Source organism: Sturnus vulgaris, chromosome 3 (assembly GCF_052056855.1).
Source record: "Sturnus vulgaris isolate bStuVul1 chromosome 3, bStuVul1.hap1, whole genome shotgun sequence".
NCBI classification, from domain to species: domain Eukaryota; kingdom Metazoa; phylum Chordata; class Aves; order Passeriformes; family Sturnidae; genus Sturnus; species Sturnus vulgaris.
The window spans coordinates 60,356,615-60,426,187 of record NC_142245.1 but is presented as its reverse complement, the minus strand read 5'-3'; the positions used below and the strand labels follow the sequence as shown (position 1 = coordinate 60,426,187).

Sequence of the window (69,573 nt, the reverse complement as noted above, 5' to 3'; positions counted from 1 at the left end):
CCTTTCCTGATATCCTATATTTAACTAGCAATATTTATTGTATCCTACTCTGACATATGTCCAGCTCTGACAACCCAAGACAGTCAGCTCTGCATGTACCTGGGAAGTACACAGAACTTCAAAAATGCCAGCAAGCAGTACGTGAGAGATTTTTGTGTTCAGTTGTGAGGTGCTGAAAAGGAACCAGCAAGCATGACTTAGAATCCCTGTCTGTTTTGATGAACTGCTTCCAAGTGGTACAGTTTCCCCATGGAAATAGTTCAGCCATCTTATTTCCTGGATTTAAAGACTCCCAGAAAGAGCCCCTGAAGTTGCATGCTGAGAAGCTGCGGCACAGCAAAACACAGAAATCATGTCATTTCAATAACTTTTGGATAACATACATAGGTGTGCTTGGGGTGGGAAGCCACAGAGTGTTTCTTCCATGCCACATTTAGCACAGCCCAGTGCTAACCTTGATGCAGGCTGTAGGAACAGCAGCAGATGCAAAATGCTATGTGATAAGCATGGAGGCAGGGACAAAGGCAAATTTGATGCAAACAAAGCTCATTTGCTCCATAGAGTAACAGACAAAAATGAGGTCCAGGGCTGCCAAGTTTGATATATCATTGCTAGAAACCCAAAATAAGGCCCATTTCTCACTACAGGGTGAAATGTGTTTCAGGTGCTAAAAGATTGCCATTTCCTATGTCCTAACAGTTTTGAAGAAATCATCCATATACCCAGGAAAAAGTATTGGAGTACTGTGTTTATATGGTAAGCTGGATGTGAAGTGCACAGGACCCAATACCCATCTGCCATGTACAAAGAGGTGCAAGATCAGAGGGACTGCAGAAGTGGATGTGCTTTGTGACCTCAGCCAGACCCTACACCTGGGTGGGTTGTGGAGGACCTCTTTCTCTCTCTAAGCTTGCATCTAAAATAATTTCAAATCTGGTTTTCTCTTTATTGTACTTTGGTCAGAATGGGACCAAGGCTCACTGAGTGTTAAGTAAGCCCGGTTGATTGGGCTGTAAGGCTGAAAAATGCAGAAACTTAATGATTATACAGTCTGGAAAACAGGAAGGGGAGAAAGGGACAGAAAGACTTTCTGGGAGAGAATTCATTCTCCAATAAAATGACAAGCCATATTTCATAGATTTTGCTATCAGTCTTCTTTCTACTGTAATTCTAGGAATCTATATGATATCTTGAGGGAAACAAAATTTCTGCTTGAAAGGTTCACGTGACAGATCATGAACACTAAAAAATAATTGCACTGGCTGAAGCACTAAAAGTTAAAAAGGCATGCACAACAGAGTGAACAAATCACTTTCTCCCAAATAATCCCAACTGGAACAGCTGCTGAGCAGAAGTGAAATATTGTAGAACAGGAATCATACAGGGTAACTGCTACGGTTCAGCAAGAAATTGCCCTCTTGTCTCTGGTGAGTCTGTAACTCCTAAGGAGAGACTTCAGGGGAAATTCGCAGAGGATGTGGCGGGTCCTTCTCATAAAGCCTTCCAAAAAGTGTCGCTGTTACGAGCGGTTTCGACGTGCCATGCTTGCTTTTCAAACGCCCATCACGTAGCACCTGGTGGAAAAGAGAAAGAATGGCGCTAATAGTCAACTAACAGAGTAGCAATATTGCATAGTACAGAAAGAACAGACCTTAGATGCTGAATGTTTTGATGCAACACTTTAAAAAACAGTCATGATAGTGAAAGAATACAGAATTCTCTCTGGCTCTGCCATAGCCTCCCCATTATAGCCTTCCCACATTTCCTTGGACCCAGGAGTCCTTAAACCCTCCTCTGTCTTTGGGAAAAAAGATAGATAATTTTCTGCACCTCATGAGATGGTGAGAGTAAAAATAACTGATTTGTTTAGTTACTCATACAAGGCAATAAAGGTTGTATACACATCTAGGACATATTTGAAACATTTTTTGATTTGTAGACCCCAAAACAATTTTCAGATGGAAATAAGATAGTTTCAAGCTACTGGCCATATGTAGCTTTTCTTAGTCCCTTTTTACGTATCAGTTTGAAATCACTGTTCACCAACTGTGAACACTGTAACAACTTTTTTATGCCTCTGTGACAAAAGGTAAGCATATATTTGTTAATACAACCTATTGTTTTAAAATTAGACCACAATAATATTTTTAGCATAATAATAAATTCCTTGATGTGCCTATTTTTCACAAATCTCAGTCAAAAACAACTATGAAGGGTGAACAATGATTTTCAATTGCCTACATTTTAAAAAAATCACCCTTGTTTCCCCTAAAATTTTTCAGGTCTTTTTCACCATCTTCATTGTCTCTTGTAAGCTGTTAAATACTTCTTCCAAATCAATTAGGATTTCATCTAGTCTATTTCATAAAACTAATCTAAGGTTTATGAATAAAAACATCTTTTGGCAAAAATAAAATATGAACCTCCAAATAAAAAAAAAGAAACCCCACAAACCCCTAAAAAATAACTTTTAACATTATAAACTGCATAGAATCTCTGCTCTTACGCATGATACTTCTAAGTAATTTTTCTTGTTCAGACAATTTCTCGGAGTATTTTATTTAATTTTCTCTTAAAATGTCATAATGAGAAAATAGCTCCTTGAAAGCTCTGGTTTATTCATTTGCGACCTGAAGTGGGAAGGCATATTTGCTAAAGAAAGCACTGAAGAGATTTTCAGCTTCAGGACCAATATGTTCTCATCAGTAAGGATTGATTCAATCCACCAGTTTAAATCTGTCCCCTTGGGCTGCAGTCTGCAGAACCAAGGAAAGCTGTTCTTGGGTGGGACTTTGCTGGCAGAGCAGTTTTCAGCTCCACAGCATGAAAAACCTTGCAACAATAGCTCCAGGGTGTCCCATTACCTCGAACTCCCCAGGGGCCAGCTGCACCCCGCTGTACAGCACTTCTGGGAAGACGTAGCTGGTGCCAAACGTGCCACTGAGGGAGAACATCTCAAACTTGGTCTGAGCTGTCTCCACGGGCTGCCCACACGTGCTCAGGTTTGTGCTGGGGCACTTGAGGAGACTGCAGATCTGTGGGGAGACAGAAAGGAAAAACACCACTAAGCTTTCAGCAACCACAAGCTGCATTTGACAGCAAGAAAAGTTCCCAGGATGCAGTAATGGACAAATGCTTTTAGGTGGTCGGCCTGTGGCCACACTCACCTCTAAAAATGGAATTACCTGCCAATGGTATTTTATGAGAGAACCGTGAAGCCCGTCAAATGCACCCAGGACATAAACTTCATCTTCACTCTTGTTTGACATCTGGTAGACCAGATGGCAGCAAAGATCTCCTTGGCAAACAGTGCAATTTCCATCCTTGTGCCTGAGTTCACTGAAAGTGAATATATCCCTCCGGACAGCTCCCGAGAAAGTGTCGTTTTCTCCAGGAAATTTCTTGATGCTCGTGGCATGCGAACTCCAGTTGATGGCAGGAGGGTAGGTGGGGGAAAGACGGGGGTGTGTGCTCAGCTCTGCTAGCAGGAGACGTCCCTCCTCGGTGGCACTGTCGTAGTGGTAGGCGGCAGGTCCTTGTGGCGTGAACAGCCCGCTGCCTGCCGAGGACACCGCCAGCCCTCCGTCAGCCAGCACCGCACAGCACAGCTGGGCAGGGCCACCAGCCACCCCCGCAACACTCTGGCATTGTTTTGCGGTGATACTCTTTTCATTCAACGCCTTACTACGAGTTTTGGAATAATTTTAAACCGCAGAACAGCTAAAATACCCATCCTAGTGTTAAAACTTAGGTTCATGTGAAAAGAAATCATAGCTCTCAGAGTGATATATTTGACAAAGGAGGCAATCATGGGGGTAGTTATGTTTCACTGAAGGAAACACAGGGCTGCTGCTGAAACTCAGCGCAGTCTATTTAGGGCAGGCAAAAATGTAGTTTTCACTTTGCTTCAGGGGAGAGTAACAGCTGGAGCTACGTCCTTTTCTCAGTTAAGAGAAAAAGGCAATAAAAGCACATTCAGAGGAAAGCAAAACATCATATCTGTAAGTCTTCAGCAACCCCCAAAAAAGAGAATGTTTTATTCAATATACAAGTATACCAAATAAAATAAATTTATACCGTATACAATTTTGTTTTACACTGTAAGGTTCTGATTAAATCATTTTTTCTCAATTTAACTGTTGATTGAATTTTAAACAGAAAATGCTACCTCTAGATGAGAGACTGAAAATTTAAGTGAAGCTTCGTGCTATTTTTTTCAATAAAATTTCACTTTTAAGTTATCAAAACATAATGTCATGGGCTTTCTATTTTTGCCTTTTTCAGAACATTCAACATTTTCTTACCTGAAGTTGTTTATTACATTCAGTACCAAATCACAAAGATCTTTAGTCCAATTAAAACACTGTCTTTCAGAGACTTCACTATTCTAAAACATTTCTGCCTGCTTCTGAATCTGGGAACAATTTCTCTGCTCCTGAATGCAACTTACCTGTCATTGCCTTGCTGGTGCTGTGAGTATTTGCTGAAAGTAAATTAACACGCATGCCCATAGCCCAGGCAGAGTGAAACTCAATTGCAGTCAGAAAGGGCAGGACATTCATCCAAGCTGTCGGGAAGAGCACAGTGTCCACCTGCATCTTGCTCACCAGGACCACGGCAGGCTCGTAGAAAAGGATGTCAAAGCAAGTGAAAATGCCAAACTTCCCAAAAGGAGTCTCAAAGGTGACAGCTTCTGGCTCTTTTGGATAATTAAACTGAGTTTCACCTCTAAACAGATTGTACTGCAATTGAAGAAAAAGGCATATTAGAAAGTGAAAATAAGGCAAGATTACAAACAGCTTTTGTGTCTAAGATACACCTTAAAGCAAAATTGGTAGTAGAGGTACCTGAGCTAGCTGGCGCAGCTAATTTGTACTCATCCAGCTAAACCTCCCCTCCAAAAATGGGGTGGCTGTGCTTCATCTACCTCCTGAAAGCAATGCCCATCCAATATTAGCTGTTAAACTCCAAGACCCCTGCAAAAGCACTGTCTAAATTGGCTACGAATGTACCGAGGAGAAGCTAATGTTCACTGAGTATGGAAAATTCTGTCACTGCTGCTTTACAATTAACTGTCATAAATGTAGCCCTCAAGTGTTTGGCATGCACTCTGCAGCTGCAGTGCTCCTGGGAATAATTTGTCTGAATGGTCAAGCTATTGCTTGGTTTTCCTTCTGGCCACAGGATCACCAAATCATCCTGGATTGGTTGTCAGTTTATAATTACATAAAATTACTGTATAAACCATCTGAAATTGGTTCCAGAGAGCTGAAAAAATTATTGATAATAAATTAGAGGTTAATGTTGAAACACCTCCTTACCTTGTGGTAACGAGCCACCAGTTTCCCCTGTGTGTCAAAGACAACATCTGTATTGTACTGGTAGCGACCGTCCCTGGGGCAGCTGGGATCACTGGAGTCACACGGCTTCTTGTCCCCAATATTTGCAACCACATAGATGGAGTTATTTCTGGCCATGCAGCTGAGTCGTTCCTGCACTGGTGCTGGACCAAATCTAATGCATTTTTAGTGAAATAAAAAAAAATCTTTTAGAAGTTTAAGTGTCCATGTAGAAGAAATGCATTCAGAATTACTACTCCATTAACTGCACATCCCCAGATACTGAAAAATAATAGATCAAATTATAGTTTCTGTTAATTTTCTTCACTGTTCATAGCATAATTTTAAATTGCTGGTGTCTTTCTTCTTAAAAAATTGGTCTTCCTGTGTCCCTGTACCCTTTACAATGCTATTTTCTGTGTGGATAGAAATCCCAGCTAGCATGCATGATAAGATGTGAAGAGTTTCACAAAGCAAGATGAGAATAAATCAGTACAGAGACATAAATCTTAAAAACCTTAAAAGCAAATTATCAAGCAGCTCTAAGCCCTGATTCAGAAGATAATTTTAGCCTTTTTAAATAATCGTTGTCTGTAAGAATTTAATAAAAAAGTGGGCACAGCATTTACAGAGATGAGGATTCTTGAAATCTAGCTTTATAAGGCCTCAGAAGGAACATAAAATCTTAATTTAGATATGAACTCAGTCTTTTTAGTGTCCCCAGTTGACACACATTGGGACGACCTCTGTGTGTAACACAGCAGACTGTGCAAGTAGCTGCATTTCCAAAATATATTTCTTTCAGATCTAGATTAATATTTTGTGCAATTTGGTTTAGAAATCACTCAGCCATCTGAACTGAGGACTGAATCAACTGTACTTGTGATTTTTTATAGATTAAAGAATTAGCAGTTCCTAGTCATTTAATACCAGCTGCTCAAGACTCCATGAGATACCAGACTGAAAGCTTCCAAACCCCTGCAGAAGGAATCACCTTGAGGGGTCAGTGCAGGGTATCCAGTTCACCACGGGATCAGGGATATCCTCCAGGTAGGGGTAGATGGATTCTCTTGTGAATCTCCAGCCATAGATGCCATCTTCAGGAGTCACAATGATGTGGGCACCCTGTCACAACAGGCTCCATTTAAAGGTCACCCATTGACAGACAACCAGGAGGGTCAGCAGGAGCAGAGAGCACTGATGAACAACCCTCACAGTACCCCTCATACCTGCCGGGCAGCTTCCTTGATGGCTCCTTCCAAGACATCCATGTTTTTGTTCATCAGGGCCAAAGCCTGGCTGGGAGAAACGGGCAGGTCGGTGGCATCTGGCAGGATGACGGCGTGCTCGTAGACGGCTGCCAGGAAGGTGTTGGAGGCAAGAGCCTGAAGGGCAGCGAGGGCAAACACCACAGCAGGCAGGAGAGCCTGGGAAGGGAGCATGGCTGCAGCCTCCCAGCCCCTGGGTCAGCATGGGGAATATAAACCAGAGACAAAGAGGAGGAGTAAGGACTAATAAGTTTACTTTGGAAGTAACCTTCTGTTGAGTAATCTGAGAAGATGTCTGCCAGAAAGTTAAAGAAGCTTTACTAGGAATTTGATCTTGTTTCCGATATGAAGTGTTTTAAATAAAAGTAGAACAAAAGGCTAAGAGAGCTTGTCAAAACCCATGTTAATCTACAAGGGGTACATTGGAAGGAGCACCTGCACATTTCATTTGCACATCCCTCTCCAGGCTTTTAAACCCATTTTGGTGCAAGCCCAGACTCCCCTGGTTAGGATACACTCCCCCATATCACCTTATGGCTGCCATCAGTGAAAACTTCAGCCAGTGCTGAAGACAGACCACAGGTGTGGGGTACAGCCCTCTTGCTCCAGAGTGCAGATAATTCAGCGAGACATGTGGTCCCACCATACCTCCTGATTTTGGCCAATGGCTTATAGTTCAAGTGGATGCCTTGAGAGTGTCCTCCTCACTGGGCTCACACTGCAATATAGACTATCCCTTGAATTGTGCTGACCTTTCTGCCTAGAGCTAACAGACTTGCTTGTCCTATGATAGAGAATTCAACAACACCATTTTTTTTTTATGATGGTCCTTTCAAAAGGAAGTTTTTGTACAATTTGAAATTACTATGGAAAGCAGTAGTTTTTTCTCATGGAAAGAAATTTTTAGCATAGCATTTTGTAAACAGAATATTACTACTATAGTTTCAGATGATCCTTAGAAAAACCTTAGTTAGGACCTGTGCTATATCAGTGAGGGTAAACGAGCATAACCTGACTCATCATTTACCACTTAGCAAGAAATCAAAAAACTCTTCTTCCACCTTGCAAAATCTTCCTCTTCACTATGTAGTGTCACCCAAAAGCATGAGTCTTCTCCATCAGTACCAAGGCCTCCTCAGGAGAAGCCAATATTTCATCAAGTCTAGGATTCTAAAATGTCATTGTACTCATAGGCAGCTGCAGTCCAGGGCACAGGCTCCCAGAGCAGAGAGCACCAAAAGCACAGCAGAGACACAAGTTTTAGGAAGCCCCATGTCTGGAGCCTGAAGTCACCCAAGAGGAGATGGCAGGCAGGCAAAGGCAGGGGACTTTAAAAAGAGGAAGTCTTGTGCAAAACCTGGGAATTCCCCAGGGTGGCTGCAAGCTAACAACTATGTAATCACCCTGTCGGGAAAGACTCAGTATCAAAGCCAAGAGAGCTGCCAGCATTGAGCAATTCTGCCTCACAGCACCATGGCAAGGTAGTCACTGAGAAGTCACCACTGTGCCACAGCTGAAAAAACATGTTACTTACCAGATACACAAAAAACCCCCCAGGCATCATATTGCTGTAATAACAGAGTTCAAGGCAAGCCTGGATCTCAGAAGGAAAACAACTTGGGGACATCTCAGCAGAGACGAGCATGGACACATTCCTGCCCATAGTCAAGGGCATGAGGTGCAGGCATGGCTGAGGGAGGCAGGTGGCCAGGCCCCAGCATGGGCAATACCTGCGCTCAGCACAGCACAGCTCGGAGTTGCAGTGACTTTGGGGGCTGCTGCATATCCTGGAGGGGAGCTGCCAGGCAGGCTGGTTGTCTGAGCAAAACCACCAGTATACCCACCACTCAATAACCAAGCTCCGAAGATCTCTGGTTCCCAAAGGTCTCTGTAGGAAGACTGTCGTGAATAGGAGACACAATTTCTAGATTTTTGCCTACTTTCTTATATCCACAGATCACTCCAGCAGAAATCTTAAAGCTAAAGCTGCACGTGCATAGAAATAACTTGTATCTGGCGCCCAGGTTTCTTACCTTCTTTGGGACTGACTCAGCAGTCAGGTAACGAATGGGTTCTTTCTGCCCTCGAAGAAGTGTTTATTGTTATCGGTGGTTACACACAGCCTTGTCTTTATACAGAGTGAGTTGGTATGTGGGTAATGGGTGGACTTGCATAGGATTACTTTCCGTATGCTTGACTCACTTCTCACAATAACACATTTCACAATGATAAGTGTTATGCAATCTCTATAGCAAAAAGAATTCAGTGTCATTATGGCAGAAGCCATAATGACACTTCTTCTGTAAGAAAATACTCAACATACAAATATACCTTATGCACACCACAATAGTCTTGAACCAAATCCTGGATTCAAGATACTCACCACATTCAGGGTTGGGATCCTACACTATCTGCACACATGTTCCATTATCCAGAGGACTGGCATCAGCAGTGAACAAACCTGAAGAAGCCACCTCTCAGCTTTGAGACTGGCCACACACTCCTGCTGAATCTTTTCTGCAAGATGAGACGTTCCCAGGGACCATAATGTCCCTTAAATCCAGATCCTTTCCTTGAGAGAGAGTTGTGGTTTCACCCATCAGGTTCCCTGGGGACATGTACAGTGTCTGCACTGAGTTTGTACCCATGGGAAGAGGACCACACTTGACAATCCCGTTGCTGGACTGAGATCAGTCTGTGGTCACACAGTAACTGACTCAAACAGTGAACAATGTTTTAAGACAGTGTGGCTTTAGCAACAATAATGTTGAACTTCTGTGAGTCAAAGTACATTGTCTAGGGCTTTTGATAAACATGTTATTATGTGAGACATGTCATTGTTATGTCACATGTGAGTATTTATTTACATTTGGAAACAAAAACGGTCATATGGCGCACAGCAGTGGTAATCAGTGCTGGAGCTTGGAGAGTATTTGCACTCCCAGTGTCTCACCAGCTCCAGGAAAGTACATGGGATTCAGGACCTTAAGACCATCATGGTGAGGTGCCAGGTCCTGCACTTGGGTGACAGAAACTGAGGGAGGAGTGGCTCGAGAGCTGTTTGGCAGAAATGGACTTGGGAGCGCTGGCTGACAGCTGGCTCAGTATGAGCCAGCAGCGTGCCCAGGTGGCCAAGAAGGTCAGTGGCATTTGGGTCTGTATCAAGAACAGTGTGGCCAGCAGGACCAGGGAAGTGATCATCCACTGGTGAGGCTGCACCTTGAGTGCTGTGTTCCATTCTGGAACTCTCACTTTAGCAAGGGGATTGAGGTGCTGGAGCCTGTCCAGAAAAGGGCAACAAGGCTCCTGAAAGGTCTAGAAAACATGTATTATGAGGAACAGCTGAGGGAGCTGGATTTGTTTAGTCTGGAGAAGAGGAAGCTCACAGGAAAACCTCATCACTCTCCACAACTCCCTGAAAGGAGTTTTCAGTGAGGTCAGGGCCAGTCTCTCCTGCTGTGCCTGCAGTGAGAGGACTAGAGGTAATGGCCTTAAACTGGGACAGAGCAAATTCAGATTACACATTAGAATTTTTTTTTTACTGTTCAGGCTGTCAGGCACTGGAATAGGTTGTGCAGGGAGGTGATGGAGCCCTAGAGATGTTTAAGAGGGGTCTGGATCTGGTACTGCATGATGGTTTAGTAGTTTAGGGGTTACAGAGGCAATGCCAAGTTTACAGCTGGACTGGATGATCTGAAAGGTCTCTTCCAGTCCTGAAGATTCTATGATTCTATGGTGAGACAAGAAATGGTAGCAGTGTGGGGAAAAGAAATGAGAAATTTCATGAACAGAGGTCTCTGACTACTCTTAAGGACACAGCCACAGAACATGCACATCTTTACACACTGATGTGCTGAATGAAGGTCACTAAGGTCCAGCAGCATCAACAAAACACAGGTCACTGGGGAGAAGAGAAAGCAAAAATGTGAACAGTGCCATCTCACAGGACTAGCAGGTCTGAAATAGAATTCTAAATCCCCAAATTCCTAAAGAAAATTCATCTGCAGGGCAGCACCACCCAGCATTAACAAGGAGTAAAGGGCAAGGCTTGTTTCACATACATTGATGTTACATGACTAGAAAGAAACAAAGAAGGTGGAAGGGAGGAGCTGCTATGGAATACCACGTCACTCCGTGACTTGTTTACAGGTTGCAGTAAAAATTCTGTCACTGAATAGCATCCAGTGCAGTCAGGAGGTGTCATCAAGCTGTTTTTCAGTGAAAACTAGAATAATTTGAGGTTTCAATTCCAAGTTTTGTTTCAACAGAGGTTTCATATGAATAATGATTCAAATCATGTTCTGGCCAAAAAGTAGTGGCACATTTTGTTTCAGGAGGGGTTGGTTCTTTGACTGGAGTCCTCGCTCAGCTTCCATGATGTATTCTGTTGCCATTTCCTACTTGATATGCACCAATGGTATAAAGGATATAAAACCAGAGCAACAGAAGTAGATTTTAAAAAAAGGTTTAATTGTGGTAAAAAAGCAGACTGGCATAGACCAGTACAACCTGTATTCCAGACACAAAGAAATACTGAGCATGTGTATAGACCTGCCACAAATCACATCTTTCACTGCTTTATTTACTGGTCCCATAATAATCTGCAATGAAAAAATATGCAATGCTGTTTTAATAAGAATGTATACTCTGGAGTACAATTCAGGTTTTCTGAGGGTTAGAAAAATAAAAGTCCAGAAAACAGAGAAAAACAACTGATGTTTTGAACTAATAAAAGGTTAGTAATCTTATGACATAGAAACAGATTCTTCTCAATAAATTGTAGTAATAAGATAATATTGCCACATTATTACTAAACCAAACACATTGATGATATTTTGCAACTGGAAATGAGAAATATAATAGGGATCGTTGTTGTAGATGATGTTGTATCTCATTTGGACATAACAATAGAGTAGAGCTTCAGTTATGGAAATATCATGGGGAGGCATGTCGGCTGTGGGTCTTGTTTCAGATGATCCCTTTCATACCACCATCCAGAAAGCATCGCAGTAATGACTGGTTTCATTGGTTCTTTCTTACTTATCAAGCGTCCATCATTCAGGATCTGATTGAAAAACATGAAACAAAGAGTTTAATAGAGGAGTACCCATATGAACACACTAAGAGCTCAGAAAAATGCGACAAAACAGGAAGAAGGTACATCAGATCATATCTCTCACTGAAACTAGTGATTTCATTAAAATGTATATAATAGATCTGATTAATCATTATGAGCAGGTTCACTTTAACTGTTTGAGACATTTTATTCCATTACTATCCTGCTGAGGACCTAGCAGGACACAGCTCAAGGGTGTCTTAAAAACTTATTTACTCTAGTATCTTCATATTCCTCAATTCCTGGGCTATCTGTCAGTATCTGCAGTTTGCTTCTGAGTTTCTCTAGACCAAAGAAATTGCATTAGCATCTCACTGTACTTAGATGTCATGCACCCAACATGCCAGCAACAGAACTGTCCCTTGAGTTTATCCCAGTGTCTCTGCCAGTCACTTCTGTTTCACTGGGCATCACTTCCGACAGCCTCCTACCAGAAAATATGAATCTGGACAGAATTTTTCCTCTGAAATAAGGCATGTAAGTACCTCATTGCCTGACTCTTGCTAGCCTGAAGCAAAAGAGCAGGCAATTTCATCAGGTACAGTGGCATGCCTGCTCCTCTGCACACCTTTCTGTCCCCGTAAATATGCTGAGTATTGACAGCTTTCACTTCTAATCTTCAACTCATTTCAAACTCATCTGTTGCTATGACACTCTCATTTTTTTTTACTTTCTAGCATTTGCAGTATTCTGATTTGAAACAGGCTGTCTGAACAGTGGGAAGCAGAACTGGCTGTCTGCTTTCAGCTACAGCAGACTGTCACTGAGAGAGAGCTGGTTCAGAAAAGACAGACCTGTGGATGAATGCAGATACCACAGAGTTCTCCCAGAGAATAGTGCTGACTGAGGGTTTCAGTCATTAGTAACATTGATTTTTACCTGATGTTCATCCCTAAGTGTTGCTTCAATTACCACACCTAAGTACTTCCCTACACACATTACTAGATCCAGCATGCTCATTTCAGTAGCCTTAAATAGAAGCCTTTTAAAGGCTGTAGAAGAGATTTCAGTGATAGTTTAACTAATATAGCATTGAAGTCTTCCTCCTTTATGGGAGAACAAATGGGAGACGGAACAGAGAGCACAGTTATTGAGATATTCTGGCCTTGGTGGATATAGACTGTGGAATAAGCAACCTAAGATATGAGGGAAGAGCTGGGAAAGTACAGCATATGCAGCTATCAAGTTTTTTGAAACTATGTGGTTTTTGTAAGGTTGCCAAGTAATGCAAACAATAGGCTGATTCTGTAACTAGGGGGAAATTCTGGCTTGGGGATGTGACTGCTTTAGAGCTGTAACTGCTTGGGGCTGCAACAATATCTAAGGCTGAACTGTGAGGGTAATAAACGACTTCAATAACTTCAGTGACTTCAATTAATACAACTCTGACTTCAACTTCTTTTTGCTCAGGATTTGGCTTCTTGCTTGGATTATTTTTGCAACCGTCCTTTGAAATCCCATCTCTCAGTCGCGTGGCATTCCTTCTCTGCCTTGCTTTTTTTACCTAATGAAATACAGGTTCATTCATATAGTCGTATAGTCATATAGTCATATTAAGCACAATCAGACATCAGTGTGAAGGAGGAAGTAGCAAATCCTGCCTTGTTTAGCAACAGTGAGAACGTCAGCAAGAAAGTTGACTGCCCTGCCAGGGCTGAGCAGAAATATTTACAAGTGCAGGGCTAGGGGAATGCCCCGCAGAATTCCAGTCCCACTGCCGGGAAAAGGTGCAGTGGAGTTATCCCTGTTTGCTTCTGTCCCTATTTCCTGGGAGCTCGCCCAGAAGAAAGGAACTGACACTGTTTGTTAAACAAACAAATCCGCCGAACAAACTGGAGAAAAGCGCAGTGGTCCGGCCTATGCCTGCCTGTGGACAATGTAAGGGAAACTCATCCAGAGGTCCGCCTACTCTGCACACCTCTCTCCTCCCAATCCACTCTTCCCAGCCCCGTACTGCACCCGCCCCCATCCCTGCAATGCCCGATACCGGGGCTACCTGAGCACTTACTTTGTGAGCAGGATGCAGTTTGGTGCTGAATCAGCTTAGCTGTAGAGGGAGTCTGTCCCACTGTGGTCCGGCTTCTGTTCCGAGAGCCCAGCGAGGGAGACACAGCTCGTTCCAAGGGTTAAGCTTGCCTGGAGAAGGCTGTGTGAAAGGTCACTCCTGCAGCCACGCAATCACTGCCGAGCGCTGAGTCCATGTGAGCAGCAGCCAGGAAGTCAGAAGGCGCTCTCTTCTGTAACAGCACATACTTATGTTTCTTATGCCATGACAGGACACCTTTTCCCAGGGAGCAGATACAAATTTAAAGACACAGTACTTTTCCTCCCCCAAAAGTACAATGTTTCCCATTACTTCTACTATATGAATTGTAGAGAGTTTCAGTTTGGTACTTTCACTGACTACAACCTTATTTTTAAAACATTCCCTTTTGAGAGGAATGTTGAATTTGTCTTTACAAATGAGTTGTGGATCAGCCTGTAGATAAGGCTAGCACTGAGAGATAAAAGAAACAATGGGATGGATTCCACTGATTGATGAATGGAAAGAGATATTTGCCTTTACAAACAAACTGTAGGGCTGCTGATAAATGAAATTGGATATCGAAAGATGAAAGAAGCAACGGGGGGAAAACTATGAATTCTATAAGAATTAAAAATTAAAAGGCAGGGTTATACATTAAAGGGGAATTTCAGGTATCAGGCGTTCCGGGAAGTCTGTGCCTCTCAAGTACCTAAGCCAATGGGGAAAGAGAGAGGGAAATGCGGCCGGGAAAATAGGATAAAAAGGAGGCTGTGTCCTCCGAAAATTTGAGAGATCCCAGGGGAATGTCCCATGGCCTCTCCCTTTATTCGAATAAAGCAAAAAGGACTCCTCTGTCTCCTTTTTGGACATAAACCTCTGGTGTTTGTGGATTAATTTTCCTGACACTTTGTTTAAAAAATTCAGTGTATTTTGCCTCCTATGAGTCTGTATTTTTTAAATGATGTTGGTCAGATTAAGTGTAAACAAGGTTTATGCTTCAAAACAAACTTGCAGAACAAACAAACAGAATTAGGCACACATAGAAATCTTAGCTGGAAAAACACAAAGTAATTCAGTGCACTCGCCTAAGAAGTACAGTCTGCAGGGCCCACATCTGCACACGTGCCAGCGTGTCCCAGCTGCTCCAGCTGTGCACTCTCCTCCCCCAACACCTGTGGCACAGCCCCGACTCTCCTTGCACTGGCAGAGGCAACCATTCCATGGGAAGACAGGCATATTCCTGAGAAATTGCTTGTTTTGAGCATTTGTGATACAAACAGTTATCAACCGTTCTGTGCTAGGGAGATTTTTCCATATCCCAAAAATGTGTCCAACTGTGAGTTAGGTCATGATATGACACCACATTGCAGTGTGCTGAGTTGAAGAAATGTTTTTTGAAGGAACGTGTTTATAGGGTTTGTTTTCTTTTTCAAAGGAAATTAGAATCTTCAAAGGTTTTGGTAATCTTTTATTTACAAAAGTCCCTATTTAGAAATGGGGTGGGAACAGTGTTGTGGAAATGGCTGCTAATACTCCCACAAAAATTTCAAATAATTAAAACCTGGCTTTGATTGGGGCGCAACTCACTGAATCCTACACCACTAAAGTCAGAAGAATTTATTTCTATTGCTCCCAGTGTTAAGGCCAAGCCTACGCCAACCAAAGCTATCATATAAAAACACATACACAACAGTCTAGCAGAGTATTGATTTTTACTGCAAAATCAAGTCAATAAATCAATGTGCAGTGTCTGTGCTGTTAGGTAAGGCAATTTGAGAAATAGAATGCCATTTTAAGTATGGATATTAGTATTAATCACAATTATTTGTAATTAATTAGTGTTACAGAAACAACCAGATGAAACTTGAAGGATCTTCAGTAAAATCATGTTGAATCTTGCTTTGTGTGTGGACGGTCCTTTTCATACCACCTCCCAAAGAGTGTTACAGTCAAAACTGGCTTTGATGTAGTATTCCGATTTATCAGACGTCCATCACTTAGCACCTGGTTATGAAAATAAAATAAGCAGGACCATCATCAAAGCAGTGCTATTGTATGGCAAACACAAAAGAATATATTCATTAATGTTGATCTAGTTAAGTCTGAGAAAAACTACATTTCTGTCTTGTGGGAGATCTTGTTCTAGAGGCTTTGGGGGAATAGGGCACAAGAGAATTGGCAAGGTGGACTTACTGTATGAATACAACCAGAAAAATCAGGCAGAAATAAAGCTGCCTTGAACTCAAGGCAGAGGACAGAGGATGCTGATAACAATTAAGTGTCTCTTGTGGTGGCTTTTTGACCACTGATGTCTGACAAATCACAAGGGTGTCCCATTACCTCGAACTCCCCAGGGGCCAGCTGCACCCCGCTGTACAGCACTTCTGGGAAGACGTAGCTGGTGCCAAACGTGCCACTGAGGGAGAACATCTCAAACTTGGTCTGAGCTGTCTCCACCGGCTGCCCACACGTGCTCAGGTTTGTGCTGGGGCACTTGAGGAGACTGCAGATCTGTGGGGAGAAGGAGACAACAGTGTATTTAGCAAGATGGAACAGTGATAGGAAAGCCTTGTGCCATCAAAGCTAATGTGTGTCAGAGCAAGTGAGAATCACAGGATGTTTTTTATAACCCTTGGGCAACTCCTTTTCAGCTGTAGCATATTTTTTCACCCCTTGATCTGATTAGTATTCCAGACCTGCATTGCCTAAGTTTTATAATTTTATAAATATATTGTCTCTGACATAAGTGCAGCCAGACCACCTCATTTCACATCTGAAGTCCGATCCTGTACCATCCACTACTTCTTTCTATCACCAGTTGTCTTATTTGAAGGTTTCTTTCCCACGTGTCTTAGTAAGATGAGTTTGTGAATCGAAATTTTAGGCAAACAAAACAAAGTCCTCCACATAGGTACATTGTACAAGTGCACATCCAGGTCCTCTTACTCCTAATTGTATATGTTGCTAATGGCAACTTCATTAGATGGCCAGGTAGACCTGGAAGTCTGAACTTGATGTTCCCTACCCAAATCCTAGCTAATATAGGCCAAGGAGATTAAATCAGCATCTTTTGTTACAGTTTTGTGTTAGTAGCTGCAGCACACAGAGGAAAGTAGGAATCACAATGTAGTTTCCCTTTTGTCTTCAGAGTTGATTATCCAGCTGATAAATGTTTATGTTCTTCATGAGGAAATATGAAATAGGGCTAGCACTCCTGATTCAGGAATGATTTCAAGGATGATGTTTGGTTTCACTGATACGTGATGGAGTTTTTCTGCATGTCTAGTATTGGGGGATAGAAGCATATTTGCAAAAAATCAAAAGTATTCATCAGCAAATATAGTATTGTGTTGAAATGCAAATAAACAGAGAAATAAGGAATATGTTGTGAGAAAATGAAAAAATACCGAGGGAAAAAGGAAGAGCAGAAATTCCTGTATTCTCTAGAAATTTCAATACTGGCAGAGACAATTTCCAAAACCACTGAAATAAATTTTACAACCAAGCTCACCAAGAACTGAATTTATTCGAGCTACCTTCCTAAAAGTATTAGATGAGCTGTTTGCTGGATAACACCTCCCCTCATATCCCAGAGTCCGTACCAGCTGGTACAAAAAGGCCATGCTGACAGACAGAAGTAACTAAAAAAAGTATAATCTGCTGGCACGATAACTTAATTATGAAGGCAAAGGATGTTTTCAAATATGACTTTAAGCAAATTCAACCAGGATGTAACTCACTGTCTTCCCAAATATTTGATTAAAAGAGAGGAAGAGAGAATATTTCCACTAAAAGTCGTGAGCTATTTAAGTAAGCGTCATTGCTACGATTTGGATAATGACAAAAAATTAACATATCTTAATTTATAAGATTATAAATTAATGTCTGTTAATTAATAAGTGACCCTAACTTATTGGAGCATCTCATAAAGATGGCTATGATCAACTGATTTTTAACAGCAACTCTTTGATGAAGATACAGTGACACCACGTCTGGAGTACTCTGCCCAGGCTCGTCAGTACAAGAAAGAAAAGGAGCTACTGGAGAGTGTCCAGCCGAGGCCACAAAGATGATGAGGAGTCTGGAGCATCTCTCTTATGAAGAGAGCTGGGCTTCTTAAGTCTAGAGAAGACTGAGAGTGATCTCATCAATGCATACAAATATCTCAAAGGTGTGTGCCAAGAAGATGGTGTCAGCCTCTTTTTAGTGGTGCCCAGCAATAGGATGAGGAGCAATGGCCATGAAAACACAAGAAATTTCACCTCAACATGAGGAAGAACTTTTTTACATTTAGGGTGGCAGAGCATCAGAACAGGCTGCCCAAGGAGGTCTTGGATTCTCCCTCTCTGGAGACACTCAAAACCCACCCAGATGCATTTCTGTGTAATCTGCTCTAGGTGACCTTGCCTTGGCAGGGGAATTGGACTATGTGATCTTCAGATAGTCCTTTCAAACCTAACTTTTCTGTGATTCTGTGATACAGAGGAGATTCAGAACACTTACTGCAGATATTCACAGAAGAGAACATAAATTTGGCCAATATTGCACACCACCAAAAATAGTGAGTGCACTCTGGACATTTAAAAGAGGTTACAAGACCTCTCTACTGCATTTTTTGGATTTTAAGGCAAATAGGCTTGGAAATTTTAGCAACTCCTTTCCATTACTAACAAAGATGGCACTAGAACTCCAGCATAGAAGAGTCATTGTCTTTTCTTTTTCCACCACAGAGCTGAAGGTTTCTCCCTGTAAATAAGCTTCCGAAAGTAAGTAACTCCCTCCAAAGAATTACCTGCAGATAGTACTGTCCTTCAATAACATGAAGGCCATCAAAAGCACCCAGCACATAAACTTCATCATCTCTTTTCTCTGCCATATTGTATGTCAAGTGACAGCAGAGGTCTTTTTGGCAGACAGTGAGACTCCCCCCAGGCTTAGTGAGCTCTGTGAAAGTAAAGGGGTCTTCAAAGATGATTCCTGTGAATTCGTGGTCATTCTGTGAGAATCTTTCAACACTCAAAGCATCTGAGTTCCAGCTGACAGCAGGTGGGGCGGCAGGAGAAAGACGAGGGTGTGCATCTAGTTCAGCAATGAGGAGGTGACCATCTTCAGTTTTCATGTTGTAGGAGTATGTTCTGGCTCCAGCTGGTGCATAAATGCCACTCCCTGAGGATAGCACAACAGTCAGTCCAAGAAGAATTTTAAAAATAATGTTGTCCTTCTAAGTGTTTCTACTGATTTCTTATCCACTATTCTACACAGATTACAGTGATTTTAGTCTCATCAAAGGTGACCATTAGCAACTCAGTTCACAGAGCTCATGCTTTGGCAAATAATAACATTTATTCTGTTAGATGAGGTCTGCTCACTGTAGCCAAAGGCAGAGGATGTTTGGTTTGTTATGTTATGTTATATTATGTTATGATTATATTTATGGCCTCCTCAGTTCTCTTTTCTCTTGTATGCAATAGAGTTGATAATTATTTTTTTTTCCAGATGATTGATGTGAAAGGACCATCTACTGATTGAGACGATCCAAAACACAATACAGGCAAGTATCACAGGCCTGTCTGGTGAATAGGAGACAGCAATTGTCCAGCCTCTTTTACATTGGCTGAGAACTCCTCCCCTCATGGGTGATTCACATCTGACCAGCACCAAGCAACAGAGAGAAATCAAAGGTCTGTCATACCCATCACTGCAGAAGCCCGTCAGACATTTCAAACAAAATGTCCTGAAACAGTACACTGGTTGCACAGCTCAGTGAAGATACTGGTCTAACTGAAATATACTATTTCATAAGCTAAGCTCTAAAAAAATCAATGCTGCATTCTAAAATTAAGATGTGGATTTCTTAGCAGTGTTACTACAAGAGGCCTGAACATGTGTTTTTAACAGTTTTCTGTAACAGTGTTAAATACAGCTATACAAATAAGTCTTGCATTTGGCAGACTAAATGTAGCCACATATATGGTTTACAAGTATATTTACAGTTTGGCATTCAATCATAGACTTAGAAGTGGAGAGGAAAAGAGCCTTAAAAACCTCAAAAAATTCTATTCAGATATAAGGGCAGTAACCTACTACTTGTTTAGAGCCATTAAAAGAAAAGATAATACTAAGAAGCTAGGGCAAAGAAAACACTACAACTTCTGTTGTGTCTTGTATGAAACCAATAGGAACAGGATCCATCAGTTTTAAAATTTGGTGACTAGATTCTTAACTTTCCAGGTAAATATATTATATTCCTCTGCAAAATTACTTTGTAGAACAGGGAAGAAGAGATTTGTGGTTATAAAGATTTTTGCACAGAGTGAAAATTAAGTTACCTGTCATTTCCATGCTGGTGTTATGAGTATTGGCAGCTAAGACATTGACACGCATGCCCATAGCCCAGGCAGAGTGAAACTCAATTGCAGTCAGAAAGGGCAGGACATTCATCCAAGCTGTCGGGAAGAGCACAGTGTCCACCTGCATCTTGCTCACCAGGACCACGGCAGGCTCGTAGAAAAGGATGTCAAAGCAAGTGAAAATGCCAAACTTCCCAAAAGGAGTCTCAAAGGTGACAGCTTCTGGCTCTTTTGGATAATTAAACTGATTACTTTCTACTTCAAAGAGATTATACTGTAGGGGAAGGAAAATAGAGAAACCAGTTAGAAGCACTTACTAACCATATGTCTTGGAGTCATTCCCTAAAGCTGTTCAGAATGACTAGAGAAAATTTTTGACCTGTGTTGGAAGCCCTCACAGGCTACCTCCTCAGGTAGGAAATCAGGCTAAAATTGTATGATCATCGTACCCAAAATATGGAACACATATTACATATTGCCCTGGCGTCTAGCTAGGAAAGCAGGCAGCTGCCTTCAGGTCTGTTGGTGTCATCTGCATAAGAATAATCTCTCCACTCCCTCTACGTAGTTTATATTCCTGGTGACCCAAATGCAACCAGAAGAGAAATAGTAATGTAAGAGAAGCATGGGGGATCTGGTACCAAGAGACAAAATTGGTGACCTTGGTGTGGAGATGCCCAGAAGCACTGGAAGTACAGAGCACCAGCATGAAGCACAAGACTGTATTTGGGACACTGCAGAGTACAGAATATAGGCTGTGCTGATGGGGGAAGGGCAGATGATCTCAGCCAACAGAAAACCTGAAGTTGGTGAAATTCTCGTCTTTCCAACATTTTCCTCCTTCCTCCACATACATATTTACTAAGAGTCCTTTATTAATGTCTTAGTAAAGTAAATACGGAAAAAGTAAAAGTAAATGAAAGTAAATATGGACACCAAGCCAGAAAAGAAGTTCAAGTTTACTTAACTTGTAATTCAGCACCTGGGCCATGGCAGGCTGGGGGACAGACTTGCATTATCAGTGTTTCACTCACCCAGTTTGCTCACAAATAGATATCTTGGCATTGTATCTAAATAATCAGATGAAATACTGGGCCCAAAGTGCATTAAATAAACTGACTTCACTCTACCCACATTGGCATGATATCTGGCACAATTCATAAACAGCTTTGATGGAACTTGCAGGTAGGCACATAATACTGAAAGAGGAACTTCCATTGGGTGCAAATGTTTCAATATCACTATCTCTTTTACACCCATCTTAGGTCCAAATAATTCCCATTGTGCAAAAACCGTGCCAAAACAGCATCAGAAGAAAAGGTCCTCCCTCTTTGAAATAGACTGCTCATCTACTATGAAATAGAGATGAACACTGAAGTCCTGGAACATGAAGTGGTAGTCTGGTGAAAATCTGGCACTGAAAACTGAAATTGCTCAAGCAGCAGAATTTACAGTAGTAGTGAGCTAATGAACTGAGGAAGTCAACCAAAACCATATGCCACTAAATTGCACCAGAACAATATTTTTTCATTCCAGTCTGTTTTGAGGAACATGACAGCAAATTTAAATTTGGCATCGATGCTTCATAGCAAGAGAAATATTCTTTTACATTATAAAGAAAAGCAAAACTCTGCCAGTGGAAGTAAATGGCATCTAATTCTGTTCCCAAATTGAGACATTTTAGAAGTAGTGGAAAATTAGTTCCTGTCTCTCCAAGGCCACCTTACCTTGTGGTAACGAGCCACCAGTTTCCCCTGTGTGTCAAAGACGACATCTGTATTGTACTGGTAGCGACCGTCCCTGGGGCAGCTGGGATCACTGGAGTCACACGGCTTCTTGTCCCCAATATTTGCAACCACATAGATGGAGTTATTTCTGGCCATGCAGCTGAGTCGTTCCTGCACTGGTGCTGGACCAAATCTAATGCATTTTAGGTAAGGAGAAAAAAAAAAAAAAAAACAAAACTTGTGCTGTCAGTGGTGTCCATTTCCAGAGTGCTTGAGGTGACACCAGCAGCATCTCCAACCCTGCAGCCATGGCAGGGTAGGCAGATGCAGAATTGCTGCAGTGCTTCCTCAGATTGCTTCCTGCACCTTGGAGAACCTAGAGACCTCCCATTGGCCTCTGCAAGGACATGCCTACCAGTCCCCTTCAGCACCTGGAACATGCAGTGCAGTGAAGAGATAATCCTTGGGCTAGGAAAGGGCAGGAGAGCAATCTATGGGCAGAGGAAGACACTAGCTTGGTGTCACACAAGCAAATATTTTTAGCATCAGGCATACTGGCACCTGAGGACTGCAGCTCTGGGCCCTTAACACACTAAGCAGAGTTGAGTTGTGGGATAGTGCAGATGATATGGTCAAGGCAATTCAGCAATTCATTTCCTCCCATAGACAGGAGCACACAGACCTGTAACCATGGCATGAAGAGCAGCGGGCTATTACTTTTGAGATATGACAGGGTCCGTGTGCCAGAAATTGGCAGCACCTCTGAAAAACCCATACCAGGCCATGAAGAGAGTAGCCATCCTCCTCTGTAGCTGTGGCAAAAAGGGCAGACGACCAATATAATTCCATGGTTGAACACTTACTGCTTGCTGTAGGAGTCTGAAGTCCAGGGCTCAGCTATAGCTTAGTTTGTCATTGCTGGAACATGCTGCTTGAATGACAGATCGTGTTCTACAGCACAGAGACTCCAGCAATTCAGACTTTATCTTGCCTTAATTGTGGAAAACCAAGATTAAAAGTTCCTGGGTTTTTATCATTTAAAAGTTTGGACTTTAACTACTGACTTCATCATCTCATATTATCTGCTCAGAGACTACTTCTCGGCTGTCCACAAAAATGTTTGTGTGCTTTCGTTTGTAAAAGACAAACCAAAAAATCAAAGAAATACTAGTGGTCATAATTTACAGTCAGTTCTGTTCAAAATAGTGTGGAAAAAATTGGAAGCAGAATGAGAAGCAAAATATTCCGGCATCAAAAAAAGACATTTCTTCAACTTTTAGTAACCCAAATTCTGTATGTTGTTTGAATTTCTCCTTAAAGTGTCTAATTAAAAAAAAATCTTAATGTTTCCCTCATCAATTAGTCATGGACATGCTATATACATAATCATTTAACTACCTTAATACTCAATTTTAATTAAAACTTATATCAGAGTCATTAGCAGTTCTTAGTCATTTAATGCCAGCTGATCAAGACTCCGTGAGATAATAGGCTGAAAGCTTCCAAACCCCTGCAGAAGGAATCACCTTGAGGGGTCAGTGCAGGGAATCCAATTCACCACGGGATCAGGGATATCCTCCAGGTAGGGGTAGATGGATTCTCTTGTGAGTCTCCAGCCATAGATGCCATCTTCAGGGGTCACAATGATGTGGGCACCCTGTCACAACAGGCTCCATTTAAAGGTCACCCATTGACAGACAACCAGGAGGGTCAGCAGGAGCAGAGAACACTGATGGACAACCCTCACAGTACCCCTCGTACCTGCCGGGCAGCTTCCTTGATGGCTCCTTCCAAGACATCCATGTTTTTATTCATCTGGGCCAAAGCCTGGCTGGGAGAAACGGGCAGGTCGGTGGCATCTGGCAGGATGACGGCGTGCTCGTAGACGGCTGCCAGGAAGGTGTTGGAGGCAAGAGCCTGAAGGGCAGCGAGGGCAAACACCACAGCAGGCAGGAGAGCCTGGGAAGGGAGCATGGCTGCAGCCTCCCAGCTCCTAGAGTGCTCTGTACAAACAGTGCAGGGAAAAGAGAAGCGGGACTAAGTTTACTTTGGAAGTGGGAGGAGTGAAGTGCAGGTTTGTTAAAGTATTACCTTGGAACCAAATGTGAGATATAAGAAAGTATTGCAGTACACAGCAAGGATGTTGCAACTGAACAAACCTAAAATGCTGGGCAATGACAAGACTAATGGAGCCAGTAAATAGTAAGTCAGTAAAACATATCTAGAAAGAAGAGTCAAATTATTACTGTTATACTTTTCTGTCACTGATTACAGAAAGACGTTTTCTATCTGTGTGGGCTCAGCTCTGATACCCAGGTGGATATTGTCACCCAGGGAGCAAGTCTGGTGAATTTTGAGTGGCAAAACTTAGGGCCTTAAAAATTTCTGTACTCTAGTATCTTCATATTCCTCAATTCCTGGGCTATCTGTCAGTATCTGCAGTTTGCTTCTGAGTTTCTCTAGACCAAAGAAATTGCATTAGCATCTCACTGTACTTAGATGTCATGCACCCAACATGCCAGCAACAGAACTGTCCCTTGAGTTTATCCCAGTGTCTCTGCCAGTCACTTCTGTTTCACTGGGCATCACTTCCGACAGCCTCCTACCAGAAAATATGAATCTGGACAGAATTTTTCCTCTGAAATAAGGCATGTAAGTACCTCATTGCCTGACTCTTGCTAGCCTGAAGCAAAAGAGCAGGCAATTTCATCAGGTACAGTGGCATGCCTGCTCCTCTGCACACCTTTCTGTCCCCGTAAATATGCTGAGTATTGACAGCTTTCACTTCTAATCTTCAACTCATTTCAAACTCATCTGTTGCTATGACACTCTCATTTTTTTTTACTTTCTAGCATTTGCAGTATTCTGATTTGAAACAGGCTGTCTGAACAGTGGGAAGCAGAACTGGCTGTCTGCTTTCAGCTACAGCAGACTGTCACTGAGAGAGAGCTGGTTCAGAAAAGACAGACCTGTGGATGAATGCAGATACCACAGAGTTCTCCCAGAGAATAGTGCTGACTGAGGGTTTCAGTCATTAGTAACATTGATTTTTACCTGATGTTCATCCCTAAGTACTTCTCCACACTAGAGCACCAGATTACTAGATAGCATGCTCATTCAGTAGCCCTTAAAAACAAGCCTTTTGAAGGCTGTAGTAGAGGGTTCAGTGACAGCTGAACTAATGTAGCTTTGAAGCATTCCTCCTTCTCTGCCTTGGTTTTTTTTTTACAAATTGAAGTATAGGTTGAGTCATATTAAGAACAATCAGACATCAGTGTGAAGGAGGAAGTAGCAAATCCTGCCTTGTTTAGCAACAGTGAGAACGTCAGCAAGAAAGTTGACTGCCCTGCCAGGGCTGAGCAGAAATATTTACAAGTGCAGGGCTAGGGGAATGCCCCGCAGAATTCCAGTCCCACTGCCGGGAAAAGGTGCAGTGGAGTTATCCCTGTTTGCTTCTGTCCCTATTTCCTGGGAGCTCGCCCAGAAGAAAGGAACTGACACTGTTTGTTAAACAAACAAATCCGCCGAACAAACTGGAGAAAAGCGCAGTGGTCCGGCCTATGCCTGCCTGTGGACAATGTAAGGGAAACTCATCCAGAGGTCCGCCTACTCTGCACACCTCTCTCCTCCCAATCCACTCTTCCCAGCCCCGTACTGCACCCGCCCCCATCCCTGCAATGCCCGATACCGGGGCTACCTGAGCACTTACTTTGTGAGCAGGATGCAGTTTGGTGCTGAATCAGCTTAGCTGTAGAGGGAGTCTGTCCCACTGTGGTCCGGCTTCTGTTCCGAGAGCCCAGCGAGGGAGACACAGCTCGTTCCAAGGGTTAAGCTTGCCTGGAGAAGGCTGTGTGAAAGGTCACTCCTGCAGCCACGCAATCACTGCCGAGCGCTGAGTCCATGTGAGCAGCAGCCAGGAAGTCAGAAGGCGCTCTCTTCTGTAACAGCACATACTTATGTTTCTTATGCCATGACAGGACACCTTTTCCCAGGGAGCAGATACAAATTTAAAGACACAGTACTTTTCCTCCCCCAAAAGTACAATGTTTCCCATTACTTCTACTATATGAATTGTAGAGAGTTTCAGTTTGGTACTTTCACTGACTACAACCTTATTTTTAAAACATTCCCTTTGTTTAAAAAAGTCAGTGTATTTTGCCTCCTATGAGTCTGTATTTTTTAAATGATGTTGGTCAGATTAAGTGTAAACAAGGTTTATGCTTCAAAACAAACCTGCAGAACAAACAAACAGAATTAGACACACATAGAAATCTTAGCTGGAAAAACACAAAGTAATTCAGTGCACTCGCCTAAGAAGTACAGTCTGCAGGGCCCACATCTGCACACGTGCCAGCGTGTCCCAGCTGCTCCAGCTGTGCACTCTCCTCCCCCAACACCGGTGACATAGCCCCGACTCTCCTTGCACTGGCATAGGCAACCATTCCATGGGAAGATAGGCATGTTCCTGAGAAATTGCTTGTTTTGAGCATTTGTGATACAAACAGTTATCAACCGTTCTGTGCTAGGGAGATTTTCCACATCCAAAAAATGTGTCCAGAAAGATTAAAATAGACTCCACCCTCAGGAAGTACCTATGTATGATTACATTAGAATATGCTGAGCCAAATAACTGTTTTTTGTAGGTACATTGTTTTGAGGCTTGTTTTCTTTTTCAAAGGAAATTAGAATCTTCAAAGGTTCTGGTAATGTCTTGTGTACAAAAGTGTGTGTTCAGAAATGGGGTGGGAACAGTGTTGTGGAAATGGCTGCTAATACTCCCACAAAAGTTTCAAATAATTAAAAACTGCCTTTTATTGGGACACAACCCACTGAATCCTACACCACTAAAGTCAGAGAAAGTTATTTTCTATTGCTCCCAGTGTTAAGGCCAAGCCTATGCCAACCAAAGCTATCATGTAAAAACACATACACAACAGAGTAGATTTTTGCTGCAAACTCAAGTTACTACATCAATGTGCAGTGCCTGTGCTGTTAGATGAGGCGAATTGAGGAATGGAATTACACTAGAATTAGAAATATTAGTATTAATTACCATTCTTAGTATTAATTACCATTATTTGTGAATAATTGGCATTACAGAAATACAGAATACAAATGTTATATCCATATGTAGGTGACTTACTTTTTTAGATAACCAGATGGTAGATAATCACATCAGCACTATGGTACAACCACTGAGCAGAAAACAGCTCTCTTGTGACAAGAGCATCGCTATAAAGACAGGGAGAGACATATATTTTTCTATCCTTTTCATATACATATACATATACATATACATATACATATACATATACATATACATATACATATACATATACATATACATATACATATACATATACATATACATAAACCTGCTTAGGATAATAAAATCATTTAGGTTAGAAAAGACCTGTAAGATCCTCAAGTCCAACAATGGGTGACTGGACCCAGCACTGCTAAACCAACCACTAAACCATGTCCCTAAGCACTGCATCTACACATTCTTTAAATACCTTCAGGGATGGTAACTGAACCACTTCCCTGGGCAGCCTGTTCCAATGCTTGGCAATCCTTTCAGTGAAGATATTTTTTCTAATAATAAACCTCCCCTGACACAACCTGAGGCCAATTCCTCATGTCCTGTCATGGGAGAAGTGATTGACCTGACCTCCACCTTGCCACAACCTCCTTTCAGGTAGTTGCAGGAAGAAATAAGGTCTCCCCTCAGCAATAAATTCTGACAAACCTACAACCTGCAAAACCTGAAGGGCAACTTCCACAAGATGTGTTGCAGATGTACAATCAGCACAGAGAAGCATACTTATCTTGTCCTGTCCTCTCCAAAACTGCTGTGTGACCTCACCTTCAAGGGTGTTACAGCATAGGGTCAACCCAAGGTCTACTCTTCCATCATTTATAACACAGAAAAAGAGATTAACATCCCAAATGAAGTCAAAATACATCATGAAGAAAACAAATCTAAAAATGCCTTGTCTTAAATGCCTCAAATTAAAAAAAAAAAAAAAAAAAGCAAACAGACTGTAAAGAGAGTAATGTAGCATTCTCACTGTTCAAATAAGAGCAGAAAACTCTTATCTGCAAATAACACTGTCCTGCAAGAACATGTAGCCCATTAAAGGCACCCAGGACATAAATTTCATCTTGCTGCTTCTCTACCATCTTGACAACAGAGGTCTTACTACCAAATGGCTCAATTTCCCTCAGATTCAGTGAGTTCTGTGAAGGAGAAGAGATCATGGTAAACAGCCCCACTGAAAGAGAGTTTGTTTGATGGAAGCTGTTTGATCTGGCTGGCATATAATGTCTAGTTAGCAGCAGCAGGATAGTCAGGAGAAAGATGTGGGCATGAACTAAGTTCTGTCACAAAAGGTGACCATTATCCATTTCAGTATTGTAGTAATATGCTCTTGGACCATCTGAGGCATAAATACCACTCCCTACAAACACATAACAGCAGAAATTTTCTAATCTGAAAGCAAATATATGGCACAGTTAAGCAGTAGTAGTCACTAATTACATATGTGCAAAATTTAATTCTAACATTTACCAGACTGTTTTGAAACTAAATTGAGCTTTCACAGACTACAGTCTTAACCTAATGATTTTTTGCCATCAATGGAAAGTAGATCAAACTCTGATGTTTCATGTATTGCAAATGACAAGATTAGTGTTTTGATTATATATATGATTTAAGTGGCTGAAGTTTTATGTTCTTTTTTGAGTTTATCTGCATTAGAAATCAGTAATTCTGATTAAAATGGGTGCTAACACAGTCCAGTCAAAAAGTTCTGAAAGGAAAAGGTACTACCAAAATTCACATCTTGATGGAAGTGCTATACATAAATAGAGAAATCTTTAAAGCCCAGAGGCATAGGGTCATCAACAACTGAGAACTAAAGGAATGGCTCACATCTCCTTTTATTTGGATGGCAAAGTTTAGAGCTACATTTTAGCAGTAAGTTTCTCTCAATTCTGCAAACATATGCACATAAAATTTGTGCTTGACGTCTAGCATCTGCTCAGGAAAAATATACAGTGAAAACAAAGCCTACAAAGAAAATGTGACACCCAAGGTCTCCAGCCCAGAAGTACTATTTGAAGAACTCACAATAACATTTCTCAGAGTTAGGGTTCCATCTAGTGGAGAAAATGAAGTTTGGGTCTTTACATGGCCAAAACACCAATAAAACACCGGTAAGAAGAAGAAGATTAACGCTCATAAATTTCCAGGACTGATTATTTAACAAGGACTAGAGGCCTTGTAGTCAACTTAAGAATTTCCAAGTTCTTACATAGCACATTTTTATTTCCTTTATATAAAGAACATTACAGGTTCTTGTACAGTTGTCCTAGTCCTGTTGACATGAATATGCATGCTTAAAGCTGATGGGAATTTCTGCTCAGGTCAGCTGCACTACACAGATAAAAATGTTGCCCATGAAAACAAGGATCAATTAGAGCCCTCTGACCTGTCATATGTAAAGTGGAGCTGTGCATATTTGCTGAAAGGAAGTTGACACCCATTCCCATGGCCCACACTGAGTGAAACTGGATGGGTGACAACCAGTGGAAGGGTGTTCACCCAAACAGTTGGGAACAGAATGGTGTCAACCTGAAATCTGCTTGCCAAGACCACAGCTGGATCGTGATAGAGTATGTCTGCTCAAGTGAAAATGCCAAAGAGGCCAAAGGATGTATTGGAAGTCCCAAATCCTGGATCCTTGGGGTAATTGAACTGTTTCTCTGTCACAAAAAGGTTGTACTGCTCATGGAAAAGAAAAAAAATTAATGGAGAAAATAAAATATTAGAAAATAAATGAAACTATTCGAGTTAAATGAACATTGAATCATTCACATAAATACAAGTAATGCAGAATATGTTTTGTGAATGTGCTATATGTTAATTTCAAATAGAACTCATACCACCAAGAGAAGTTAAACAAAAATATCTGTTGCTTCTGATTTATATCAGTAAAAGGGATTAGTATTTAGTTAAGAAGATCTTATTTAGGATGTTAATGTTTAAATATCTTATATGTCTATTCCTATTGAGATGCAGTAAAAATAGAGGGTTTATTAAGCTTTACTTCTCATTTAATTACTTGCTTTTAAATTTAGAATAGTGGCAATAGTTTCCACCTGCCCTCTAACAATAGGTCTGTTATGATTCTATATAAAAATACATTTAAGCCCAGGAAGCAGCTTCTGTTTCACACCTTTAATCTCCTGAGAATCATGCACTTCCTGAACATTGTAAAATTCTCTCACCTTGTGATAACGAGGCAGCAGTTTCCCTTCTGAGTCAAAGACTACGTTGGTATTGTACTGATAGGGGCCATGACTTAGGCACCTCGGGTCACTGGAATTACAGGGTTTCTTTTCTCCCATATTTGCAACCATATAGATGGAGTTATTCTTTGCCAGACAGCTCAGTCTTTCAAGCACGGGTGAGGGAGCAAACCTAATCAGGAGGAAATATATAAATAAATAAATAAAACATCAAAACCATTTAATTTAAAAAAAAAATCCTAATGTTAAGACTACAGATCATCAGACTGATAGATCTAAGTTAGTCATCTACAAGGAGACTGTTGTTTTCTGTTACTTGACAGAAGACAGCAGAGCTTAGCAGCTGAAATGCTCCCCCATCACTTCACATTAACTGAGGAATTCAGGGGCTTCCTTGCAGTGGAAGCAAATCTTCACACTTTCAAGTCTCCGTTCTGCTGCCAGCCTGTGGCACAGCGCTGCAGTTACACCCACACATGGGCTAAGCTCAGCCGCTCTGCTTCAGCCCTCTGTGTGGCTGGTGTGCTGAGGTAACTTAGGACTTGTTTCTTATAAAGTGTGTTTTGTCACCTGTCTGCTTACTGCAGCTTCAAAAAATGGTGCAATTTATTAAGGCAAATAACAGAATTAAAAGGCTACCATAGCATGATTCAAAAATCTAAATTTTATATTGTACAGTATATTCTTTCAGTAGTAGATGTTATTTTATTCACAAATATTCCTAATAATTCTGTATCTTAAACAGCTTCTACAACATGCATAGAATTCCTTACTGAAACATAGATTCTGTGTATTTGTTTTTCTATTCAATAAATCTCAGCTTTCCTGGTATACAAACTAAAATAGAAAAAATTACACTGAGAAAAAATGTCAGTGAAAAATTATAAAGTTGTCTGAAGCTATTTATGGCAACTACATGATGTCTTAACTTGGCTTCATTTCACAGAACTTGTTCCAAGACATTCAAAACTATCAACAACCACCCCTAGCTGTCTTTCCTTTCAGACTGCTCCCCCATGTATAACAGGGGTGGGATCTTCCAGGATGAGCACACAGAATCCAGTCCCCCTGTGGGTCTGGAATATCCTCGAGATAAGGGTATATTGTTTTCCTTGTGAAGACCCATCTGTAAATACTGTCTTCAGGAGTCATAATGATATGGGCACCCTGGTACCAACATACAAACACCATTAAGACAATAAAAAATGGTCAGTGTTTACTCAAACAAATGTCACTAATGAGCTCACAATACCTTTCTAGCTGCTTCCTTGATGGCTGCTTCAAAAATTACGGTATTTTTCTCCATCAGCATCAAGGACTCCTCAGGAAAAACTGGCACTTCAGTGTCCTCTGCTCATTGTGTTCATAGACAGCTGCAACATCTGTGTCCAGGGCACAGGTTCCCAGAGCAGAGAGCACCAAAAGCACAGCAGAGGCACAAGTTTTAGGAAGCCTCATGTCTGGAGGCTGAAGTCACCCAAAACAAGGTCCCAGGTAGTCAAAGACAGTGGGCTTTAAAAGGAGAAAGTCTTGCACGAAACCTGGGAATTCATTCCCCAGGGTGGCTGCAAGCTGACACCCAGAGGTGCAATGACCCTGCCTGGCAAGTCTCACAATATCAAAAGGCAAGAGAGCTGCCAGCATTGAGCAATTCTGCCTTGCACCACGGCAGGGAAGTCAGCACTGTACTGCAGCCAAAGAAATCCATCACCTGCCAGACTTGTGAGTCAGCCAGGTTGTAGTGATAGAGCTTGAGGCAAGCCTGGGTCCCAGCAGAAAAACAACTTTGGAAAACCTCAGCAGAGACCAGCACTGCCCAAACCTAAGGGTGCAGGCATGGCTGTGGAAAGCAGGCAAGCAGATGATACCGAGCTCAGTGCTGCCACGAAGGCTCCTGCTCAGGGCTGCCCTGGTCCAGCCAATTGCAGTCCGGCTATACCTGGCATAGTCTCTGCCCATCACGGCTTCTGCAGCCGTGTCAGTAGTGGCAGGTTGATATTCAGACCTGCCACCGCATGAGACAAGCACAGCACCAACCAGGGCGGTGGCTTAGCTTCTCACAGAAGCCCTCACTGCTCTGTTAGAGGGGTTGGTTAAGCATGTCTAGTTTCTACTGGTGGTGTGGTGAAGTTCACACATTGCAGGGCAGCTCAGTAATTTCAGTGACGTGCTGTTTTTGACATTCTGGCCCCTTTCAAGTCCTAACAGCACACAGCAAGGCAAGTGAACAAATTGCACCAAATAAGCCTCATGTCTACAGATCTGTATCTTGCATCCAACTCTAGTTCTCTCAGCCCCTTCTCACCTGGCTCATCACGAGCACTCGCATGGTCAGCATTTCCTAATAAGTTGAGGTGCACATTCCTGGTTTCAGTAAAGTTTTAACATCGGATACAAAAAGGAAAAAAATCTATTACAAGATATTCCATGGGGAAGCTTGCCCTTTGGTACCCTGAAGTTTCACAACTCATTTGAGTACCACAGCAGTTATTCTTTCTAGTCCAAAAGAGCTCTGGCAGAGAAAGAAGTATTTCCTATGTAAAATCCAGGAACTATTCACAAAAAAAAACTGACTGGAAAGCACTAGGACAGACCACTTTTCTTATTTATGGGAAAAAAGCCACCACAGAGAACCTCTTCTAAAAGCCAGCTATGGGCTCAGTGATAAAGTAAAAGACTTGCCACAACCAAGGTCAGGAAGTCTAGTGTGAGTTTGTCAGCAGTGTCCTTGTCTCAATTCCTCTTGAAGATCTTTAGATGAGCATCTGGGAGAGGTGAGGAAATGGGTTTTTTTTCTCATAGTAGCCCTAGACTCGTGACAGGTTTGCTGTTGCAGAAGCAATTAGTACAAATATTGCAGCTAGCATTTATTAGCAAAACAAATCCTCACAATCACCAAGCTGAGTCTTCATATATAATATAAACATGCATTTATCTTTTGTGTATGTATATCAATATATACACCAGATGCCAAGTCTCCCCCAGGACTGAAGATCAGTTTTTTCTGTGTAGACATAGCAAATGTTATTTTTGTGTCTCATTTTCAGGCATTCTCAAGGTAACACAAGTGCTGGTAGATAGAAGTATTTTAGGCTCTTGTTGTCTAAGAAAATTTACAAAACTTAGGAAAAAAGTTGCTTTATTGAAAACAATATTGTGTTTAGTCCTTTATAATTTCAAATTCTGTTTTTACAAGATCATGAACTTCTTTAAAAAAGTACAGAAAATCATGGTAGCAAAATATTACCCAAGAATAATGCACAGCATACAGAAGTATGGAAACCAGACATTTGAAAATATATCGTTTTCACATACAGTGGTGCACTGTACATGGAACACAATTAAACAGGCTAACAGCTGAGGGTTACTCATCATTTAGGAGAACTTCCAAAAGAAAGGCAGGCAGTGTTTAGTGTTTCAAAACAGTAATGCCTCTACAATTAAACCACAACTGGTTGTTTACTAAGGGATCATGTCCCAGCTCCAGAATAATGAAGCACTGTTAAGGCCAGTCACCTCAATAGTAGGTTAAACCACAATAGCAAACAGAGAACTGAAAGTATGTCTGGCTACATTTCATTGCCCATCAGATGAGTCCTTTCTTCATTATCACAAGGAGGATTTTGCAGGCTGGAACTGGAACTGTTTGCATAAGGAAAAGGAGAGATAACACAGATTTTATCTTCTCCAGATACTTCTATATATAATGTGTGTATATATATTATTAATATATATATATATATATATAATTGACATATATATAATTAATATATATATTTCTATATATAATAATACATATATATAATATAATAGGCAAAAAAGCGTATTACATGCAAAGAGCTACATGGATCACTGGTTTTGGTTCCCTACTACTGCACAGAACCATGTACTTACTGTTCATTCCCATGACCATACAATGGTTCAGACTGAAAGGGACCTATAAAGGACAGCTAGTCCAGCTACCCTGCCATGGGTAGGAACATCTTAACTAGACCAAGTTGCTCAGAGCCATGTCCACCCTGGACATCCCTGAATGTTTCCAGGGATGAGGCATCCACTACCACTCTGGGCAACCTGGTCCAGTGTTTCACTACCCTCACTGTAAATTTTTTTTTCCTCGTATCTAGTGTGAATCTACCTTCTTTTAGTTGTTGGTGAGGATAGTAAACAGTACTGGTCCCAAGGCAGACCCCTGAGGGACACCACTCGTCACTAGTCTGTGTCTGGACATTGAGCCATTGACCACTGCTCTCTGCTGTGACCATCCAACCAATTCCAGATCACAGACATCCTTCTGGAGGAACCATCAGTAGGGTTTGCTCATTAATGCCACAGTCCTGCTGCTTGTATAGAATAGACATTGCCTGATTTAGCTGTCCATTTAGGCCAGTAGGGATTCAGGAAATCATACAGACAAATTATCTAAGCAATGTTTTATTACTTATCATTCATTATTAGATTGGTAGTGAGGAAAAAATGAAAGCACAGATTTCAAAGGTTTGCTTTATATGATTGCAAGAAAAATAAAGAATAAATATTTCAGCATACCTTTTCCTTGTTGCCTCAATGATATAAAATACTCCAGTTGCAAGACCCTTTGAGGAAACAGCAAGTTACAACTGTAGCAATTATAACCACCTTATGCAATAGCTCGTAAGTGCAATAGATATAAAAAAATGTGTAATTACTTACACTTAACAGTGGCCATCCTCCTTGGATGGCTGCGGCCCACTCAAAACCCAGCTCTTCATTTAGAAATCCTCCCAGAACTGGACCTACAAATGCCCTGCATCAAATCAAAATCAGGTATTGGCATCCCAAGCATAAAGGATTGATTACATACCATATTCTCAGAGAACTGTTTTATTGGGTTTTGTGACCTTCTTCAGACTCTGACCTTGGACAACAGAGATTTTCTTCCACAGACCTAACTTTCCTAAAATCCACAATAAGCATGAATTTGTTGATTTCCAAGGCTCCAATAAATCTAATCACCTCCTCATCTGGAAATAGGATCCACATCAGAAAGCCGAACGCAGTCTTTTTCAGTAGAGAGACCCCATTATGGACCATGCTCTAAGAAAACATCTACGCTGATCAGTTCTATCGTAAGAGAAATTCAAAGTCACATCCCTCAAAACACAAAGTTTCTAAACTTCAAGACAAACGTCTGATGAATATAAGCAGGCACAATGTGACAGACACAGTCACTGCAAGGTTGAGCTGTGTGTAACTGCTCTGCACCTTCATGCCTGTCTAAAAACGCAAGTTATAAAGGTTATACAGCTGCTGTCTCTTTATGAAAGGTCTTACATTATGTGGTCTCTCACAACAGAAAGGGACAAAACTGTGTAAAACTACACAGACGTCCTGGAAGCAAGTTACATTTTAAAACCAGGTTTGATAGCAGCATCAACTTTATACTTTTGTCTGTACTGAACCCTAAACCAAATAAACAAGACTGCTAGACAGCTGGATCTTGGAAAAAAAGATGGTGAAAATCTGTGCCACTGAAACATACCTGCAGCCACAAAGGACTACAAGGACAGATAAAAATTTCCTGTAAGTGGCTGTCAATAGGGGCACTCTGTCACTTCCCACTGAGTGACAGCTCTGAAGGGTCACTCAGCCAGTAGCACCTTTCACTTATTTCTGGGGTGATGACCCTGAGTTATAAACACACTATATAGAGTTATAGATGCACTCTGCTATACAAACAAAGACCTTAAAGAATTGCTGTGGCTTAAGAAGAAGATTCTACACTAAGCTATCCCAGACAAAAGGAGTAAACATGGAAAATGGAAAACAGAACTAGCCAGGAGCAGACATCTAGCTCACTCCATCTGGGTGGACTTAGCTTTGTAAAAAAATAAGGTCCACATCTCTCTGTATTAAGCATTAGATATGTTAGTGAAAATAAAAATGACCACACAGAAGTACAAGCAAACATCCACTTTAATCACTGCAGTTTTTTGAAAGGCAGAGCAGTATGTTCAAGAAAGACAAGTTCAGAGCATTGTCCAAACAAAGTTTTACCTTCTGTTGGGTAAAAAGCTTTGTTTTAACATGCCTACCAGGCACCTGTCAAGCAAGAAACTTTTGAATCAAGGTCAACACAGTGACAGTCAGGTTTCCATATGGCTCTAGTGTGGAACAGTTGAACTTTCATAGGTTACAAAACGGGGTACACTTACCCAAGGGACCACATGGCATTGAAGAGCCCAGACACCAGTCCCAGAAGACTCAGACCTTCTTCAAATCCATTCTCACTGCATAAAGACAGACCAGTTAGAGTAGTACAATACACACTGTGTCTCAGTCTGTAGCCTTTCCCTATAGACTTTTCCCCCTCCTTTTAATTTGCACACCACATATATAGTTAAAAAACAAAAGCGTGCAGTAGAATGTCTGTTTACCCAGTACTTTCTTCTTTGCTCCCTCTCTGGAGAACTGCAGTGCTACTCCTCATCTCTGATTTCTCCCAAGTAAGATCACACCAGCACACCAATTCCCCATGATTCATATGGCAAGTGTGAAACTGTGACAGGTGGCTTTTTTAGAAGCAAAGACCTTGTTCCAAAAGGAACATACTAATAAGAGTAAATCAAGACCCTTCTAGATCATTACTGAGGTACACATTTACAAAGTTGTACTGGGAGGATAATGACTGAGGTGCTCAGACATAAAAAAACCAAGACAATAGAGTAGTGCATTTAAGTGTTACTATCTGCCTTTGCCTCGAAGAAGCCACACTTCATATTCAGCTCTGAAAAACAGCTGCAGGTTCCTAGTGTCAGTAACATGAAAGAAGGGCTGGACTGAGTTACTTACTATGCACATTGCAGGATCTCTGGAAACACTGGGATAGCACTCATGCCAAGGGAAAAGCCAATCAAAACCAACACTAGCACAAACATCCACAGCTGACTGAAAGACAGATATTTACAAGAAGTTAGCTGCTGAAGACTCTTCCCAGTAAGGACTCAATTTGACTTAAGGCTGTTATATCAGCTCTCCCTGACTGATCAGAAAACTACGTGTCTTTAAGCCAATACTAATACTTGAAAAATCCAGTTCTATGCTTTAGAAAAACGACTTTGCAAAATAATATGAAAAACCCGTGCTCAAATTATATATTTTCTTATCAAATGCAATTGATTTTATGAGGTGCATATAGGGAAGAGGTTCACGTTCAAAGGTAGAAGTTAAAAACCAAATCTATTTCATGGTCAGAGCTGCTAATTACAAACTTATGGACATACATGATTATGGTTGAAAACATCATATAACAAGACAGGCTCAGGTAGAGGCAGTACCTTTCAATGTGCAGTACAGGAGCAGGTCCTAGCATGAAAAGGCACACTGCTACCATTAAGTCTCCAAATATCAGCAGCCACTTCCTGATGTACTGTGCAAGAAAAGGAAAAGCTATGCAATTTAAAATTGGGAATTTGTCATGTACATCAAGAAACAATAAATTCTTGTTTCCTCACCCCAGATACAATCATCGGCAGCAGCGGCTTCGTACAGAGATTTCAGGACACTGAGAAATGGTCCCTTTTGGTTAGCAAAGTATTTTAGGTCTTAGTCTTCTTTAATACAAAAAACACCCTGTAGTATTTCACGATTATCTTTAAGTTCCTTCCAACGCAGGCCATTCTATGATTCTATGTAATTCTCATGTACAAAGGGCATTACTAATTTGTGTCAGGAAAAAAGGGTCAGAAAACTGTCACTGTCCTTCAGGCACAGCATTCAAAGTGTAGGTTTCCTTGATCAATAGCACCGGCTGTCAAACAGGCAGTTTTAGGTATACCACTGTCAAAGTCTCTTTCTATGGTGCTGTTAAGAACTAAAGGACCAGGCTAAAGAATAGGCAGCCCACTGTCCTCATCTAATTTGTTTATTACACTTTTTAAGAGATAAAGTCAATACAGCTAACCAGAATGTCTTTAGTCCTCAAAAGCTAATAAAATTAGATGTGGTTAAAAGCATGGATAACTGGGACATATTTTCCCACTCTCTATTCCATATTGCTTGGAAAAAGATTGTGCTTAATCCACTAGAAAAGCTCAGCACACTTCATCTGCTTGTCTGATTTCCTTTACTGACTTGGACATTCTTAAATTACCCTGGACCTTGCAAAAGAGACATCCCACGTGGCAGTAGTGGGTGCATGTGCAAGATCTTGAAAGGTAGATCCCTTTACAAGCCCAGGCCTACATCCCTTGTTTCATCCATTGTCCCTCAGCTTTAAGGAAATGCACGGAGTGCTTTAGTAACCCTGCACACACAGCAGGGCAGGACTCACCGGCAGTTTGTCACTTAAGAGTCCAAGGAGGGGAGAAGACAGCGAGTACGAGAGTGCCAAACCAAGGAACACCAAGCCCACATAACCAGCTGGGAGTCTGAACTATAGAAAGGAAGACAAATAAAAGAAAAACAAAGACAAACCATGTATGCTATGTTCATTGAAAGACAATCCAAGATTTATATATTAAGTCAAAATACTGAAATGTGCAATTTTAAGTATTTTACTGATACCATACAGAGGTTTTTCCATTATTTGAAATCATACACAGAGCTTCAGTTTCACTGCTTTCACCATCACTTTTTAAAAGCATAGAGTGGTGGAAACACCTGACACAACTGTACTCATATAAAGCCTAAATAATGTCAGGAGGAAACATTATTCTATGTCGCCTACACGAGCACCCTGGACTCCAACATTACAATCTGACACACTTGAAACAGACAATTCAGACACTGAAATTTCAATGGATTTAGTCTCTACCTCTCCAATCTTTAGTTTGATTTGCATTAGAAAAGCCTAAGTACTGTATTCATCCATTGTTAATCAGCACATCTTAAAAGTAAGTAGCACCATAAAACTCTCCAACTTTTCAACATAACAATGATTTTTATGAGAAGGAATAAGAGGTTTTTTGCTAACACCATGAGGCCCACATTTTCCTAATACAGACACATATTCCTGCATTGAAACAAAATGTGTAATGAATCAAAAGCATCTTAAATAAGTGTCTTAACTAAGAGTTAGAATGCATTCCAAGATGTTTCATGTGGTATAGACTACATAAATATTCACTATTTGCTTGCATATTAAAATACATGATAATAGCTCTAATTTAGTGGTTAGAATACCTGCCAAGAGGGTCACAGCCCTTTCACAGCAAGTATCTGTCAGCACAGGGAAAGCCGAAGAGCCATAGAAGCACAGATTCTACAGTGGGATAATTTCAGAACCCTCCTGGGAGATGGAAGATGTATATTTACATCTCCACTGATGAAAGAGATTAGCGTCAAGTCCCCTTCGCCCTGGACAAGAGCTCAAAGTACAGACTAGGCAGACAAAAAGTAGCACAGCCATGTGTGAAACATTACCCCTTGGAAAAACAATTAAATAATAAATAAAGCTCTCAAAGACCATTGCTTAATTTCACCTAGGAACACAATCTTAAAGAGGTTCACATCAAGAGATGTAACACTGTCAGTGACTGCAGCAGCTTCCAATAATTTGATTTCAGGAAGGAAGAAAAAGTTCCTTTTTTTACAAAAGCAGTTTCTATGCCCTATTCAGAGACAGTACTTTGCAGGTGAAAGACATTTAAGTGGAGAAAGCCCATTTTAAAAGGCCTTACATTTCTTCATTCTCAAAGTTACCAAGACCCAGCAGGAAGTGATGGTGCAATGGATATTATCAGTACTGTGGAATCAAGTTATTTGGAATTCATACAACAGGTAATTAAGCAGTGTTAATTAGATGAAACTCAATTTTGTTAAGGATATTTACATTTATAACCAGCTACTTCCTATTTATTACGTCAATACTTCATTGGATGTTAGCAGGACTTACCTTCTTTAGGATAAAAAGAGACATTGTGGGATCCATAAAACCCAAGCATGCACTTAGAGAAAATATAGTGAGACAGAGTATTAAGACTTTTGGCAGAAGAATGAGCTTCCAAAAGGATTCCTTCCTAGGAGTCGAATCTGTTTCAATAGAAAAGGGGAGGAAACTGCATTATTTTCAGCAGTATAAGCTCATAATTGATCTTCTTGCATTAGAAAATAAATATTATTTCCCTTTTTTTACTCAGGTCGTACAAAAGATGAAAGTCAATAGTTGATTATTATGTGCTATGCTATTTTTATAATAAAACCCAAAATTTGATAAGTGAAGAAGAAAAGTATACAATTTAGATTCCTATAAATCCCCAAACTGAAAAGAACTAAAGCATGTATTACTCCAATTATGTGAAAAAAGTGTTTGCTTCTCTGCTGGCAGTTATACAGTTAAATCCTCATGGATATGTCTCAGCTTGATACATGAACACTTATATGAAGAATTCATAGCCAATAAAAGAAATATGCTTTGAGAGTAAGATAAAAAGACTGCTATTTATCAATTGAGATCTATCCACGTTTTTTTAGCAACTAATTGTACTTCAGCATGTTCAATTTGTACTCCAGAAAACTTCTTTCAGATCTCACGGTTATGTGGGAATTTTAAGTCAGGCCTCTTCCAGATGGTGTTTCTCCTGCAATACCTGAATGTGGTCTCAAAGCATACAAAGAACTAGGAGTTCAAGCATTAGCATCCACCAGCTCAGAGCTAACATTTATGTAACAGACTTCCAAATTGGCAGTGATATCATGACGATTTCAGAGCTTGGGGAGGTCAGGGCAAAATTCAGCAGTAGCAACACATGGTTAATCATTCTAAGTTTCTTCTAAAAGCCAATATACTTGAAGTTATTTTCCATGGTTTTCATATTAAAGGATAAAAAAAAAAAAAAAAAGCATTTCAAAGTTACTAACTTTTCTTTTCTCTAGAAAATAATAACAGAACTGTAACCTTGTGTGAGGACTCATCTTTAAGCTAGTTTTCTGTCCAAACAGGATCATCTAAAATTTAATCAAGTTATATGACCTCCATCACTTCAATAAACCCCTCCTTTGTTAACTTTAATATTCTTTTATGTTAATCAGATCCTGTATTGTTCAGTACAAATAAACACTTCTTTTTTTCCCTATAATTAGTTTTCCCCTCCAGTGTTAACTCCTCAAACATGTTGAGTTCTCCTGTTTTAGGCAAAATCTGTCTCCAGCTTTTCTTCAAGTACCTGCAATTACAAACCTATAGGAAGCAGCAGACACAACTGACCCTTTACAAGCCTTAAATCTAAGACAAACGAAAACAACATTATATTTTAATTCACTTCCATACAAAGTTCCTAGTGTTTGCAGAAATGGGCATGAGGAGTTGTATTCATTGCAGGACATCTCATGAATTTAGGTTAGCATTAAACATGGGCCTGATCAAGATGATCAGCTAATTCAACTGGAGTTTTGCCCTCTGACTTGGATCAGACTCCAGAAGCTGACACTTTCTTAAAGACACTTAAGTACTTGAGAAGTTGAGTGAAGGACGCAGGCAGAAGGATGCTTACCATACTTTGGCAATATGCACATATTCACAGGTACCAAAGCCAACACTATGCATCCCAGCGCGATAAAAGGGACCTCATAACCAAACGATTGATACAAAAAGCCACCCAAAGGTGGGCCCAGCACCAGTCCAAGTCCTGAAAAAATTTCAAGGCTGCCCTAAAGGATGAAAAAGCAAGCAGAAAGGAAGTAAGTACGTTGAGAAAATACAATGCGACAATACAAAGCAAGCCATGGGTCTGGGGAGCAGCACAACATATCCAGGGTAGTGAAAAGTAAAACACTGCATCGCTAGGACAAGAGCTAGTAGTGACCTCCACAGGGTGGGATAGCACAAGGAATTCCATAGTTATGTGTGTGACAGCCATGACTTCTTTTGCTTCACCACAGGGAACCACCTGTACTGCAGCATTCACAACTCTGCTGTCACCTAACAGATCTCAGTCTTGAGGCAAGGCAAATGCTCCAGTAGCAGAAAGCATCCATAGGACAACTCAGGCTGAAGGGATCACCTCCCTCACCTGCCATTACACTCCAGCCTGAGGGAAAGGATCTAAACAAACCTAGTCAGATAGGACATTCTCTCGTGGGATGAAGTACATGTGCCAAGCTAAAACTTTCTCTTCATAAACAACTGTTTGGACTCACTCCCTAGGGTGGTAGAAAAACATAATGTAACTGCAATGGGGACAATTCAGATTGCTTTGGATATAATTTAATAATCTGGTATCTTTTGTAAGTACTAATTTGTAAAAGGACAGTAATACAGATACATCTTGTGCTACAACATCGTAGTCACCACTGTCAACATCTGCCTCAACACTTGATTAATCAATGCTTAGACCACCAGTAAGAGCTGGTGGTAATAACTGCTTACAGATAAAAGTTTTGATAACTTCCAGAACCCAGAAAGATACTCCAGGGAATCATCCTCATCTTTAATTTTACCGATACAAATCAGAGTGGTCAAATGTCCTGAAAAAGGCAGAGTCAGCAAAGGCCAAATTCTTTACACTAGCTCAGTCTAGGGTTGCAACCTTTTTCTTTCCTAGCATAGAAAATAACTAGTAACAACATACAACTAGTAAGTTTAAAAATTTTCAGATAGATTTGAGACATTAAACTATGAAAAACTATTACTATGTAGAATGGCCATTAACATCACTGCATCCAGATGATGCTTTCACTTTTGTTGCTCAACAACCGTAAAAAAATATTTGATTTGTGAGACTTTGGTTCAAATAATTTATGTGATCTGGGGCTGTACATCATTTAGCCCTTCTAAGTTAATGATGTGGGGAGGGCATGGGGGGGCAGCTGAGACATTGCAGCAGTACAGATCAGAGAAGATAACCTGATACCGTAAGAGAAGTGAGATTGCTTTATATTCTGAAGTCCATACCTCCTCTCACAGAAGGATCACATGACAGATGCTCAACTTCCCACTTCAACAAGGCTAATCTCCCTATATTTAATAACTTCCCCATATACCCTCTAGGGTACCCAACAAGTAAAAGGAAAGCTGAAAAGTGGCACCAAAATGGTAAAGAGAGGAAAGCTGCTTTTCAGCATCTAGCACTATCAAGAAGGACAATAGAGAGCAAAGCTAAAAAAGCCTCATGCACTCCTTCAGGCTCCAGTTTTACCCTACAATGCACCTTGCTCAAACAATCAGCTCTTTCTTCTGCCTCCCAGCTCAGAGCTCACAGTAACAAGAATTCTCCATCATGCCCATTTAAGGACACTAAATCTACATGAACAAATATGAGGAGGTTTTATTCTCATGCAGAACAAGACACTAGAGTATACAATATGGTAAAAAGACAAACATTTAGAAGTCATCTGTCTTTTTACAGCACCCTTTCTAGATTTGAAACGAAAGTAGGTACCAAGCCACAGCTGTGTCACATTTCTGATTCTGGTCTTGAGATGACCTTCACTACCTCATACTGTTTTCAGCCATGCATCATGATTATTGTGCTGCCATAACAGAATTTCTTTTCAATTCTGATTATAAAACTAAGTCCCTTTAACTCAACGTTACTTTACTTACCTATTTAAATTATGCTTTAAAATTTGCCAATAGGAAACCTTAACCTTATTGACTGAATAAATCCAAAATATGATTACAATATATAAATTGCTCTCCAATGAAAAAGTCAGCTAATCACTGCTGATAGAACTTAGTAGGTTTTTTTTAGTTAGAAAAATATCTTATATAGATCTATAATTATTTACAGAAGTAATTAAACAGCTTAACAACATTAATAAAACCAGCAACTTTTCTAATTTTATTTAATTTCTTAAGTAAGTTCTCAGCATTTGTTCACTCATTAAAATTTAACCCAGTTACTTCTGACAGCTCTTTTCTGAACTGAAAACCAAAATGTATTGAAAAATAGACACAGAAAGCAACATTTCATTAAACATAAAACTTTTCTTTAATACTTTAAAATCCCAAAAAGGACAGTATCTCCGGCTGAAATGAATTGATGATCAAAAACACTGCCCTCTAGATTTCAAGAAATTCTAGCTCTTATCTTTTCATACATAACTTTTATCAACACATTAGAAAAATTAAGCCAGAATTGTTTCCGTTTTGCATCTTTCATTTAAATCAACACCATTTGAATTAATTTACCACTTTTTAATCAATTCACATGGATCCTTCCTATCCAGGTAGAAGTAGTCACTAAAAGCTGTACAAGTATTTTATTAGTATTTTGTCTTGATTTTCACTGAAGAGATAACTACTGCCACTAATTGTCAGCTGTCTTCAAAGCACAAGCAACTAATATATACTGATTTATATCTAACCAGAGTTATGCTAAGGTCTAAACTCATTCTAGGACTGTGATTCTAGATTACAAACAAAACATTACGTGATTATTTCAAATAAGCCTGCATATGAGACAACAGATATTTTACTCTTGATTTTAGGCTGCCCACTGTCATATTGCTGGTACTCAGCTGTAACACTGCTTTCTGAACTTACCAGGACAGTAGCTATATTAGTGGGAAATGCCTTTGCAAGGATTGAGAACGATGCTGTAATTGCTGCTGAAAAGCTTATTGCATCCATTGCTCTTACTAAAAAGCAGAAAATGATGAACATTGGTCCACTTGGCACCTTGTCGAGCATTCTAGAAAAGAAAAATCCCAACAGTAAATTGGACCTCTCTCAGGATGGAAGAAGCCATCTACTAAAGGCCCTAGAGCACTATTTCTTGCTCATTAAAAGACACAGTTACAAGACACTCAATGCTTTCTTTTACCAGTGTCCTGGTTTAGGGCAAATGTGGGAGGAAATTTCTAAAGGGGCTTTTTAGAAAGTAGATTCAAGCGGCCCTTTCCCCTACTGGTTTTGGAAAAGATTTCCTTGGAGAAAAGTGGAAAAAACCCTGTGTATTTAACAAGCAAAGTATTCACAAGCATTAAAAATTGAGTAATATTAAACAATAAAACTTCTCCTGTTTGGAAGAGATGGCAAATTCAGAAGTCCCTGCCGTGGGTGTAGCTCGGCTCCCTCAGTCTCCCTCAGTCCCTCCTGAGCTGGAAAATGCTGCGTCCCAGCCCTGGTGGGACACAGGTGTGAGCTCCTGGTGTTCTTCTGGGTTTTCAGTCCAGAGCAGGGCTGATCAGTTCCAAGAAAAAGAAAAGTCACAGTCTGGGGAACCTTTTTGCTTTAGCTAGCTAAAAACTAATTAGAAGCAAAGGAGAGCTCTTTTTTGTTGTCTGTGTTGCAGACAACACAGTCTAAGAGAAGGAATGCCTGGGAGCAAGTGAAGTTTTCTGAAAACAATCTGCACGTTTTTTCTTTCCTCTCTTCGCTCTCAGAATCAGTCTTGAAGGTCCAGAACTTAATATTTGGTATAAACAGAACAGATGATTGGGGATACAAGTATCATAAAGTCACTCTAGAACAACCACTTATCTTTGAATCACATCAGTGAAATCATTCAAACTCTACCAAACTACTTCTGGCAGCTTTCTCCTTTTCCCCTTTGCTTGTCAGTGAAAAAAGCATGAAAACCATAACCTGTGAAAAGCTCCAATCCCACCTTTGCTGTATTTTATAGCTTTTCCAAGCATCTGTGCAAGAAGTCTGATGCAATGTGTTAGAACCAACTAATAAGAGATTCCTTCGTTGTTAATAAAGAATTTATTTTGCTAAAATTAGTGACTTAGCCTCTACACCTGCCAGGCAAAGCTTTCCATTTAAGCCAAATAATTTTAAGAAAAGAATAACTGAAACATTATGCAGAAATAGGTTTTTTTTATTGCTGCACTTTGACAGGCTTCTCACCATCCATGAACTACTACTTAAGTAGACAGAACCTACCTCCTCTGCTTTCAAAGTAGTAAACAGACTCTGAAACCTAGTGAAAGGGAGCAGTGTTCATTCTGCTTTACAAGAGCTAGATAAAGATGCAAGAAGTTAGATGACCTAACCAACACATAAAAGATGCCCAAGAGTTTCTACTTTTGTTTTGTGTCCATTTTTTCATATGGTTGAAAATGATCAAAAGACAAATGCAACAAAACCAAGCAACAGAAATTACTTACCCAAACAGAATGGTCACACATCCTGAAACAAACATGCCTGCCACAAACATGAATTTTGCTCCAATTTGTGAAAGCTGTAAAATAAATACCATTTTTACAAGTTAGTATTTCAAGGAAAGATCAAAAATTTTCAATGTAAGTTACTATGTTACATTTCAATGTAAGTTAAGAAATCAAAAAACTATGGGAACTTTATAGCACTTGCAGCTAAAAGATTGGGAAACACTGATTCTGCTGGTGCACCTTCATTCAATAATGAACCTAAAAATACTCTGAACAGTTAATTGACTTAACCCAATTTTAGAAAGGTAAGACAATGCTGCAATTAACTATTCCACAGCAGCATGCTGCAGCTTCTGCAGAGCAGCAGGTTACAGCAGCATTCCTCATTATAAATAAGAAGAAAGTTGTTTTCCAAACCTCCCCTGCAGCACTTACACTGAGGCAAGGCCAGAAATACCCATCACATATCTGGCTAGTGAGAGTCAATGCAAGCTGATTTTTAAGCAAACTTATGACAACACTTAACAACACAGAGCTTGGGCATGGAAAGCATGGCACTTTCAGGCCTCCCCACTCATCACCAGGGAAGGATCCCACCTTCCTTCAGTTCAGACTCTCTCACAAGAGTGAAGGATGATGGGAGGCATGCCATAAAACAAACTCAATCCTGCAACAAAGTACGGCTGAGCTTCTAATTCCATGCTGCAACTTCCCATAAAGACAATAGGTATTTCAGGCTCCTTTTCTGTTCAGGCCTGAACAAAGTCCCTATCTTTCAGCCATTATTACTAAAGCCCATATTTTGCTGAGTTTCACTGAAACCGTCACAATCTCTGATTGCTGCACCGTCCAGGTCTATTGAGGATCACTTCAGCTGTCTGCAGTGAGGATGGCACACTCACTCTCTCCCCTATAAAGTATTTGGTGAGGCTTGTACCATAGCTGAATGCCACTACAGGCACCAAGACTTGGACTTAGTAATGGCACTTACATTGCACTTTATGAGCCAACTCAGCACCAGAGAAAAGCACCCACCACAGGATTAGCAAAGAGGCTTCCCAGTCAAAGACACAGACAATTTTGAATCTGCAGAAGTCCCACCTTAGGGAATGATCCTGAGCAGCCCAAGCAAATAATGCATAGACAGCAGTGCTCCAGCACATAAACAAACAAACATTTATATAATTCGTGATTTCTTCAACATGAAAAAAATCCTTTATCTGTGGAAAAGCTCAAGTTACAAGAACTGGAGACATTTCTCTTATACTACTATAGACAGAAGTTGAAGGGGAAACTGAGTTAAGCAGCAGAGAGTCATAACAGGAGCAAATGTTAAAAAAAACAAACCAAAAACATACCAGAAAAGAATAAAATGTGCAACTAACTAAAGAAAAAAACAAAACAAAACCAAAACACCTTAAGAATGTCACCAAAACCAAACAGAATATATAAGTAAGTGCAACAAATAAAATGAGTGGGTGGGAGAAAGGAGGTCATGGAAAGCAGAATTGATCATCAGATTACCCTGAAGTAAACAGAACAATTAACCAGAGAAACAAAACGGTTACATGTCTGTTGCCCTGTGCTACTCTCAGGAACAACAGAAAAGCACTGATAAAACTTAGACCATGTTCAAACTGACTGGTCAGACTGAAGTTACTGCAAACAGAAAATTGCAGGAGCACTACAGAAGAGACATCTCTTCTCACAGGCTTGCAGAACTGTCTTCATGTACCAACCTGTGTCATCACAGAAAAAAAGTTTCAGCTTCAATTATACTTACATAATTTCCCAATATTAAAGAAGCCAAGAAATTGAACAAAGCAAAACATCCAAAAATCAGGCCAACAATCGTGTTACTGGCACCTTTTTTTTCTGCCTGCAAAAAAGATCACAATGATGTAAAGACACAGTCAAACTCTTGAGTTGAGTAACATTCATACCTTGCACATTTAAATCTTTTTTAATTGTCTATTAATGCAGTTAGAAAGCAATTTCTTTTCTCAAAGGCAGTAGGGGCTCCTAAGTTAACAATACAATTTAAAGATATGTTGCACTTCTAATACATCATCAAGGGAAAAGCAGTGTTGTCAGTGAATGGAAATCTGTGTTATTTGCTGAAGAGGCAGCCAGCCTACATAAAGGTGGCTTCAGCTGGTGTGCAATGGCACTAGCTACAAAACTTTGATCCCTTGCAGAGTGAGAGGGCAGTAAACAGAGATATCTGTTATCTTCACCGTGATATGCCACCCCATAACAAGCACCAGACAATTTTTTACTTATTTAGCTGGCCAAATACACACACTTGGGCACAAGCCTACATAGGAATATTTAGACAAAATGAATATTTCTTTGTAAATACTTGGTAACAATTTGGTCATGTGAGAAATAGATTTCTGCTGCAAAGGTACCATGACCATCTTTTTCATCCTATATTTAAGCACTATATTCATTCTACATAAGCAGAGAATTTTTTTTCCCTTTCTAGGTCAGGAAGTTAGCACAGTTAATGATGGGCTAGAATGAGTTAAAAGAGGAAGCTATAAATGAAAAGTCATTGAGTGGCTAGGGCACAGAAATGCAAGTCAGGACATTGGCAGAGTTTAATCTCAACTCTACAAAACTATTATGCAACACTGAGCAAAAAGCTATTTCACTTCTCCAAGAAACTACTTTGACTTCTATCTCATCTCATTAGTTTGCTGTCTCCTCTGCAGTCATAAGGAAGATTAGTCCACGGACAAGATCCAGGTCACTATTTTACACATCGTAGCTACACCATCCTTAGGCTATCACTGAATTCTCACAACCGAAAAGTCTTAACTCGGCGCTTACAGACAGCTATAAATGTCCCATGGAGTTCAAGATATTTCTAGACGTTTCAACATGCAAAAAAGTAATGAAGAGAATAGCTGACCAAGTTGTTTGTTTACCTCTGAAGGGAAAAAGGGGCCCAGGATTGAGTAGCATATCATTGAACTGAAATTTATAGAAGCTGCTGCAATTAATGTAAAAAGCTGATCTCTGGTAAGCCGCCTTGATTCCTCACCAGCTGCTTCTGACACGCCATCATCTAAAAACACAAAATAAAAATAGCAACGGAGTATTACAAGCTGACAGAGGGGAACAGCTTACAGATCAGGTTGGAAAAGTAAAACACACACAAAACTTATACCCTTCCCGGCTCTGAGAACGGAGTCGGGCCGTGCTGCCTTTTGCCCCGTGCAGGAGCGCAGACCTGGCCGCGGTGCAGGTGCAGGTGGCGGCAGCCGCCCCTCAGCGTGCCCCGGAGGCGCTGGGGCTGCAGCCGGAGCTCCCCGCTGCACAGCCTGGGCATAGCCCCGGCGAGGGACCCGTCCCGCTTCCTGCGCTCCCGCTCCCGGTTCCGTTCCCGTTCCCGTTCGCCTTCCCGCTCCCGGCCCGGCCGCAGCCCGCGGGGAGCCGCTGTCCCCGGCCCGGCCGTGTCGGCGGAGGAACGCGGGGTGCCCTGCCCCGCACCTGGGGGCTGCTCGCCGCCCGCTGCGCTCGCCGCCCGGCTGCCCATGGGGCCGCAGCTCGTGTGGCAGCTGCCGCGGGCTCAGCCAGGACCGCGGCCGGCGCCAGCCCGGCCCTCGGCACTGAGCATGCCCGGCCTGCGGGAACGATCGCCGCGCCCCGGGCCCGCAGCCGGGACCGCGCCGTGCTCGCCACAGGGCTGCCGGTGGCCGGGGTGCGCCGCACGCCTGGCCCTGGGCATGCACGACTTGCCCAGGGCATGCACAATACAGTGTTAAGATCGGTAGACCAAGCAAGTTCGCCGATTATTACACAGCCTCCAGCAAGTTGCAGGATTCGTGCATGAAACAAGGACTTAACGACAACGTTTTCGCAAGAATTAATAGCTGTAAACTGGCCAGGAGTAAATTCAAGCTGGAGATGAGGAAGAGGTGGTATAATAAGTGCATTTGGAGCAAGGTCCTATCTGCAGGGCGGGAGAGTGAGGAAGATGAGGTGTGAGCTGAGGATAACTTCCAAACATAGTAAGAGACAGACCACCTGTTGCTTGGAGAGAAAAACGATTAATTACATCTAAAAGCACTATTTTAATTAAGCTATCAGTATTCCATGTAGTCACCAGTTACAAAATAAGGACGCTTAAAAAGGACATTTCAGAACAAATGTTGCCATGTACCTAACTTTAGAATCTCACATTCTACATAGCAGGAAAAAGCAGAACCACTTTCTTACCACATGATTAGCAAACTTAAAAGCTATTAAGCAGCCACAAAGGAAAACAGCAGCATGTTCCTTTGCTGAAGCCTACTTTGAGAATATATTATGTGTGGCTGTTGAAAAGTCCCTAAAAACTACCTTGAACTTTTCCTGTCTGCCTCCAGAAAAAGATATAAACATAAATCCTTTACATAGATATTGCCTCTTGAGAAGCCTTATCCTCCTCAGGGAAAAAAAAAAAAAAAAAAAAAAAAAAAAGCTTTTGCAAGTCATCGTGAGTTCACAAAAGGATAATAACAAAAGATAACAAAAGCATGGTATATTCGAAGTATGACACACAAATAGAATGAATAAGAGAAACTTACAGAGAAAGAATAAAATTGTGGCAAGAGAATAAGAGAATAAAGCATTCATTTTTGTGGCTGGAGATGCAGTCAATTATCTTCAGGAGATAAAACAGTTCTTATTTCAACTACTTGCTCTTTCCAGTCTAGACTCTTAACTCCACAACTTCCAACTACTTTCAAACTCCCATCCCCCTTTCATTAATAATTACATATAAGTAACCCAACAAAGCCTATAGAGTCAGATTTCCAAAGTCAATGTGCATAGAAGGCTGAAGTATGGGAAACAGAAGTGATACATGACTCCAGTAATGAAAGATGGCTATGAACGTCCTTCCTTACGCACTGCTCGTTATTGCCAGAAGAAATCTTTTGATAAAACAGATTGGTTAATTCTTCACATGCTCTTAGTAAGTTATCATTGTAGTTTAACACCACATATCCTCTCATCCACTCCCTCCCAGTGGGATTGGGCAAAGGATCAGAAGCGCAAAAGTTAGAAAACCTATGCATTGAGATAAAGACAGGTTAACTGGTGAAGGAAGAGCCATGCACACAAGCAAAGCAAAACAAGGAATTTCTTCACCAGTTCCCATGGGCAGGCAAGTGTTCAGCACTCTACAGGAAAGCAGGGCTCCATTACATATAACCATCACTTGGGAAGACAAATGCCATCACTCCAAATGTCCCCCACTTTCTTCTTCTTCCCCCAGTTCTATATATGGTGAGCATGACACCAAACAGAATGATGGGATACCCCTGTGGTCAGTTGGGGTCAACTGTCACGGCTGAATCCCCACTCAGCTCCTTGTGCATCCCTAGCTTCCTTACTGTTGCAGTGGGCTGAGAAGCAGAAAAGGCCTTGGCTCTTTGCAAACACTGCCAAGCAGAAACGAACATCTCTGTTATCAACTCTGTTTACGGCACAAATCCAAAACACATTCCCATACCAGCTACTGTGAGGACAAATAACACTACCCCAGCCAAAACCAGTACAACTACAAATACTTGCTAACCTTTGAACCAGGACCTATTACAAGCCCATTACAACAGTTTATCAAGTCTAATAAATATATATATATTTTAAAAGCATACAAGCCTTTCTTGCTTATGTCACACCTGCAACAACTTTAATAACGTGCATTTTTTTCTTTCAGATCCCAAACTGTATGTAGAATTCAAGGCTTAGAGCACTAGTTCTCTATAAATACTAGGCATAGAGTCAAATTCATTACTTACGTCCATAAGGAAAATATATATGAAGGATAATTGCATTAAGAGTAGCTTCCTTCATGGATATCCAGGACATTATGAAGTCAACACATGTGAGCTGAGCATTTAAATTCCTTATTATTGCTCTGTATAGTTGCAGAGATCTTAGAAAGACTTGCATTGCAATCAAGAAAATCCTTAGTGTATATTTACATCATATTAATTTTTTTTTGTCTGCAGCTGTACAATGCTATTGGGAAATAGTCTAAAATTACTCTGATGTGACCACATGATAACCACATCTTTTAGCGTCTTATGCAAAATCTGTGGAAGGCAACTGAAATCAGCAAACTCTTTTGCTCAGTTATCATGAATCAAGGCCGTAGTTAATTTCAAACTGGTACTGAAATACCATAGCTTGTCCTGTCTCTGAAAATCCAGAACAATCTATCCATAATTTCTCCAAGCACTTGATATTTGACACAGACACCTCTTGCACATAGGTGGCTGTTCTTTTCTACATGTGGAGGCACTTGGAAATACACATCTCTCCTCTCCAGGCTGGTGAGCAGAACTTCTGTGGATACAGAATAAGAAGGCTTCCAGCTTGATTTTCCACAAGACTGAGAAATTTCTGTTTTGCAAGGAAAATGAGATAACTCTATCCTATGGCATTTATTTATTGCATATGCCTGTGTTTTGTATTTCTAGAGACAGATGTGAGATAAAAGTAAGTTTTTGCAAGGATTGTTCAGAACTGAAATTCAGAACTTAGTGTTCAGAGTTTAGCAGTGTCATGGACCTCTCTCAGGAGTTTGCAATACCTGATACTTTCATCTGCCTACGTGGCTGCCTCACCACACTGTACCACTGTCGAGACTGCTCCTTACTAATTTCTTGAGTCTCCACAGGTTACAATATGGCATTTAAATTACTCCTGAAGTCTGGTATTTTGAAGAAAATATGCTTGTGGTTGCCGGGGTTAGTACAAGGGGAAGTTAAATGTTACCAGAGCAAGAGACAAGGAGAGATAATGGGGAAAAGGAGCAGGAAGAGGATGGCTGAGACAAGAGTGAACCATTGTAGCCTCACTGCAGTACTACTCTTCTGAAAAAGTCCCTAATTTCAGTTCCCATTTTGATCAGAGTGGAAAAAGAAAGGAAGGCTGCCATTCTGGAAAGGGAGACAGTCAGGGAGAGTCAAGGAACTGGATGGCAAGCACAAATGGTAGTAGCTATAACCCAAGGATTTTTAAATATATGCAGCAAGATGGTGAGTCCGAATGGATCACTCAGAAGAACAGCAGGCTGGAGATAATCAAAATTCTTGAATATCAGAATAGCAGCTTGTCAACATCTCCTCAAATCCAAGTTTATAGATAGCATGTTATGCTGTTTGTAATATAACCAAATTTTGAGAGGACTGCGTTCCTCTGCTGGACCTGGCTGCTCAGTGAAGCTGCAGGTCAGAGTCTGCACTGACACCACCTCAGGCTTTTAGAACCCAGGCAGGCTCTTTCCCTGTATCTGGCAGCTCCTCATTTGCTAGCACTCTTGTTACACCACTCATCCAGCCTCAAGTGCACTAGAAGTACTTTTAGCAGGGGACTGCAATCCTTGGCTTAAACATGTCATTCCCCGTGGCTGTATGCCAGCAGTTGAACTGCAGGGTGCTTAATGAACATAACTCCAAGGAAAAATGCAGAGCTTAAGAAACTAGCTACTGCTTCTAGGAGTATGGACAGAAAGGTGGAGCAGGTGGAGTAGTACCAACAGCACGTGCAATGTGCAATGAAGCAGACCTTCCAACAGGATCACACACTTTCATTCGTTATTAGACAAAAATAACAGATTCCTCCTAGGCTATACCAACATTTCCACACAGAGTTCAGTGCCAATGAAAACCTCCTCTCTACACATACATAACTTTTATATCAGCACAGCTTTGTTTTCTTGCAACTGTTCTAGGAAAACTGCTTTTTAGTGTTCTGCTGCTAGAATATTAGACTATACTTTGACTGTTACTATAATTTTTGCCATAATACAGAGCTTTCAGATTTGCATACTTCCACCTCCTAGGCTGAACGAATATAGCACTTCCTGGAGATACTGATGCGTGTCAGGTTGCGTACAGACTTCTTACCCTTTCAAGACCTTTAGGGGAGATAATGTATATTGTTCCACTCAGTACAAAAACTACTCTAAAGATTAGGTGCCTTTGGGGCTTTTCAAGGGCACAAGAAGATTAAGTGACAGGTGGATATAGGGAAAAACATTCTCCCCTGAAGAGATGGGCAGTATTATTTGTGTGTGCTTGCACACTTTCCGAATAGTACAAAGGAAATTACATGTTCCCACTTTTTGTGGAGGAAGGAGGGAAGAAGCCAGGACCACATGTCTTACAGGAGCTGCTAAATTAGAATATCTGTTGGGACTGCAGTGGTTGCAACAAAGGGGTATTGCAACAGGACTTGCAGTTCAGAGTTTCAAGCAATATATGGCAGCATTGGAGGTGCCAAATGCTGCCAATCTCAGCGGCTGCCCATATTAGCAGTGAGCAGTGTCGTTCCTACCCACTTTATCCTTGGCAGCTCAGCTTGCAAGGAGAGGACAGCCCCCATACTGTGCTTCTCTCTCCATGACTTGCTCAGAGGTTGGCTTCTGCCCTTTCTAGATCTCTGTAGTGTAAATGTACGTGACTGCCTCGGAGTTGGCATGAGCCGTGTCTCACAGCTGGAGCCTGGAAGTGCTGCCTTTCCCCTGGGCAGGCTCCAAAAGGCTGTGCTGCCTGAGCAGGGCATGTGGAGCGGCTCTGAGACAGCTGAGCAGGTTCCACTTTTCCCCTCTGTCCTCCTCGGCCCTGACGAGCTCCAGTGAGTCGCTTTGTGCACAGTGTCTCTTCCCCAGCTGTATTTAGCCTACATCCTGCTGCTTGGCAACACCAGGAAGACCAAGGAAGAACATATGGTGGAAGAGGTGGCTGACAACGCTGGTGACAAATCTGTTTGACTGCACTACCCACAAACCACAACTATTGGTATTTGTCACCTATTTATCTTACATTTTGTCATTATGTACTTTTTACAAAGATGGTGACATTTAGAGTAGCCAACAGTCAAGTCATCCAGTCTGAAGCAGCTGGGATGGACAAAGCCCTGTGTCAGACTGGCAGCACCCGAGCAAGGAACATGTTGCAGTGCAGTGGCCGTGCTGCTGTCACCATCAGCTGAATCACCTGTGCGTGTGTGACGGGAACAGGGGCGAGCAGTTACACTTATACGAGGTTTCCAAGCTACACCTCAGTGTTGTGACCCACTGGCAGAGAGGGGATTTAGGGTTTTTTCCCCATGCTTTCCATCTCTTGGCCGCCAGCGACAAAGCGACTGGGCCAGGTGAGGCCAGACCGCTTTGGCAGCACCAGGTGCACTTCCTGCCCTAGGGAAGCAGCCCAGGCGATCCCTACACAGCTCTCCTTCTCCCCTGGACACGGGGCGGGCACGCCGAACATCAGGCACCGCGGCGGGCAGCCCCGGCGCGCGCATGTGTGCGCGCGCAGGCCGGGGTCCTGTGGCGCTATAAGAGCGCGCGGCGGCGGGCACGCCTCCTCTCTGTGCAGCGGCGCGCGGCGGTGCCGGGTGAGTGTCCGCGATGGCGCCGGGGCCCGGCCGGGCGGGATCCCCCCGGCCCTCGGGGCATCGCGGCGGGAGCGGGCCGGGCGGGGGCCCCGGGGCGGCCGGCGCCGCTCACCGGGGCGGCCTGTGTCTGTATTTGCAGTAGGAACCCAGGCGGGGACCGCACCCACCGAGAGCGCCATGGCCGAGGAAGGGTGAGCAGGGCCGGGGCCGTCGGGGGCGGCGGGCGGAGGGGCCGGGTCGCTCCGTTGCGCGTCAGGCTTTGCTGTGCCATGTGTGCAGGCCCCGGCGCGGTGCTGCTGCGTGCTTCCTGCAGGCCGGAGGCCGGCACATGGGCGCGGGGTCCGCCTGCCAAGGCCCCTGTGTGCATGGCGTCCTCTCCTCCCTAAAGGAGCATGGAGGCAGCATGGCCCGGTGGCTCGCCAGGAGGACTTAATGCCTTAGCTTCTTTCAAGTTCATCCTTCGTCAGTTCTTCCTTTGGCTTCGTTATTTTAACTTGCTTTTCTTCTGTATTTTTTTAATGGCCGGATGCTTGCAGGTGAACGGGAAGCTTTTGCTTTTAATTGAAAGTTGTGGGCACGCTCAGAACCTTGTGTGTCTTCTCTTTAGCATTACTGCTGGAGGTGTAATGGATGTTAACACCGCTCTGCAAGAAGTGCTGAAGACCGCACTTATCCACGATGGCCTTGCTCGCGGTATCCGTGAAGCAGCCAAAGCCTTGGACAAGTAAGTGTGGTGTCACCAGTTTCCCTACTGTGATTAGTTAAACTGGGTAAGACCTTGTGATGAGGTATGTTGAATACCTACAGAGGCCATTTTGTCCAGGCGTTCAGTTTAAAACTTACGCAAGACTATTGGTTTTCTGCCAGTAATTTTTGTCTTTTGTAACCTCTGTTTTGGGCCCTTAAAGTGGAATCTTAAAATACAGACGCTAAACTCGATGATTCAAGAATAGCAGTATCTGGTGTGTTAGGCTCTGTCATTTTGAGGCCTCAGTCCCATTGCGTGTTCATGTGGTTTTGTGAAGGAAGTGGAATGCTGCATCCTGTATGTACCTATGAAAATCTGGGTCTCAAGAACCTTATGTTTTAAGAAGTAATAAAGTATTCTCAAAACTTTTAAGATTTTAATTGGGTTAATATGAATTTCAGACTTTTCCTGGAAGAGTTAATTTCATTTTTATGAAAAAGATTGAAATTCATAGCTTTTTTAGACTTCATTTGTTGTCTTTGCCGGTCATAGGGTATTTGGTTACAATCTTTTGTAGGGCAAAGTATATCTCTGTGTATGTATATATATATAGGTATGCATACACACCTGTGTGTGTGGTTATATGCAAATCCATACTTGCCTTGCAAGAAAAAATGTACTTAAATGTAAAGCTGCAGTGTTTGGGTGATGACTTCAGTTAGTCGGATACCCCTTCACTCGTGCTGTGAGTGATAACTGCTGTCTGACAAACCTGTATGCAGAAACCTCTGGGACAAGGCACTAAACAAGGGAAGAGAAATAGAACTTGGGTGACTGACAGCTGGTTTGTATGAGTTCTTCTGAGTTTCGCAATAGCTGTATAAGCTGTGTGTTAGAAAGGACGATGTGTGTGAGAGGTTTGCACACATTTGTGTGTGATGGTTCTTGCTTGGAAACGTTTCTGGCATTCTAGTGACACTGCTGATGAAGGTCTTTTTAGGGAAAACTGACTTAGTTTGCAGAAGTTACATTGCATTAGGTTAAGCATAGAAGACCTACTCAGCTCTCTCTGTTGTCAGGTATCCCTTTGGTATCTTAACATTGTACCACAGTATACAAAGATCCTAATTAGAATTGGGGCCCTGTCATAAGAGCTTCTCTGAACGTAAGTAGAAAAGATTGTTCTGAAGAACTTGTAACACGTTGACATGGAAATAAAAGCTTTTAGTAATTGCAGTTCTAATATTAAATTATTGTAATCTGTGGTAAATAAGAAAAAGTGGCTTGTAGCTTGGTTACTTTGTAACAGTGACAGTTCTGTAGGGGACCTGGTGTTTATCCAGTCATCAGACCTTTTTCCAGTGGCTGAAAATTTATTTAGTGGAATTTTTAGAAGCTTTCAAAATGAATAAAATCTGAGGATAAAGCTGAGAATGAATAGCCTGTAATGTATATATGAAAAACATAAAAAGTGACAAATCACATCAAAAGTGTATTTAGTATTTCAAAAGCTTATGGTGTCTCATAACCAAAAGTTAAAACTTATGAAGTGGTTCTCTAGAACTGCATGTGTTGAGTTCATTAATTTTTGATCTTGATTATCGAGAAATTTCAGTTAGCGTCTGAAGTAAGATCTGTGAGTTCTCTTTATTTTTTAGACGCCAAGCCCATCTCTGTGTTCTGGCTTCAAACTGTGATGAACCCACATATGTAAAATTAGTTGAAGCACTCTGTGCCGAACATCAGATCAACTTAATAAAGGTGAGTGCCAAGTTGAGACAAAAGTTTGGAACAATTATGCTGCTTCTTTCAGCATGTAGAGAGGTGAACCTTTAGAACACTGCTGTAATTCTGTGTATGGCTTACCTAGGCAGAACTTGCCTTAGCAGCAGATTGTTCTAGTTCTTTGTGATTGCCATTTTTCCACAGTACAAAGCCTGTGGATGTAAATTGCAAGGGATGCGGATTGGTTATTTTGCACAGTTAAAGGGAATTTTGGTGTCCTGTATAATAATAAATAAAATTGTTGCTGGGAGTGGAGGGCAGGAACATTCCTGTGACTCCAGGGAGGCTCAAGCTGTACGATGATGATACTTTGGCTCCCTCTACTGATACCTGTGAGGAAAGCAGCCATCCGTTACCCAATGCTTCTGACAGTACAGCAGCTTCTGGGCTGGAGCCAGGTGTGCCAGAAATGGCAAGTTCTAATGTGGTGTGATGCTCTGCACAGGTTGATGACAACAAGAAGCTAGGTGAATGGGTGGGTCTCTGCAAGATCGACAGAGAAGGAAAACCACGCAAAGTGGTGGGCTGCAGCTGTGTGGTTGTCAAAGTAAGATTACTAATTATGTCTTATTTCTTGACTTCTGAAAATCCATAGTAAACTAAAGGTTGCTTTAGATAAGGAACTGTTAAATACAGCTCTTAAATTTTTTAAGCAGTTTCTATTGTTGACAGTGAACATAAGCTGCTTTCCTGTTTCATAGTCACTGTCATGTTTATTTACTCACCTACATTTTGTGAGTTGATGGTTGTGTCCTCAAAGTATCTATGCCTTCCTGCCAATAATCATTAAAAGGAAAGGCCTATCTAGAAGATAGGAAGTTTTGCTTCAGAAAAAAAAGCCAGTTCGGTGTTTCCGCTCAACTTCAAAATGTTTTGTGGAACTTGTTTCACAATAACACTGGCAAAATAAAGCCACAGTACGAGCCTTGAAGACTTTGTGGTCTCTGAGGTCCCAAGAGATGGCTACATCTTCACAATCAAGACTAGTGCCTTCTGCATGCATTTTCATAGTTGTTACTTTTTCACATACTTGAGTTTCTTTAAGCAGAAAAGATTGTTTGCATCCCTGTCAAGGGGTGTTAAATTTGAATGAAATAAAACAGTAGTTTATTAGAGCAGTCATAAAGAACAAGGGAAAAACCGGCAAATTACTTGAGCTTACTTGTATGGAATTTTGGGAATTCCTTGTGAAAAAGTGTCAGAATCCCTTATGTACTTGTAAAAAAAAGCTTGAAAAATTTAGGATGGGTCTGTATGTAAATAATGGATTATTTTGCGTTACAGGACTATGGCAAGGAATCTCAGGCCAAAGATGTCATCGAAGAGTACTTCAAGTGCAAGAAATGAATGACAAATAAATTTTGAACCAGTCTATGTATGTGTGATTAATGATTTGGTGTCTGTGGAACAGTTCTTTGAGTTGCAAAGTTCGAGTTTGCATCAAAAGATGCAAAAACTTGGCAAATGTTGGTGTAGTTTATTAGTATTTTCATTGTGTCAGTTTGCTAAAAAGATCATGGAGATCCCTGCCATTCCAGTTTTAGGGTAAATCTATTTCCTGTTCCTACCTCAGAAGTTACTGGCTAGAAAGTGGCACAGATTCAAGTTGCAATAATGCAGACAGTTGAATACTGTCCTGGCTTGGTAGTGCTTTGATGTGTGTTTCTAGGATTCTGAGTAACATGTCTAAAGTATTGCTGCCTCTGATAAAAATTTTGATTACTCTGCTGAGACAAATAAGAATGGTCTTAACTGTTTCCCAAGTCTTCGGAGGTGTTGAAGGATTTTAATTTATCCAGGGAACTTAATGGATACGATGTTTTTACTTGTTCCTCTGCCTCAAATTGTGGGTGATAGTCTCTTCTAACTAGTATTGTCATGCTCTTGTAGATCTGATTTTGTAGTTCTCAGGTAGGGTAGCCAAGTAGTTGAGTTCTCACTTGCTCAGATGAGGCAGTATTAAAATCCTAACTTGCCCAGTGTTTTTGTTTCTGCAGTAGTTAATGGGTGTTCAGAACTTGTGTTTTTGTCTGTTTTTTTGAAGCTAGGGATTCAGACTGGAAAGTATGATTTGTTCTCTCCCTCCTACAAGTTGCTCTAGGTGTGGAGTAGCTCTTGAGTCACAAGGAATTGCACTGTTATGCTGATGTGTAAGGTATGAATGTGAATATGTGGGGCTGAGCACCTGTGGGTGAGCAGATAGGAATGTTTATCTGTTTTCAGGCTCTTCAACTTAAATTTTAATTTTGGTTTGTAACCCCTCTTAATATCCCTAGTCATAAGTGTTGGGAGCAAAGGTAGGCATGTTCTCCAGCTGGGCTCAGATGCACTTTCCTTACAGCTCTTCTTTTGGCTTTTAGTTTTGGCCCTGTTCAAACTATGTGGTAGCTAGATCTGGGTGATGGGTTGTTGAAAAATTTTCTGTAGTAACATTTTCAGGTGTACTCGATAACCTGATCAAACGTGTGAGGTACGTATCCTTTTGCTAAGCTTAAAGCATGTTCTCAGAAAACAGACCTTAAGGTACTGGAGTTACTCCAAGGGAGGATGGCTAATCTTGTGAAGGGTCTGGAGCCAGTTAGGAAGCAGGGGTTATTTAGCTTGGAGGAGACCATGCCACTCTACAACCATCTGAAAGGAGATTGTAATGAAGTGTGGGGGTCTCTTCTCCAAGGTAGCAAGTTACAGGTTAAGAGAAAATGGCCTGGGGAGGTTTAGACTGGATATTAGAAAATACAGCATTGGAGTAGGCAGCCCAGGGGAGTGGTGGAATCAGCAGTCCTGGAGGCAGTTAAAAGATTTGTAAATGTGACACTAAAAGAGCATGGTTTAGTGGTGGGCTTGGCAGTGTTTGGTTTGCAGTTTGACTCCATGATGTTTTCCAACCTAATCTATCCCATGATGTAATTCTTACGTGTTAAACCTGCAACCAAGTTGAGAAGAGTCCAGCTCACACAAACTTACATGTTTACAAAATAATCACTTAGCACATTTTAATTTTGTGTGAGAAAAATAACATCAAAATAGTTTTTGTGCTTGATTTATACTAGCAGAATGGCAACATTAGCAGTAGCTAGGTTATTGCATTTCCTCTGAATTGCTATGAAGGGATTAAAGTAAGGAAAGCTGTAGTTTAAAAGCAAGTTTGTTAGTGTTTCTTTTGCTGCAGTGGAATGACACCTCAGTAAACGTTCAGGAATGTTTACTTTTTTTTAGTGTCACCGTTTGCATAGCAATGAATGTTAATACTAGGGAATGACATCTTTTCATGCTGAGTTTTTTTATTTGAATAGAATCAACAAAGTATTTTTTGAAAGAAGGAATTAGGTCGAAATCTAAGTTTTCTTATCAAAATGCTTAGGTGTCAAATTAGGACTTTTTCAGGAAATGAAACTTTACAAGCAGTGACCTTGGAGCCTATGCAGGGTAAGCATTGGAGAACTGATAAAGTTTGCTTTATGCTTTTTAGTTAAAATTGTCCCTAGGGTTTGGTTTATTTTCAAAAGTTTCCTGAGAACCAAACTCCACCCAAGGCTTTTGATTCACCTTGATATTTAGTAAAAGCTTATTTTTCTAAATTGGCTGAGGCAAAGAAGTGATTACTAGTCCTTCATACTGCATCAGTAAATGCTTCTGAGGCCTCCGCTTTGTAGACTAAAGAGAGCCAATATCTTCATACTTTCTTGGTCAAGGGTATTATTTTTTTTTAACTGTAGAAGATGTAGTGATTTTGATATGTCCTGCAGGATTTCGGGTAAGATTTTGGATGGCTTTGGGATTCTACTTGAGGTTGCAACCCCCCTGCCCAATGGGGTGCATTACTGGTCTCCAGAATGGACGTGGTTAGCACTAAACATGGGAATGGAAATTAAAGACTTCAGAGTTAGGATTCCAGGACTGACCCTGACTTTTCCTCTGTTCATTATATTTAATGTCACTTGCGTTTTTTCCTTTTAAAACTGGGATAACACAGAATGGTTTGCTCAATGATGTATGTTTTGTGGCTTTTGATTGACAAAACATGAGAATTTTTTTTCTGAACTAAAATAGTAGGCTTGGGTGGTTTCATATGGAAGGGAAGGTATTTTCAGGCCTAAATTGTTTCACCATGAAGTAGAAAGCTAATGAAGTGCTTTGAAGAAATTCTGGTAAGTCATTGTGAAGGTGTCAAGAACAGACTTTCAGTGTTGGAGAGCATCCTGTGAGATAATTTTAAAAATAGTCTTGAAACCAAGTAAGCTCATTTTCTTTTAGAACTGCCTGTGTGTCATCTGGGCCACTACTGTTTTTCTCTCTGATACATGTTTTGCTGTAGGTCACAAAAGCTCGAGTATCTGCACAGCAGCACCACCACATTTTGCACAGTTTCTGCTTTGATGGAGTCAGGGCTGCCGCTCCTGTAAAAGAATTGATTATACCTGACCTCCCCTCTTTCCCATGACAGTGCATATTTCACTGTTTCAGCCCTTTGGAGTCTGGGATAAGGGCACAGCTACTCTGCTACTTCTGGTAAAAAGGAGGTGTGTGTGCTTCTAGTGTGAGCCTGAGAGCTCACCTGAAGGCAATTTGATTTTAGGACAGCTCACTCACAGCCAGAGTCCTGTTGTCATGTGCTGGTAGCTTTGCAGTAGCACAAGTGTTGGGACATCAGGGCTTGTCAGCAGTAAATCTGCTGCTGCACAAGCACTTTTGTGGGCTTCAACCATTAATTTGGAGAGCATCGTTTACTTTGCCTGCTTTGCCAAGAGAAGAGTGTATGATCCTGTCCTATTTAATGCATTAAGTACTTTATGAAGGGTGAGAACTAATCCCATATGTAGAAAAAAATAATTTAATAATAAACCACAAAATATGTAAAAAATCAGGCATAGGCCCCAATATTTTCTGTTTAATAACATTTCTGGTTAAGAATTCTCTCCCTGTCTGATTTTTTTTCCTTATTTGTTTTGAAAAACCTGTCTATGCCAGCGGCAAGCCAGTGTTCCTCATGTGTCTGTGTTCCTGAAACTGGTGCAAGCATTGTCCCTGAAACCTTCCCCCTTTCCTGGAGACTTTGAAAAAGTCTCTCATCCAAGGATGCAAAGGAGCTTTGAACATACATCTATTTGTCAGCCTTGAAGATCTCTTGAAGATGATACGTTTGGGATGTGAAGCCTTAGTAGGATTTGTAATTTGTGTTAGACTGTTGCCTGGAAAATAGAACAGATCTTCCTTAACAACGTTGGAGTGGTAGCATAAAAGCAAACCTTTACTTGAAAGCTTTCAGGTACACGATATGGCAAAAACTGCATGTGGTACAGTAATTCTAGAATTTTTATAAGGTTAATTGATTAGTATACCTGTCACATATTGTCCAATTAAAAGGTTGGTTGGTTGAGTAATAATTCCCAGGGTCCTGCCCCACTGGTAGCAGCCCAGGGGCTTCTTTGCCCCAGTTCTGTTATCTCTATTCCAGATTCTGGTTGGAAAAACAGAACATCCTTGTAGTTGGTTCTCTTCTTGGAATAATACTAAACAATATTTTAGGAATGTGTTTAGGAAGTTAGCTTATTGTTTCTAAATGTAGGGAAAGAAGACAGGAATATTATCAGGAGCTACAGCCATACATGAGCAATCTACAAAGCTGCAAATATATGAAAAATATAAAAAGCTAAAAATCTTAGGCATCAAGACCATTGAACCAGATGGCACATGTTTGGTGAGCACAGATGTGGTTTGTATTTTTCAACCTTCAGGAAAGCAGAATTAATGACAAATTACTTTTTTTAATGGTTTTAGACATTTAAGTAAATCCACAGAAATGTTTTCAGCCATTGGTCAACAAGCAAATGCTTGTTTTGAGATTCTCTTTAATAAATTGAGCAGAAGGAGTGATAAGTATGTGTTGTATGTAATGATCCCACATGCATTTATAATTTCTCAGTGCATTATTTTTGTATGAAGGTCAACCACCAAAAGCCCTAAGTGCACATCAATTGCTTCATATACCTGATTTAATCTAAATTATTATACGATCTTTTACAAAAGTAAATCACTATACAAGTACCTGAACTTTCAGCGATTTGGCATGCTTCCTCCTTTTCACTCTGAAAGTGTCCAAGTCATATTATATGAACTAATGGAACCTAATCTGAGAATCACTTTATCTTAAGGAGCTTTTCCCCTCCTCTCTAAATCAAAAGCAGTTAGGGGGAACATCTTATAGTTTGTAAGTAAAAATATTTAAAATATTTTTGCTCTGAGACCTCTGAGAAACACAATATTAAGTGGGGATACTTTAACAAGTATGCTTTTAAAAAAATTTACAAACACAATTTGGATTGTACCTGATGGGTTTGATAAAAAAAATTCTCCTATTGATATCTAATATTTCATACTGCTGAAAGATTAATAGGCACAAAAGACTTATATAAAGAATATATCTGCATGGGAGAAAAAGTTTAGGTACAAATCAACCTAGCTTGTCTTACAGGTCAGTCAGCATCAGGAATCTGTTCATCTTTGCTGTAGTCTGGCTAATGTCTAAGGTAAGGTAAGTTTTACGCTTTGAAGAACAGTAGAGTTAGTATGTTGATGTTCTAAAATATACAAAAGTGTAAGCAGACAGATACTATTTTCCAAAAGTGATGGGAAAGGCATTTTTGTCAGTGCCTGGCATGCCAGGTTCCTGCCCTGTAAAATTTGCAATCATGTTGTGAAACTGAAAAAATATATTTTATGTGGATGTGCAGGAAAATGTTTATTAAATTACCGGTTTTCATATTAAAAAAAAATCACACTTCCAGTATGCTTTTTTTTTTTCTTCTCATCTGAGTGGTTCTAAGACATTTTCTGCAGTGAATGAGTTCAAATCCGTGTTAAAATAACCTTTGTATTTTGAGGACAGAAAAATGCCATGACCCCTAAGTAACCTCTTGTATTGATTGTATTGTTAGCAGCCAGTGTGTTGGATAACATAATACAGATGCTTAGGACAGGTTTAGGAAGGCAAATGGGGGAAAAAAACTAAAAGGTTTCTAGTTTTAAGACTATGTGTTTAAGTGAATTGAGGTCATGTTTTGTAGAACCCCGCCACAAAAAAATGAAACACCCTTAGATATCCATATATATAAAAGTGTTCATTTGTCAATAGAGCTATGGTATATATTCCTTTTCATCCATTTATTTGAATGGACAAAATTCAAGTAACACCCTTAAACTTTGCTGTTTTCAGAGCTGCAAAATAGAATTTTTGTCAGCACGTGTACAAGAAGTGCCTTTACAAGCACAGAACTTAGCAAGCTACTGTACTTGAAAAAAACATGTAAATGCAAATCCTGTTTGTGTAGAGACTGACTTCCATCCCCCCAAATAAAAATCTCAGCTGGTTTTGACTCTTTTTCTCATTATTATCTACCAGTTGTTTTTCAGCATGACTGCTTTTACACTTTGTTTTGAAACTGGTATGTCTTGATCCTTTGATTATTCTGAGAAGCATCATGATTCTATCTGACCTTCAAGCCCATATGCATGTCCTTTTCAGGTGAAAATTATTGGAAATATGTGCCTTCTACTTGTAATTGTATGAAAACACCCCTAAAGCTACTCTTTAGACATGAATTTTGAGTGATTTTTTTTTTTTTCTTATATTGAGAAGAGGCAAACTGGTCACCATGGTTCGTAGCAGGTGGAGGGCAGAGCAATAATTGGAGGAGGCTGAGTCAATGAGATAAACTGGTGGTGAGCCTCGAGGTGACCTTCTCTTGCCCTTGATTCCTTGCCAATGAAAATCCACAAAATGAGTGGCAAAGTATTGGGAGAACAACTGTCAAGGGACAGATGAGAGGAAGAACAAAGATGCATGCATGCAGATGCATGGGTGTCTACCATTAAAAGCAGATTACAAAGCTCAAGATAGTATTAGGTGGGAAAGAAAGGCTGTGTGTGCCATCCTCTTCAAGTCTCTTGGCATGTGTGTTGTATTTAAATGTGCAGTCATGTGCTATTGTTTCTACAGTTGTCTCAGGAACTTTGAAGGTAAACCAGCAGACCCTAAGAATGGTCCAAGGTTCTTCTGGGATTAAGACTGCAGTTTATGAAATAAACCAAACAACAAAACCCAAACCACCACTGAACAACCAACACCCCCCCCCCCCCCCCCCGAAAATGGAGGCTGTGGTTCTATGGTTCAAAATTGTGTTGAATATTTGTCTGTGCCACCAAGCTCCTGTGTGGAGGTTGGTAAGTCACATGGAGCTGTTCATTGTGTGTTTTCATTCCTTGGATGCACCAGCTTGCTAGTGCTTTGTTCTTTATGAATGAATAATGCTCGCACATATGGGCATATTTTTAAGCACAAGAAGCTCCCAAGCGTGCTTCATTCCTGAAAAATAGAGTTTAGAAGAGTCAGACTGGCAGGTGTGCACGGACGGCTGCCTGTCACTTATGAGCTGTAACTTCCCAAAGTGTAGAAGGGGGAAGTAGTCCCGTTTGGGAGGACGGGGACTCTAGACCCCGTTCTGCTTGTGCCGGGTGCCCGTGTCGGCGCTGGCTGTGGCGCATTCCCGGGATGCGGGCGCATTCCCGGGGCCCGGCGGCGCTTCCCCGGCGCGGCAGGAGGTGGCAGCCGAGCCCCGGCCGGGAGGGAGCCCAGGGCAGGCGAGCAGGTGCCGGCCGCCCTCATCCCGGCGGGCTCGCAGCGCAGGAAGCAAACCTGGAACGTGACTCTTTAATGCCTTCGGATGCTGTCGTTTTCTACGCCCGCTTTCCAGCTTTGCAGCCTTGTAAAACCTCAGCACGTCAGATGTTGGGGCTTTTACGGTGTGTAGAAATGTATTTGCTAAACCCAAGGACTTTGTTGTACAGCTGCGACACCTTTAATCTGTTTTTGTGAGACCTGTACCACACGGGGCAAGCACTCTTGCTTTCCTTCACAGAGCTACTTAATGAACAAGCTAGCAGGTTTGGGGGATGTGGTCAAGGATCCAGTTGTTTGCAAGTTCACTTCATACGTTGTATGTAAGTAGAGCCATCCGTCTGACCAAAGAACACCATTGTCAAACACATAAAGGAACAGCGGAGACTTGAGATAAGAGCCAAGATACGTGAAGGCTTTTTTTTTTTTTTCCCCCCTCCCTGACTCAAGTGTCTGATGTATTACAGTGTTCAAAGCATTTCAGTATGCTTATATTGTATTCACACATATGCAATGTATTTGAAACATTCCTACCAAGGAGATTGTGGTAAAAACTGTAATGTGCAGCTTGCTGGGTTTCATTGTAAAGTAATATAATCTCCACATGTGCGAAGGCCAATGCAATATTTTATTTTTTGCTTACCCCGGGGAATACAATATTAAATTTATCAGCTGAAGTATTTGAGTGAGAAGTCATAAATATTTTCTGAGATGCATCAGTGGCATACATAGGGAGGGAGAAGGCGTGCAGCACTGGGTGAAGAGGAAGTTGTTCATACTTTCCATCCTCCACTGTCACATAAGAGCTGTGCCTTGCCCTTCAGATGGGGTACTGGTAAAGTTTCTTGGTGACTGAAAACAAGTCTTAAACTGTGGAGAATTTGTTAGTTGGTGAGTTTTTCTGGTAATTATTAACTCTGCAGTACATGGACTGCAGATATTGTTCGCATTGGATACAGAGCTTGGGAAGAGAGGAGAGGGCTCCCAAAAAGAGAGGTACTGTTCTGATGACATTTCAAACACACAGGAGGGCTGCTGGTGTGCCTGCTTCACCTGGCACACTGTGATTAGGGACCCTGGATGGACAAGCTGCTACCAAATCTAAGAGGAGTTTGCACACTGCCTTTGTGTAGTTGTGAATCTTCCAGGATTTAAGTAAGCATCTCTGCATGGCATTATTCTGTGTTGCTGTGTGATCTAGCCTCTTGTTTGGAGTTAAATTAAGCATCTCCAAAACAATTCTGTGGTGCTTTAGAATAGTCCAAGCCATGCTGAGTTAGCAGTTTTCTGTCAGCATTGACTCCATGTGTTCCTGCAAATAAAATTGCCTATATCAGGAATGATACTGAGAACATGACCAAAGATGACATTTTGCCAATGCAGAAAATCTTTGTGCCTCCACACCTTGAGTATCTCATATAACTGGTCTCTGCATCTCAAGAAGAGCACATTTCTTATCAAAATAAAAAAAAATGGAAGAGGACATAGAAATTTGCTGCAAAAAAGTAATAGCAGGCTTATGGTTTCACTTCAGTTTGGAGAGAAAGCTGAGGAAGGATTAAGCTGATTTATGGCATCAAGAAGGCAGTGCAGAAGATGAGTGCTAAACTTGTTTACCAAATCCTACAGTCCTAGATCAGAGAACATGTATTGAAACTGATCAGATGTAATTTAAAACAGGTTTTTAGACGTGCTTTTCTTCAAAGCCTGTAATAAACTTCTAAAACTGGCTGTTGCAAGAAAGTGTGAAGTCAGAACACATCAAGAGTTTCAAAATAGATTAGACAAATTAATGGATAAAAGGTGCAAACCAGATCCTATTGGGAAGGCAGTGATATTCCCTCTAACATCTGAAATCTAACAGCAGGATGCAGAAGGAGCATGAGGATTAGATTTCAGATCGTGGCTTGTTTCATGTGCTCTCCTTAAGCCACCTCTGCAACAGCCACTGTGGGAGACAGAAGCCTGGGTGATGGACTTTGGTCTCACCACATGGGGCATTTCTGATAGAAAAAGATTAGATGGGCATGCCCTCAAGAGTGCTAAAAGAGCTCAAATTGCTGCCTAAAGCCTCTTATTTCAAGGTCACAGACTTAAAAAGGTACAAAAGAAATCAGCATTGCAGAGAAAGCAAGTCAAGAGGAGGAGCTGCTACAATTCTTTGGAAGTCAGGAAGCAAGACTTTTTAGGGATCTGGTTGATTAGCAGCCAGCTCAAAGATGAAGACTAGCAGATTGAGGATGGCTCAGAAGTGAAAGAAGTAAATAACCTTTTTTTTTTGTTACCATTTGAGTTGAGAATATGAGAATAATGAGTATACCTATCCAGTTAGCTCTCTAGATTTACTTGTGGGAAATACCATTAAAATGCCCTTGAGGTTCTTTCTTTCTGAGCTTGCTTTGGTTTTGCAGTGGATGGTACCTTCTGTGCCAATGTCGTCCTGGGAATTACATTGCTCTTGGATCTACTTGTCTACTACTGGCTGAAGCTGGTCCAGGGCTGAAGCTGGGATGTGCTCTCTGTGGCCCTCCAAGTATGTCACCTTTGTGCACCAGGAAGGGATATTTCCTAAAGGAGTTGAAAGTTGTATTTGTCCAGCCCATAGTCACCCAGCTCTGCCCTTATTAGATAAATTCTCTCTCCATAATATTTAATCCATCAGAAAAGATGAACTGGCACTTTTTTTTTTAGTATAAATGTGAGGAAGCTCTTGGCACTTCAGAAGGCATTTCTCCCTTTGATCTAAAATAGCCTGTGTGCACTGACTTCTCTGGCACACTGCAATGTTCACCAGTTCTCTTAAGTTTTCCTGAGAGGAACAGAATTGTGAAGGTGGTGAAAGGGTGA

General features: G+C 41.2%; 4 protein-coding genes, 2 long non-coding RNA genes and 3 other non-coding genes across 10 annotated transcripts; 4 read left to right on the top strand and 5 right to left on the bottom strand.

Moving 5' to 3' along the window:
• Positions 1 to 922: 922 nt before the first annotated feature.
• Positions 923 to 8,764, bottom strand: LOC106851918 (pantetheine hydrolase VNN2-like). Its single transcript, XM_014874265.2, has 8 exons — positions 8,641 to 8,764; positions 6,569 to 6,800; positions 6,334 to 6,464; positions 5,322 to 5,514; positions 4,451 to 4,742; positions 3,186 to 3,559; positions 2,865 to 3,035; positions 923 to 1,574 (listed from the first exon to the last, which is right to left on the bottom strand). Exons 2-8 carry the CDS (start codon positions 6,779 to 6,781, stop codon positions 1,443 to 1,445), a joined length of 1,506 nt encoding a protein of 501 aa, XP_014729751.2. The 5' UTR covers positions 6,782 to 6,800; positions 8,641 to 8,764; the 3' UTR covers positions 923 to 1,442.
• Positions 8,765 to 11,056: 2,292 nt separating this feature from the next.
• LOC148224376 (uncharacterized) lies at positions 11,057 to 13,977 on the bottom strand. The gene is made up of 2 exons (XR_015802486.1): positions 13,732 to 13,977; positions 11,057 to 11,672 (listed from the first exon to the last, which is right to left on the bottom strand). It is a non-coding gene; the product is annotated as an uncharacterized LOC148224376 (long non-coding RNA).
• Positions 13,978 to 15,444: 1,467 nt separating this feature from the next.
• On the bottom strand, positions 15,445 to 25,764 carry LOC148224375 (pantetheinase-like). 2 transcript variants are annotated; one of them, XM_088161779.1, is made up of 8 exons: positions 25,536 to 25,764; positions 23,588 to 23,829; positions 23,353 to 23,483; positions 21,827 to 22,019; positions 20,079 to 20,373; positions 18,542 to 18,915; positions 16,090 to 16,260; positions 15,445 to 15,753 (listed from the first exon to the last, which is right to left on the bottom strand). In XM_088161779.1, the coding sequence occupies exons 2-8, from the start codon at positions 23,798 to 23,800 to the stop codon at positions 15,634 to 15,636; spliced, it is 1,497 nt and encodes a 498-aa protein (XP_088017905.1). In that variant the 5' UTR covers positions 23,801 to 23,829; positions 25,536 to 25,764; the 3' UTR covers positions 15,445 to 15,633. The 2 variants fall into 2 exon arrangements, with proteins under 2 accessions (XP_088017905.1, XP_088017904.1); XM_088161778.1 differs by lacking the exon at positions 25,536 to 25,764 and having other exon boundaries at positions 23,588 to 23,932.
• A 411-nt stretch (positions 25,765 to 26,175) lies between these two features.
• LOC106851869 (uncharacterized) lies at positions 26,176 to 30,249 on the bottom strand. Its single transcript, XR_015802487.1, has 3 exons — positions 30,119 to 30,249; positions 26,970 to 27,058; positions 26,176 to 26,291 (listed from the first exon to the last, which is right to left on the bottom strand). It is a non-coding gene; the product is annotated as an uncharacterized LOC106851869 (long non-coding RNA).
• Positions 30,250 to 33,261: 3,012 nt separating this feature from the next.
• Positions 33,262 to 55,758, bottom strand: SLC18B1 (solute carrier family 18 member B1). The gene is made up of 16 exons (XM_088162771.1): positions 55,349 to 55,758; positions 51,076 to 51,238; positions 49,353 to 49,905; positions 49,111 to 49,250; positions 47,961 to 48,056; positions 46,175 to 46,248; positions 44,604 to 44,751; positions 41,611 to 41,767; positions 40,014 to 40,150; positions 38,451 to 38,552; positions 37,456 to 37,547; positions 36,971 to 37,066; positions 36,334 to 36,408; positions 34,832 to 34,925; positions 34,688 to 34,734; positions 33,262 to 33,781 (listed from the first exon to the last, which is right to left on the bottom strand). Exons 1-16 carry the CDS (start codon positions 55,756 to 55,758, stop codon positions 33,709 to 33,711), a joined length of 2,457 nt encoding a protein of 818 aa, XP_088018897.1. The 3' UTR covers positions 33,262 to 33,708.
• On the top strand, positions 55,486 to 59,426 carry RPS12 (ribosomal protein S12). Its single transcript, XM_014874273.2, has 6 exons — positions 55,486 to 55,579; positions 55,719 to 55,770; positions 56,187 to 56,303; positions 57,926 to 58,028; positions 58,498 to 58,599; positions 59,337 to 59,426. Exons 2-6 carry the CDS (start codon positions 55,757 to 55,759, stop codon positions 59,397 to 59,399), a joined length of 399 nt encoding a protein of 132 aa, XP_014729759.1. The 5' UTR covers positions 55,486 to 55,579; positions 55,719 to 55,756; the 3' UTR covers positions 59,400 to 59,426.
• On the top strand, positions 56,967 to 57,039 carry LOC148224374 (small nucleolar RNA SNORD101). The gene has a single exon (XR_015802940.1). It is a non-coding gene; the product is annotated as a small nucleolar RNA SNORD101 (small nucleolar RNA).
• Positions 58,344 to 58,430, top strand: LOC148224373 (small nucleolar RNA SNORD100). Its single transcript, XR_015802949.1, has one exon. It is a non-coding gene; the product is annotated as a small nucleolar RNA SNORD100 (small nucleolar RNA).
• Positions 58,889 to 59,023, top strand: LOC148224372 (small nucleolar RNA SNORA33). Its single transcript, XR_015802948.1, has one exon. It is a non-coding gene; the product is annotated as a small nucleolar RNA SNORA33 (small nucleolar RNA).
• Positions 59,427 to 69,573: the final 10,147 nt, after the last annotated feature.

What these genes read in the sequence shown, in the direction of transcription:
- LOC106851918 (XM_014874265.2), bottom strand. Translation starts at nt 6,781, where the DNA reads ATGCTCCCTTCCCAGGCTCTCCTGCCTGCTGTGGTGTTTGCCCTCGCT. An exon ending in CCCTGCACTGACCCCTCAAG is followed by an intron (nt 5,515 to 6,333) that starts GTGATTCCTTCT and finishes AAAATGCATTAG; the next exon opens with ATTTGGTCCAGCACCAGTGC. An exon ending in CACCAGCAAGGCAATGACAG is followed by an intron (nt 3,560 to 4,450) that starts GTAAGTTGCATT and finishes TGTCCTCGGCAG; the next exon opens with GCAGCGGGCTGTTCACGCCA.
- LOC148224375 (XM_088161779.1), bottom strand. Translation starts at nt 23,800, where the DNA reads ATGCTCCCTTCCCAGGCTCTCCTGCCTGCTGTGGTGTTTGCCCTCGCT. An exon ending in AAGGACAGTACTATCTGCAG is followed by an intron (nt 16,261 to 18,541) that starts GTAATTCTTTGG and finishes TTCTCCCCACAG; the next exon opens with ATCTGCAGTCTCCTCAAGTG. An exon ending in TGGCCCCTGGGGAGTTCGAG is followed by an intron (nt 15,754 to 16,089) that starts GTAATGGGACAC and finishes TTTCATAACCAG; the next exon opens with GTGCTAAGTGATGGACGTCT.
- RPS12 (XM_014874273.2), top strand. An exon ending in ATCAGATCAACTTAATAAAG is followed by an intron (nt 58,029 to 58,497) that starts GTGAGTGCCAAG and finishes TGCTCTGCACAG; the next exon opens with GTTGATGACAACAAGAAGCT. An exon ending in GCAGCTGTGTGGTTGTCAAA is followed by an intron (nt 58,600 to 59,336) that starts GTAAGATTACTA and finishes TTTGCGTTACAG; the next exon opens with GACTATGGCAAGGAATCTCA.
- SLC18B1 (XM_088162771.1), bottom strand. Translation starts at nt 55,758, where the DNA reads ATGGCGCTCTCGGTGGGTGCGGTCCCCGCCTGGGTTCCTACTGCAAAT. An exon ending in TGTGTGACCATTCTGTTTGG is followed by an intron (nt 44,752 to 46,174) that starts GTAAGTAATTTC and finishes TTTCTTTTCTAG; the next exon opens with AATGCTCGACAAGGTGCCAA. An exon ending in GAGGATGGCCACTGTTAAGT is followed by an intron (nt 34,735 to 34,831) that starts GTAAGTAATTAC and finishes GTTTCCTCAAAG; the next exon opens with GGTCTTGCAACTGGAGTATT.